Raw genomic sequence first — 72,089 nt, forward strand, 5'->3', positions numbered from 1 at the left:
ATTAGCATCTGAGATCTCTAACGTTTTGAGCATATGAATAATTGGTACAAGCACTGATTCTTAAGGAGTGTGGTACAGATGCAGATGATTTTTCCCCGACTTTAAACTTTTAAATGTCATTTACATGATAATAATTTAGCTGAGTCTTATGCAGCAATATACTAAATAGGTGTAACACTTTAAGAAGTTAAATCTACCAGAACTACATACAGTAGCGAGAAAAGGTGTGTGCTTATTTTAATTCCTGAATTCAAATAGCTTTTTGGAGGTCAATATTTCAAAGGGTTTACATACTTTTTCTCAAAAGCACTATGAGGTTTTTATGGTTGTTCTCAATAAACACATGAAAGGTCAGATGTTTTTGAGTTATTACTTTATGCACATTATATTTGTTAATACCATTGGCTTAGATGAAGCTCGGATCACATTTAATGACAAATTAATGCAGAAAAACATGAAATCCCAAACGGTTCACATACTTTTTCTTGCCACTGTTTACTACATATAACAGCAGGGTTAAGGTCAGAGCACCCTGACAACTTCTCTGACAATAAAGTTACTGTCTAGAGGATACTTGGAAAACACTGTTAATGTTTTGACAACAACAAGAATGATTATTTGATTATTAATAATTATTTTGGGTCAAGAATTCATGATGATTTTTAGATCTGAAAAAGGTGAAATGTTGTTGTTTGTGGTCCAGTTCATTATTTCGGAGCAACTGGTGAAAGACTAGCTAGCTTCCATAGTTTACTTACTATCCTGTCTGTGCTTTTTCCTGTTACACTTTACTTACTTAAGACAGCTTAACCAAATGAAATCCTGTAACTACACTAGGGCTGCATAATCTGGTGATGGTTACTTCTCTTTCCTCTGATCATTTCTCTGTGAGACTATGGTACACAATCTGCAAGAAATTAACCACAAAAGGCTTCTGTGCTGATGAAAATGTAAGTGTTATGGTATTTAGGCAGCTATTTCTTAACTGATTGTTAATGGACTCAAACAAACATGTAAGTGGTTCTTGTAGTATCAGTTACTTTAACTACTTTAACTCCACAGTAACACACATCTAATTGTAACAGGTATGTTAAAAGATGTAATCAGCAACTCTTAAATAGGACTGTGGTGAGTGTGGAGAGGGTGCTTTCTTGCAGAGTTTGCCTGATCTACAACCGTGATATCCCACATTCCTAACTTCTCTTATATCCCAAGCAGAGCAGAGCTAAAGCATTAGTCTCTGACTACACACTCTGCAAATACTCTATAATACAAGTAACCAGATTTGAGTCAAACAATATAACTTCTTTAGAATATTGTGATGATCATCAGAGAGACCAACAGACTGTCCAGCAGCTACACTTAAACTTGACTAAATATTAAGGACTAGCGAGTGTGTTTTTTGAGATAGGCCTCTGCTCCGTACACCACACAACCCTGAATGAACTCTTTTATTGCAGAACAACCACACCAATCAACAAAGGCACACATGCTGTCCTTTACAGTACCACCCAACTATGTAAAAGAATGACAAAAAAAAGTTCTATTTTGCTTTTGCTTTGTTTGATATTTAAAAGTTTGTATTGTTAAAAGCCATTCCAGTAGTTTTTTTCTACTTCGGCAGAACGTACCTCTATACCCTGCATACTACCGGTGAATTTAAGTGCTACCATCTCAGAAATGTAAAGATCTGGAGCTTCACTGATTTATCTGCCAATAGCAAATTTCACCAGCATTTGGCACTTGCCAGGTGGTAATATTGGACCTGGATGGCAGGAAAGGAAATCTGAATAAGACCATAATGAGTTTATGGCCAATAGCCAGGTTGCTTTGAGTATGTAAAAGTAGCCACCAAAATCCTAACGAAAACCAGCTTGGTTTTCCAACATTTTGGTCTACATGTAGGAAACCAGGGGCGATTTAGCATAGAACTGGGAACTATTCATCTTTAGCACTGGGGTTTGGTGTCGCCACCACAGCAGGGATTAGGGACGCCTTCCTGTCCATCTGAACTGTACTGAGAGTTATCACGGCCATCTTGTCAACCCCAGTGCCCAGATGGCATTGAGCCCTCACGTCAACACACTTACTGCTCGTTCCATGGTTCTGGCTCAGCATCAACAACAGGCAGGAGCACCAGCTGACCATGCCAGCGACCAGCCAGGACACAGGACCCAAAATAATAAATAGAATACAATTCCAACTTCCCTCCCGAGTCCTCTCTACCATCATCCATCAACAAAATGAATCCACGCAATGGGGTGCCTGGGCTGGATTTATGACCAGTTAGAATGTCTTATTGTTGTTAAACTTAGTGGAACAAAATAAGAGAAATCAAACTCTCTCTCTTGACATGCAGTCAAGTAAATACAGTTGCAGTTCGACTATTGCATACAGCACCATAATGAACATGAATGTCCAATGTCATGGAAATATTGGGCTAGAAATTGTTTCTTTGAACTCTGTTTTTAGCTGAGTTAGAATAACCAACCAAAAATTTGGTGTTTATACATTTTATTATACATAGAGGCATTACCATCATTTATTTGGGAGTTCTGAAAGTTCAGAAATGTATTAATTGTGTGCTCAAGGTGTCTTAACTTCTGTAGCTTCTGTGTCACCATAAGAAGGGTTTGTTAAATGGCAGTCACTAAATTCACCAACACACAAAAACCTTAATGGAGATCTAACAAAGATGATGGTAGAGTTATACAATAGGATATGTCACTTGGAGCATCTTCTATACAACTGCAGACTCCAAGAACATCAGTTCAAACAACTGTATCCTCCAGTAAGTACAACTTATTAGGAGGTAAAGCACTTTTGCCATTCTCTGGAAGAAGACCGAAACGCTTATCCTGAGCTGAAACACCATTGGATTGAATGGAACCACATGAAGTGGTTGGTGCCAGAACACCAGTGTCACTGCCTACAGTGAAATGAATTTTACATTGCCATAACTGAAAGGCCAACATCCAAGAAGTCCCTGCTCCAAAATAAACACCTTCAAGCTCAACTAAAGTTTACAGCTAGCCACTTGAAGAAATGGCAAATGTCTGTTATTTGTAATAGTGGTAACATCATGCTTTGAGGCTGTTTTGCTGTCACTGGACCTGATTCAAATGAATGACAGAAAAGTAGAAATGTGTAATGATATCAGGTGCTGAGATCTTTTCCAGTGGGTAGATGATCCTTGATGATGAAAAGCAATGAAAGCTCAGCCAGGGCAGGCTTTTAACCCCTGACTTCTCCCCAACAAGGTAATTTGCTTAATTAGACCTTTGCTTTCTCCTTAATTACTCTCATCAAATGTAAGATCCCTACAAGTTTCAAATGCACAATTAGATAAAGAGCCGGAGGGGTTGATAAAATCGTGTTTGTGCCTCATAATTTAAACGCTGCTTTGGGACATAACAGCACTGCAATTCTTATAAACCACAAAAATTGGAGGAAACTAATGATTTCTGCATCCTGCATCTTCCATAGCCTATGCATTAAAGACATGCTTCATCCAAATCACATTACTAGTGTCTGGCATACAGTTTATATATAAATACAGTTGTAAAAATAGACAATTTAAACAAATATCCATTAGCTGTTGTATAAAATAGTAAAGTGAAATAGTGCTTTATGTCAAAAATAATAATAATGATATTAAAATCTTCTTTTGCAATGTGATAGGGTCTTGTTTCAAGCCCATACATTATTTAAACTGTTTCCCCTGTTAAGCAGGATCAATACATTACATCTATGCATTGTTTTAGCTTAATGCTAATTGTGGTGTAATTTGTAAAGGTGTAAAAAATATTTTTGTGAGGTTAAACACTAAAACATGTTATTTGGCAACACATTTCTGTGTGTTTATGATCAACATTTAACATATGTTAATAACATATGTTAAATGTTAAAATGCAAATTACTCTTACTGGCTTTTCATTCACTGAGCTTTTATCACGCACATATTAACAAACAGAGAAGTTGTAAACTTGAGAATCACATTTGTCTTTACTCTCTCTGCTTCCTCTTTGCATAACTGCTGTCCACTGTGTGGGGAGAATTTGAGTCACACAGAGCAGAAACTGCAGCAGAGACGTGTTTAGATCTGCTAATCTCACTGGTTTCTTCGGGTATCGATAGCCTATGCAAATCTTCACTGCACAGTACTCATCTGCTCTCTTCTACTGTTTCACATGATTTATGATGATAATGAAACAAAACAGAGGCGGAGGACATATCTACAATTTCCATTGGTGCACCTATTTAAATTTAGTCACAGTGTCTGCAAAAACGGTCGGAAAATGTGACTAAATCATTTCAGTCTGGAGCCCTGTGGACACCATTGTCGGCATGCCTCAGAAAGTGGACAATGGTGTCAGTCTGTGTCACAGGGGCAAGTGATGACAAACGATGGCAAATTGGAGTGAAGGCTTCCCGCTGCTCGCTCACCAGGCCAACAGCGAATCGGAGGAAAGAAACCAACTGAGAAAATGGCTGTCAAACACACACGCAAACACAGACATACAAACTTTCAAACGCAGAGGCCAAGTTTTTACAAAGGCGAGTGAATTGCAAAAGGGGAGATTCACAATGCAGCAGTTCTAAAAAGCCACTTCTCAAGTTTCCTTTTGTTTGCAACTTATGATCACTGTTAGCTTAGGCCTGACAAATACAGCAGCAATGGAAATATATAGTATCTGGTAAAAATTTTGAATATCTTTCTTCAAAAGCTCACAAAGCAGAAAAAGAAGCAGACAGGTTATCCAAAGGGTTGAATCACTCAGCGTGACCTAAATCCATTCCTTTGCATTCGAAAAGACGCCAACATCAAAGATGAATCACATCACTATGGATGCACAATGCTTTGGCTGCTCTTTCTCCTTTTGTCCTGAGTATTCTCTCTCCAACCAGATAATACTCTGACTACCTCCTCCCCCACTGTGAAATATACTGTAAGTCACATCAGTGGGTTTTCAGCCTCGCCACAGGAACCCAAAACGACATGAGCGGGAGCACTACATCATAAAGCGTAATGAACCTACAATTCAACTATTGTTTTCTTATTGATTGATTGACACACAATAGGGTAGAATGTCACTTTCACTAGCTAATGTGTGTTGTTTTCATGACAAAGAAAGGCATTTGTCTTAAATATGACGTTTTCTTTTGTTCATTGAGGATCTTGGGCATGAGAAAATTTACATTTGTTTGAATTAAGCCTATATAATGCGATGATGACAACAAATACTAATGAAACAGAACTTTTACTGCAGTTTTTTTTCTGACAAGTTGTGAAAAATAGGCAACATGATCCGAGGTATAGCCACCTCTCAATTATTTTAAACAAATTCAATGAAAGTCTTGACTTCTGTAAACAGATTATAAAATTATGAAAACAGTAATCACAATTCAGTTAAAGTACTCATGAAGCCTATTGACAAGAGTCATTAAATATTCCAAACTGGCCCCATTCCCTAACCCAGAGAAATCTATTTATTCATGGAAGTAATTGAATCAATAGCAAATGCTTTATCTGGTGTTGCAGCAATCCTTTCCTTTTGAACTAAAGCTCAATATTCTCCTTTGGCTGCTGAGTTGCCCCTGCTCTCACAGCTTAATGAGAGATGGCATTTCAAAAGCATTAATTGAGATGGTCGGCAAACATCCTTGAATGTGGCAGCCCTTTCTTGGCTAAGAAAAACTCCATCAGCTAGAGCTTAACACTTCACCTCTTTGGGGGGAGGCAGCAACACATCGAGCCTTTCTTTGTGGTTCGAAAGCAAAAAATGGTGTGGCACAGAGCTAAGCATTGACCACAAAGCCAGACAAGCTTCTGGCTGCAGCTAACAACAAATTTGTGACCAATTTATCTATTGATTTATTCTGTTTTTTTTTGACTATTTCGTTTATGTAATTATTAATTTTCCAATTTAATCTATTATTCTCTTATCTCTTTCTTTTTTTAACTAGTTGATTATGTCATTTTATTGATTGTTTATTGCCAAGTTCATTGGTAAGTCAACTTAACACGACTAGTGCAAATTGAAATCCTCAGAAATCCTCTCGTATTATTTATCTGCAAAAGGTTCCTTACTGACGTACAGTGTAGCGTCTGTGCGAATCAAAGTGGTTTACTTTTAATGGCCTATGTGCACATCTGCTGTAGGGAGTCTTCTACTGAGTTCTACTGAGTGTGAAATATGACAGATAAGAATGCAGACTACGACTACTACTGCATGAGATAAAACCTGCTGCAATCAATACTGACTGCTCGCCTGTTACGCTGGGGTCAGAGAGCCTGAGTAGGTTTTGTTTTAGATATGATTGCACAGTTGTTCTGCTGTGGTAATGTTAGGGAGTGGGGAGTGGGAGCTGGTATCATTTAGGGTGAATATAAAGATTTTAATGAATTGATGCACTGCCCACAAATCACATATTATATTAGATGTATTAGACAATTACATCAATGTGTTGTTTCAGCCTAATTATAGTGCAATTTATTGACTTTGTGATAATGGTAAGAGCATTAATGTAAAGGTTAAACACCAAAACGTGATATTCTGCAACACTGACATTTGCATTGTAGTATTACGTTTGTACTTTGACCCACAGGATACTGCTTTAGTTTTTTGCCATTAGGTTAATCTGTACTGAAAGTTCCCACTTTCAGAAATCATGGCATTTCTATTAAAAACAAGGTCCACAACTTTCTGTTAAGGTGTTGCACTTCATCTAAAATAAATGCTTTGAGATTTCAAGGTAGGTTCAAGGCTATTTCACCAGAGTTGACCTCCTTTGGACGTTCTTTCTCACTTAAATGGTCACAAGGGAACTGTGAATCTATCTTCGCTTAATGGATATAGGAATCTCACTTCCCGCCTCAGTGATGAATGACTATGAATGGTTGGCTAAAGTATCGCTCTCAGAAGGATCCACAGCTTTATTCATTCTGATAAGAATCATAAAGCCAGGCAGGCATGCTTTGCTTGGGTCAATATCCTGTACTAGTAGCCATTAAGCCATGTGCGACAATGGACACTAATATCGTCAAGGTGTACCGCTAGCCTTCTGTCATTGCGTTCATCTCAAGGTGAATTATAAATGGCCCCAAAGCTCCTAAGTTTTATACATTCCAGCTCACTAGGAAGATTGTGATGATGAACTGAATCACGCTATCCATCAGTGTTCAGAGTGAACATGCATGATGATCCTGCAGTGAAAGCGTAACATTAACTATTCTTCCTGACAGACACAAGAACCAGCCCTTTTAGAATCCATATTCAGACTGTAATAACACTATCTCCACATCCAAGTAAAGGAGCTGTCACTATGATGAAACACCGCCTGCCATGGGACGTCAAGGAAATTGGGATATGGATTTTGCCGATACGGTTGGTTGTTGTCCTTTGCTGCTAAACTGTGCTGAACAAGCTGTTTGATGCAACTAAAGAGCTGTGCGGCCTCCGCTGACAAGCGGATGAGTGTCTCACGGAGGAAGACTGCATATGTGTGTGTTGTGACATTTCAGCGCTGCTTGACATGAGCCCTTGAACTGAGGAGCATGATTGCAAACGGGGAAGTCACTTCATAAAACGAATTGAGTTGAGCTTTGGGTCAAAGCTGTTACTTTTAGGGCCAAGGTCAAGAAGTGGCGATTCCACACCAAAAATGAATAAGTTCTTTACAATTTTCTGTTGTCTTTGCTCCATTCTTCAAGTTTAGAGCAGAAAACTCAAAACTTTCCATTTATTCGTGTCAGGTTTTCTCTTACTTTGCTTATAAGACTAAGTTTGGAGTTTATAAATTCAAATTTAATTTAGTAATTTGGCAGATGCTTCTATCTAAATTATCTTACAAGTAAGGAACACACACAAGTCGCGAAACAATCAAATACTGTCTGTACAGGCATTAAATTGTACAGCTAACATGCAAAAATGAGTAGACTGAGCAACTACACACTCGTACAAATGTAACCCCCTTTTTCACCCCTTGAGTACTCAGCCATCTTAATCTAATTGCCAAATTTCTAAATGTATGATTCATAACCCAGTTTTAAACATCATCAGTGTTGTATGGCAGTTTCTGTCCCTCATGTCACCTCGATCTATTTGTCTTGTGTCGATTTCTGTGTTATGTTAAATTTAAGCACATTTCTTCAGGACATTTACAGTAAAATGTGTTTCTTTTTTTTACATAAAGGTTTTGGATTAGCCGCGGTTTCGGTGGTCTCACCTGCACTTTGTCAAACCAAAAGCTCAGCGAACATTTAAACGTGTTGAGACGAGAGATCAGAAACCTGTGAGACCTGAACGGCTGTTTTTTTTTACACACTTCTTTCTTTTGTGAATGGCTCCACTCACAGTGACCTCTGTGACAGTTTTGAAGTATATCCTGAATATTCACACAGTGACAGATGTTTTGACATGTCATGGATTAACTATAATCTGACTTTGTTTAGTGCAATGTCTTGTGCAGATGAGATCAGTGCACCTGGAGTGTGGGTGAGTGCACCTGTGTGGGAGTGGAGCAGTGAACACAGTCGCTGTTTGTCCATGTTTAGTCATTAACTTCAATGTAAAATTTTGCTTTTATGATTAGTGCGACACAGGATGGCTTTGGATTTAGCTGAAGGAAGCAATAGATTTCAAATAAAATGTGGCCTAAAGAGGAATTTGGACAAAAAGCATGTTGTAGTACTCACATGCAGGCTGACATGTGATCTCTCAGCGGTCCAGTGTTAAGAGTCCAGAGTCACTGTTAAGCTGTTCTAGTTGTCAAGCTTTTATTCAGAAGCTCTCACTTAAATTAAAGATTTCCTTTGCAGGGGAGATAGTGTTCCAGTCAATTCAGTCTCACATCACACAGAATGTCAGCATTCCTACAATCACTTATAGTCAAGAAAATAATGCAGTAAGCTGATAGTTTGGGACATGGTGTAACCCCCAAAGCCTTTGTTTAAGTCTGGATGGGGTGCTTTGTTGCATGCATCATCTCTATTTCATCCAACATTTCTTGTCACTGTCTGCTTTCTCTGACTAATAAAGTCCAACAAGAAGCCAATAAAATACTTAGAGAACAACTCAATCCAGAAAGATTAAGAACAAAGACATGGCTTTCTTCATTTAAAAATGCCCAATTAAAAGCAATGAACTCTGCATTGTATCCTTGAATACTGCAATAAAATGCACTTGTGAATGTATATCAGGTGTGGTTTACAACCTGGGACAGAGCCTCCACTCTAAAAACGGAAATGAAACGTTCATGACCTTATCTGCCCATTCCATGCTCTATGTCCAATTCAAGAAAACGCAGTGCAAGCACAGGCAGGAACTCACTGATGTGCTGCCCCACATCCATCCTTGGGCTGATAAAACCCCCATCCACGGGCTGTTGGAAGAGACAGTAGCGGCAGCATTGGGATTTTTCTCACGTGATGTCAAGGATTAAACTCAGTGGGATCAGCTTCGAGGAGACAGCCGCCCCAAAGGGCTCGCTCCATTTATGCTACTTTACCCCCACTCTCCACACCCAATCCCCCACCCAGATTCACTGGCACTTTAAATTCCACAGTATGAATTCCTTTGTCAAATTTATTCACCCTCTGAGCCTTTTCAAGTAAAAATGTCTTTCTCAAGCAGTGCTATAGTAGCAGCTACCTGGGCAGAGGTGGGCCTCGGGAAGGGAAAGCTGTCAAGATTGGGACTGTTTAGAAGAAATACTCAGAGAGGACTTCCCTCGCCTCCCTCCTCCTGGCACCTCCTCCCACATCCTGCCTTCAGTACACCTTTCAGCCCTACCATAACGGCATTACACGGCACATTCCTCAGAAGCTCAGGAGATGTGAAGCCTCAGGCCGGAACTGAAGTAAGGTATAAGTGTGCAATGGGGATGCTTGGTATTTCACTTCCAACTAGTCCTATTTCTGTGTTTAATTGTTGTTGTGTGTGCATGTGTAACTTATGAATGCACCGGCGTTGTTGGCTGGGTGTGCACCATAAGCGGAAGAAGAAACAGTTGGTTCTCCAGCTGTAAAGTAATATGTTTATTAATCCTTCATTTTAATCCTGCAAACCTGAAGAAGCCATGGAATCTTCCCTCAAGGGCAGCTGGGACATGCAAATAATAAAAAAGTGTGTGTGCATGTGTGTGTGTTTATACATTTAATTGTGTCTACCATCCCTCATATGTGTGTGCACATTAGAAACCACAGGGTCTACAGCAAATTCACAGGCGAGGCTCCAATATGTGATATATGCCTGCACTGAGACTTAGTATGTTCTTTTGGGGTTAACATTACAACAATAAAAAAGCTTTCAAGATGAAGTGAGCAGTAAATCTACACACACATCCCCGTGTATTGGACTAATAAATGCAGCAGAAGCATGAGAGGAAGTCGGTTCCCTGGCTGCCAAGGTCTCGCCGGGCCACAGGTTAGAGTACTTGTGATCAAATCCCCGACCAAATAAAGCATATATGGAGCAGTGATAGTGATCACTGTTAACAGGTATATGGGTTTTGAAGCTACCCCATTAATACCACATGTTACAAAGTGTAACTCCTCATACACTGGAATTAATTGAGTTTATATTAAAGCAGCAAATCTTGTTGAAACATGATAGCTGGGATGTCATTCTCAATAAAGTGGCCTTTCTCTCCTTTTTGTCCTCATTTCCTGCTACATTCTTTCACTTTTTTGTTTTGGTTTTCCCCTTTTTTTTTACTAATCCTTACTTTTCAGCAGTTGATTTAGGGCTTTATGGAGTTTTACTTGCCATTTAAAGATAGTGGATGTCGTGGAAAAGCAGCAGTGTTTGATAGTCCCGTCACAAATTCTTGAGTTAAAATTGTGTCACTCATCCACAAATGGGTGATTTATTGTACACATGTACACACACAAAGACTCATCTGTCCTGTTTCCTGGATAATGAATGTGGTGATCTGCAGCAGCTAGCTGGCCACGCATGGGGACTCACTGGTTCCTTTGATGTCATTGCCTTTCTATGCTCTAAATGACCCACTACAGTGGAATGAGGGGTTGATATGAATAAGCTACTGTAACAGTTGAATTTAGATCAATAGGATTTTTTTAACCTAATATTTTTAAACAACTTGAAAACTGATGGAGGAACTAATTCAAATGAGTGAAATGGCAAAGTTTGGATATGGTCTAGTTACTGGCAATGCAACCTGACAATGCACCCATGTGTTATTTAAACTGTCAGCCATTACATTGGGCTGCTCCTTCCACCAATAGTGACAAAGGCACTCGCAAAACTTTAGATGAATCAGTCAGGAAGGGTAAGGAGAGAGCATTTATCTGTGGAAACCACATGCAAAACCATTCCTTTTTGGGGTTTCTCTTGCTTTTGCCTCGCCACTGCACAGCTGTCACTTTCATTTACCATCAAAGCAGGTTCAACTGATTCACAGTCATGCTTCGTAAATGGACAGATTGATATCCCTGACGTTTAACTAACGTGCTGTTTAACAGTGCTGTTCCGTTACTTTTGAGCAGTGTATTTAATATATAGATAGATAGTTGAAGGTACCATATTGTTGTTTGAGCTCATGTGAATCTACTTTAAGGTGTCTGTTAGTAGTCACAGTTTGCAGTTGACAATGTTGCAAGAATTCTGTTCAGCGATGCCCAATTGTTGTGATGAAGAAACGTGACCTATGGTAGTGTCCACCTGCGTGAATATCAAGCTGATTCTAGTAACTGCAGTAAGTCATCAGTGTCTGTAAATATCCACAAGCAGTAATAAACATCTTACTTCTTAGCTACAAATGTCAATTTTACAGTCTTAAATACAGTGACTATAGCCACTATTGAGGCAAACTGTTTTCCCACAGTGTTTTTTGTATTCTGTTCAGACAGTGCTGCTATATACTAGTGTATATACAATAGTGTATAGTGTATATAAAATAGTATAGTATATATATATATATATATATATATATACTATTATTCTGGCATTCAGGTTACTAAATACTGTTTTCATCCTTTACTTCAAATATCCTAACCCTCATTATCTTTCTTTAGTCTAACCCAAGTAGACATTACCTTAAGCACCAATAAGTGGCTCATACAAAAGACTGACAACAGCCTAGCCTAATCATGGGTTCAAAAACAGCTCTGAACTTAACATATTTCACCTACTTAAATCATTATTTTTACCCAACAATTGTAAAATTACCATGCCACCAAGATCCTGTGAAAAAAAAATGCAATTAGACTATTATAGACACTATGCAAACAAACTGCATTATATGCAGAAGGCTATTTTGCACTGTTGCTTTCAGTGGATGTTGTTTTGCCACTAAAATGGCACACTTAATTCCCTCTATTTTGAAAATGTGACTTTGTTTGTCTACAGCTATCACATCATACGGGGATAAAACTAGACAAACATTTGAGTTCATCAGTGCTGATGCAAGTCCTGTTTTTCACTGATAGTGGGTGGTAAACAACATAGATGACCATGTCCCCCCATCAGATTGTACTACTCTACTACATAGGCTGAGCTTTGGACTAGTCAGAGACTACAGAAATAGTTCCCTAGCAGTCGAGAACTGGGGAAGTTTCCAGCACATGGGAGCGCCGCTCGGTTTGACACTGGAATGAGGGAATTATGAGATTTATGATGGTACGAGGTCACAGAGGGAAGCATCTGAGAACAGACCCATGCCTCCCCAGTGCTTTACAGACAGTCTCTGTCATCTCCACCCCCACATACTGAAATCTACTGAGACATACACACACACACACACACACACACACACACACACACACACACACACACACACACACAAAATCACCAGACATACAGTACTCCACCAACAAAAATGCAATGAAAAAGCAATAATAATGGCACACAGGTGCATGCAAACTGTATCTAGGCAGTCATACTGTAGCTGTATGCACTCACATGCATACTCTGTGCTTGTACACTAAGGACACTTAATTATGTTTTCTTAAACATACCCAATTAACCATCACCTTCCCTTGATGTCCTTTAAAGACCTTTTACAAAGACACTAGTTTGCAAAACTTTATCTTTAATCTCAAGGTCTACAGTCTTGACAGAGCACACAATCACATTAACAGACTCCCGTGTATGGTCATATTTTCATCATTAAAAAGATGCATGCATAAATCTGTTCATGTCCACTGATGCTGGAGTGTCGCATCAACAAAACATATGCAGACAAAGCCTATGCTGCTCTTCTGGCCAGCAGACAGAGCAAGTGAACTAGTCTTTTGTCTTAGGAGCACAAGTTCATAGGAAATGGTGGGAGGGCAAACAGACAGACAGTGTTCATCCTGTGCCATTAGACACACACTTACGCACACTGTGGCTTACTCGGGGTGGTATTATATGTCATAACACTTTCCTTTTAAATGCCCATATTTCATTCACTGACAGTTTTAACCAAGTACGCCCCCTCCCCTCAAACACCACTCACCCACTCACAACTGTTTCAGTTTTCCACAGGGTCAGTCGAGGAAGGCTGGGAAAAGAAGATTAAACAGCTGCATTTTTGTGCAACAAAGGGCATCACACATCCTTTTGAATGTGTGCTACAGTGCAGTCAAATGATTTGAGTTACAAATTCATTATATTTTATATAAGAAAAAGTATGTGAATCAGATCTTCAACTACAGGAAACATTTGGTTGAGGTTATTGCTGCCAAAGAAGGCTCAACCTGTTATTAAGTCCAAAGTTCCACCCTGCACTGTGAATGTTTACATGTTATGTTCAATAAAAACATGAAAATATATAATGTTTGTGTACTATTATTTTCAGCAGACTGTGTTTTTGTATTGTTTTGAGTTAGATGAAGGTCAGAGCACATTTGATGACCAATTCAAGCTAAACTCCATGTAACATACTTTTTCTTGCAACTGTATATATCTTGTGTCTGCACATATGGATGTGCCATATTGGAGTAGCTGTGCAACCTGATTGGGCTGCTCATTCCACCAATAGTGACAAAGGCACAACAGAGTGTCAACGCTAACTTAAGATGAATCAGTCAGGAAGGGTAAGCAGAAAGCATTTATCTGTGGTAACCACATGCAAAACCATTCCTTTTTGGGGTTTGTCTTGCTTTTGCCTCGCCACTGCACTGCTGTCACTTTCCTTTACCGTCAAAACAGGTGAAATCGATCCACAGTCATGCTTTTGTAAATGGACAGATTGATATCCCTGACGTTTAACTAACGTGCTGTTAAACTGTGATGATTCCCTTATTCTTTTAATAAAGAAATAAATCTGTCATGAGAAATGCCTGATTTTCTCTGATTACACATATTTTACAGTAGAAAGTGTCAAGTTTCACGGTGAGAAAATCCTCTCCATCACATCTTGTTAGTAAATGCACTCCCGTGGGACAAACCTCTCTTAAACTGTAACTCTTCATACTGTAGCATCTTAGGAATGTTAATCTCCTCTCTTTCCTGGGAATGCACTGTCCAGGCATCTCGCCTCTCCACACAACCAGCAGATACAGCAGTAGTGTCTAGGGACAGGGTCACTGATAGGCTTCCTCCTTAACCCACTTTCCCAGCCTGTCTGCCTTATTTTCTCCCCTTTCTTTTACCCCACACTGTGTCCTGTTGTGATTTCAGCCCCTCCTCAACCTCCTACTTGCCTTATACCTTCCTAAAGATTGTGCTACTCTGAACCTCACTGTCTTCCATACAGAATTATCACATTTATTTACACAAGCATTGTTAGCAGTCCTTGACAGCATTTATTGATCATGTGCTTTATTTAGAGTGAGAGATGCAGAGATGTTGCCATGTTGCTGTCTAATATTGGATAGTACAGGTGTAGGCTACACTTAAATATCAGGATTACAGAAAGAACGGGAGCAAGAAGTGAAAGGTGGGATGAACATATTTAACATCTAAAATCTACTGCTAAAAGTAGTCATGGTAAAAAACTCTGGAAGACCTTGTCTGGAAGGCAACAAAATAGATTTTTCCAATTTCTACATTTTCTAATTCTAGGTCACCCGGAGGAACCAGGAGTCAAACCACCAACCCTGGAGTTTGTGGATAACTGCTGTACCAAGTGAGCTGCACCCTGACATTTCCCATTGGGCTCCTGTGGAAACCCGACCAACCAACCCTGAACCTGAAATGTTTTTACCTTTGCACCTGCACAGTATCTGTGTGCAGACGAAAGACACAAATACTGTACAGGTTTCCAACAAAGCAAAATACTATAAAGATATACCACTATAGAAACCTTTGCCAGAAAAAAAGTTTTCAGTCATGTCAGTATTGTATACCATTGGATAAAATAGTCACAAAATGTAATCTATTATTTCATGTACACTCACGTAATGGTATGAGACTGGGTTGATATATATATAACCTACAGTTTATGCTACATCACAGATCAGGAACCAGCGAAAGGCCATGTTGAAGTCTGACCTAAAAGTAACAGCAGCAATGCACTCGTAAACACGCTGATTCCGCACGACATTTCTACAATCACATGCTTTTCCTGCAGTCAACCTTCTTAGATGGAGTCATGCACAGGACTCCTGCAGTACATCTACACTACAATTATGAAATTACGCATGCACACAGGAAGGCAAACATGAGATTTCACAGAGACACGGTGATGTAGTCTGTCGTAGACAGTATGACACCTCTGTGTCAGCCCACACCAGCTGTGGACTACTAAGCTGCTCGCTCTGTAATACAGTTCTCAAGACAATAACGTCAATAATACAATTCCCATTTCCAGACAAGTAGGGACTTTTCTAACTATAATCTGTAATTTGTCAGTTGCACACTTCCAACGCACTTGAGAAAGTTGTGACAGAAACTAAATTAGATGAAATCTATTTAAAAATATTCTGCTAACACTATTCTGGATGATTCCAAAACTAGCAGGTTAATTGGTTACAGGTGAGGGTATCATGACTGGGTATAGATGGAGCATCAAACAAAGGCTTTGCAAAGAGTCTTTGCAAGCACAGATGGGTCGTGGCTCACCATGTTGAGCCAAATTTCATGAGAGAATCGTCAGTCAGTTCAAAAAGGATATTTGCCAATGTAAGATTTCAAAGGAAGGAAGATTTGTTTCCTGTAGAAAAAGCATGACACAATATGAAGAGGAGAAACAGACAATGGCCAAACCAGACTGCTGAGCAGCTGAAGTTGCAGCAAGAATGAGCAAGTATTCCACTTGTGCAACAATTTTTAATTAAAAAGTGTAATTGAGAGAAAAAGTGGCTCTGTCCTAACTTTTTTGAAGTGTGTTTTAGGCATCAAACACTTGCTTCTATTTACTAAACAGATTTAAAGTTAATGAAAACACTGAAAAAGGTTCAAACAAAGAGAAAAATCAGTTTTCAGTATTTAAGCCAAAAAATAAACTACAATTAAACATTGCTGCAAAGTCACTTTGGGATGAAATCGCCTTCTTCATAAAGAAACTAATATTGTTTTCTTATACTGGACGTGCCATCTCATGTGGACCTAGATGTGTGATAATGATGATACATTTCTATGTAACTGCTCAGAGGAGCACAGCATAGAGGAAAAAGGTTCAGTTAAAACTGATATAATTGGTATATATGGTATATCGCTGCGCTAAGAAACAAATGCTGACCATTAACTGCACACATTTCAACATTCCACCGTAATTACCACATTTCTCAGAGGTTACCGTAGAGTCAGCTTGTCTGAAAAACCACAGAATATTTGATTTAATTGAATGTATTAACCATTCTCCATCACACATCTTTGGAAATTCATCTTGCACCCAAGAACACGAAAAGTCAGTTTTCACTTAAATGGAGCTGCAATCTTTGTTGGTCATTCAACAGAGGTTGTTCAGACCTGCACAGAAAACCGTCTGGATTCGACCTGCTATCCTGGCTGCCCTCAGCCTTAGGGAGGAGGGTACCTTTTGAATACATAACCTCAGGTTCCAGAAACCCGCTGCCTGAGCGATTGCCATTTAATCCATCTTAAGAGCTGTACCTGGGGCATGTTTAGCCTTGAGGGTTAACAAGGAACACTTTAAGGAGATGTTCTTGGACAGAAAAACTCTTATGGTTCAATTTAAGGGAGAGTATTCAAAGTCCCTCTGCTGAGGAAAGTATAACCACAGGATCAGTCAATCCCATATGTGTTTTGTGCTCAAATGATGAGTTGATCTCTCCAAGAAATGACAATGAAATATCCATCTTGGGAAATTTGAACAACGTGCTTGTTTTGTCCTCTTTCTTTTTGCACTGACAGAAATAAACAATGCAGGAATGCCAAACATTTGACTAATTAAGTCGTTTTGGGATAAGAACCTATCTAATGAGTTTCTTTCCTAATGAGTTAAATATTCATATAAATCAACCAATTATAGAATTAAGAGTGGGAAGACTCCAGATGGCCTATCCTGAAGATATGCTGCAGGAACCCTCTTGTCCACCTTATCTCAACAAGAGCCTGAAATAGTAAAGAGCTGCCATTCCCAGAGGATTCACTCAGCTTCCTCCCAACAGCTCACTTCATTTCCTGCTGCTCTACCCTCTTTACCTTCAAGTTGTATTAGTTTTGGAAAGTTGAGGAACAACAGTGCAATTATCAAACAGTTTATTACTTTAAATGTGCAATCTGAAGCGTGATTATAGCGAAATACTGAAATAAGAAAAGGAATTGCTCTTTTTCACTTTCAACAAATACATGTTTTTGTATGCTTGTTTGCACATGTTCTTTTTAAACAAGACAAAATATGACTGAAAACTGGATTGGAAACCAGAAAGTTGAGCAGTACTAACATCAAGGACTAATTCAAATACACCTATATTTGTGAGTTAATGGGCAAATCATTACAAACATTGAGAAGTCAGTGTGATTTACTAATAATGTTGTTTCTCACTTGACTGCCAGATAAATGCCATTAGTCGAGGCATCTGAGTCATCAGTTTAAACAGAGGATGCAAATTCAAATTACTCATTCCTGCCTCCTACAGAAAATGTAATGGCCCACTCGAGCTTTTCAATTAAGACGTGGCCTTCAACTTCACTGTGCGAGGAGGCGGGGTGAGGTTTGTTTATTTCCATACAGCGGCAGAACAAAGGCTGAATGTACAGTACAATTAATTAACGCTGAAACATACACACTGCATCTGAAGCTTCTTGCTTCTGTCTTATGAAACTCCTGTATTTTTATGTGTAAGCACATGCATTTGTGAGCAAGAGCAATGGAGGCGGTGGAAAAAGAAGAAATAGAATTGAAGTAGCTCTCAATGGGTCATGGTGTTTTTATTTATTTATTTTTTTGATTATCTAATTAACAGAGCCAGCAAGCTCTCGGGACTGTGTTATTAGGCCGTAACTGACTGCTACAGTGGTGGTTTAAAACAGGCTGTAACTGGGATTATGGCTGGATTGGTGCTGTTGACAGTAGTTTAGCCTGTAGTAGTCTGATTATACACATTAGCTCTCGATGGTTAAACTTCATGTGAATCACTAGGCAGGACGGCAGAGCGCCTGCAGCTACAGTCAATATAGCATGTGTAGACCAGTGAATGGAATCAAAACAGTATTTCCAGGTTTCAGGTTGTTAACACACTGCCACTGCAGATACACCAACAATCATGTATTAGGGGACAACACACAGATGGTGACATGTTAGTTTACTGCTGATCACTTCTTTTAATAGACAGAGCTCTGACAATACATTGTCTGTAGCTGCAGGGGCTCTGCCATCCCACCTAGCTCCAGTAAGGTATTCAAATACAGGACTGTTTAACCATTCTGAACTAATGCGGACATCCCGAATCATAACAACTGAAGCACGGAAATGGCCACAGCCACAATCAACCATGGCACCCCTCTCGTAATCCCAGCTACAGCTTGTCTCAATCAGCCTCTGCAGCACCCAGGTACAGTCTTATAACACTGTGTTGCGTGTATAACCTAATTGTATCCCTCTAGCTACAATGCTACTTTCCGCTGAGCAGCAAAAACTGGGAGAGCCACCGGTGTATTACGAGAAGCCACTCGCTCAGTGGCCACAGCCAACAGCGGTTTACAGCATGACACGCGCTACTATCAAACTACAGATCAGCCTTTTATAATGGATCAGAGAGAATGAAGAATTAGGTTGATGGAGCGCAAAACTACTGAGAGGGAATGCAAACGTAGAAAGAGCTCTCCAGCACGACCTTCAGGGGGCTCTGAGAACATGGCTCAGCTGTTTATTCATTTTAAACACCACATGTTTTACCTAGATGTAAGCAAGGAAACCATGGGTAGCTCAGTAATACATGTCCTTAAGCTAATATTAATAGACCTGTCGCTGACAGTTTGCTTGTTTAAATTAGACTGCCCAGTAACAACCGCGAAGAGGTTTAGTGAGGTCACCTACAACTGGATCGCGCCAGTTGTCGTACTGCTGAGGTAACTGCAAAGTCATTATAGAGGACAGAATTCATCAGGAAAACAATCAGCACTCTCCAGCCTGTTTATTGAACTCCATTAGTATAAAAAAACATTACACCCACTGGCAAGTATACATGTTTATGCTTTTAACACTTGCTCTTTGAGATGCTTTAACACTTTCGCCCCACCCTTCCCAACCACCTACAGTGGCATCCTGCTTAGACATGCCCTCGGGGAAATGATGTGAATATAAATGTGAAATTAATATAAGGCTTGTGGCATTTCCTTAGATATGTGCAGATGCACTCAATTTGGCTCATTCAGTATGTACAGCTGCAGGTAGGCTTCACGCTGCGTGTGTTTGCTCATTTTATCCTTCCTCCGGCTTTGTGAAGGAGGATTCCTAGATGTTTTGTATAGATGATGATACGTATGTCTGAGTCTGGTTAAATCCATAAATTAGATATCAGTGCAGTGTTTGTTGTGAGTGATGTTAGTCTGAATCCTGTTTGCAGTAGAGGGAGAACTGTGTGTCAGGGGGATTTGTGACATGGTTTCTAAACTTGCCAAGTGTGACAATAAAAGTAAAAAGAGCAGCTGAAAAAGCAAACACACTAATATAACACTTATAAAACACTTATCACTGCTCCCACTGCAAGATGAGGGGCTGAAAATAGAAAGAAATCCAATGAGCAGGTATTATTAGCTTGGTTTCCTTACTGATTATGACAGTGTTGATGCAGTGGTGTTCCTCACTAGCTGCAACAAACTCGAACAACTGGTACTTTACATCCAGGTACTGTTTCACAAAGTGATGAGTCACTCTGTACGTACGAGAACACTGTTCCTCGCTTCACTCTCACCTTCGCACTCACTCAGTACCCACTTACTGGTACGGGAACTTCAAAAAAAGAAAAAGTTCATGAATTGTTATGTAAAAGAGCACAAAACGGCACCATTGACCACCTGCCAGTTATAATGTCAGTGTCAGACTTCCCAATTAATGTTGCATAATGTTATAATTGTGACACAGGGGTCGGCAAGTAATTTTAGAACAAAGCATTGTTTTAAATATGAAAACTCAAAATTTGAACTTAAATCACAGGGAAAATAATGTCCCTCATTATGTTGATATCATCTGTGATATATTAAGTTAAATAATGCTGTGGACTTTCATTACTGACATTTGAAATAGATAAGCTGTAAAAATGTGTTTTGTCTTTCCTCTTCACAGAGGACACTAAACACTTAGCTCAGCTTTTAAAGCTCTGCTGATATCGCATCCTCCTGTTCTTTCAAACGTGCTGTCTCGTATGACAAGCTTCAAACAGTAGATTGCGTGCCTAATTTGAACAATATTTGCATTGTTTTGGCAATGTAATGTGATCTTGAAAAAGATATCTATTAAACCCTTTACCATGCACATAAGGCATTGAGCCTTGGGGCTGTAAATATACCATCTCTAGGTAAAATATGATTCTCTAACCTCCAAAGCAATGAAAGTCTGTCAGAGTGGATATCCTAGAGTGTCTCACTGACTTCTACTGGTGAACAGTTGACATTAATGGCAAGTTGGGCACCCATGTGTGGAATACGGGCCTCAGTAACAAAATGATGATGAATGAGTCAGGCTTCCTTTAAATGGTGGATTGGTAGACTGCTTTGAGCTCTACTTCCTTTGCTTCTGTGCAAAAAAAAGAAGTGAAAATAAAATAAAGAAAGAAAGAAAACATGCAGGATATATAGGAAATATCCCATCGTCTGTAGATTGAACGCATTTAACAGGCCTCCTTTATTCCTAGTTGGTGTGAATGATAAAAAATGGTGATGAAACCTAGATCTTACAATAGGCAATAATACAGTAACTTCTTTATAGACCAGAATACAGGGAGTAATGTTCCAATTTCATTCAATTGAGCCATTTTAGTTTCCTCAGCTGGAAGGAACTGTGTGGTTATAACTTCCTTTTCTGGTTTAACCTCCTGGAAGCAACAAGTTCAAGTCCACTCATCCATTGAAAAGGGACTTTCTAAAAGTCACAAACCGAAAACCGATGAAAATGTTGAGGGAGGTCAGCTGCTTCTACTAAGTGAATTACAACACATATTACAGAACAACAAGCCCTGTGGCGACATGTCCAGGGTGGACCCTGCCTCTCTCCCGGTGGCAGCTGAGGTTGGCTCCAGCTCTCACCCTAAATAGGAAAAGTGGCTGGAAAAATAGATGGATGGATAGAGAGAACACTCCTGGTAACAGTGCACAAGTATGAGAGCATGAATTTTCAATTTACGACTATACAACAGTGACTCCGATCAAATACTCTATGTAAACACGGGCTGACCGATACCCAAGTAAACCAACCCTACAGTCATGACCTCCTGGAAACTTTGACATATCTGATGGTGAAATGCTTTGAGAGGTTCAATGTTCCTCAGTTTCAACAGGTGGTAGAAACAAAATTCAACCCACTACAGTTTGCTTGCAAATGATATAGGGGAATAATAATGTCGTCAATTTCTGTTCAGAAAAGCCTTAACCCAATGTTTGCTTGTTTTTTATCTTCTTTTTAAGATTGGGGTGATTTTAATATAGTCAGGTTCATGTCACATTTGATTAGAGGATAGATATGAATTATTACACTCCACATCCACTTGGTCTTGTTCTTTCTAGTTGGTAAAATCAGGTGGTCTAAATCAATGGCCAGCTGAGTGCTGCCAAATCTATCTCTACAGAAGCCCCATAGGGATCCGTTATCTATCCTGTATTTTCACCTTGTACAATGATGAGTGCATAAGCCAGGACCTGCACATCAGATACATCAGATACTCAGACAACAGGGCAATTGTGAAAAAAGACACACTCTTCACATTGACGTGGACAGCTTTTCCAAGTGGTGCACTGGGGGACTAGCTTGACCTCGACACTCGACACAAGGAGATGATTATTGATTTCTGTTAGAATGAATCTGAATAGGTGAACTGGTTGTCAGTGGACAGAAAACTGAAAGTTTCAATCAATCAGTTCTGCAAACTTTTTGTTAGAGTTTCATTGAACTTATCCTCACTTGGTTTAGAGAAATGTGCAACATTCGTATAATCCCCGCACACATGAATGGGATAACATGTAATAAAATAATCCCCTGGCTTTTCTAGACTTTCCAAATGATGCTGGACTGGACTGGATAATGAAAAGAATTGATTCACGGGATTTATGAGGCTTAGAAACACTTTATTCACTGTTTTGCAGCTTCTTCTTTTTCAATGATTCTCAGGCAAAACGTATTTTGGGAGAAAGTGAATCATGTGAGCAACACGGACGCTACACGGTGCAGCACTGATCCTGATCATGTCTCCTGCACCAACCTGTCACAGGTAGAGAAACTAGAGAAATATCTAGTCTCAGAAGAGAGCAACCCTCTCATGTCACATGGATATGCTGACTTTTCCTCCATTTCAGTGCAAAATTGTGACAGATTTATTCTAATGTAGTTGTAACAGAATACACTGTATACCACAGAATGCACAAAATACATGTCTATAAATTCACCCTGGTATTGTGTGATATATTGCTTCTCCTTGGTTTACATTTTGACAGGGAAAATAGATATTGAAATTTGTATTTATGTTTAATGTGGGGATTTAAAGACTTATTTTTGAATGAAGTATAGATATTTATTGTCTTTACTGTTAGTTAGCACATGCTTAAAACTACCTCAACCTAAATTTAAAAGCTGATAGGTAAATGTGAACCGCTGAGTAATTAAACAATTGAGTGGTTGTGTGCACTTACACTCTCTTTGCAGGAGTTCCTTTTCTATAGCAAATATCAAATCTATTTGTCTGAACAGAGTTAAAACACTGCCTCTGTGAAACTGGGACTGGTGTTGAAAACAGTCAGATTGATGAGGTACTTACCTGAACAGGTCTTTCTTCTGTAAGGAGCTGGTCCAGCACCGGTGGGAGGACAAAGGTGGATTAGCTGGCATGCCATCCCATTGGTCTGGCCTCTACATTGGGACCAGACGCTGAGGACCACAGATCCCGCCAATTAACTTGTCACTCACTCTGTTCTTTTTTTTTTTTTTGCCTCTCTGAGACTTAATAGCTTCACTGGTGAAATGGCTTGAGTTCCCACCACCCTCCCACCTTATCCAGTACTCCAGCATGTCATTACCTTTACACAGAATTCCCACCATAGAGAGAAACTATGGCTCATTGAGGAAAGTTAAAATTCTGATGAACATATAGCATCTTATATTACCGTATATATTGTAATTTTACAATAAGAAAACATTGATTTAAACAGTTTAAAAGGTTTCGATGAGGTGCAAGGTTTTCTGCTGTAGAGGCTTAATAGATGTACTTATCTCGAATTAATTCATACAGTAATGATTCATCTATCATCCAGGTCTTTCATGGCAGCTCACTGTTAGTAAATATTGTATTTCTGATAAGCAGGTGTAAAGCATCTGCCGCAGGGCATGCTTTTTTTTCTGACACTTATTTTGGTTCTTCACAAACTAACTAAACCATGCCTCCCACGGTTCCCGCATCGGCTTTGATAAATCTCATTATCCCTTACTCTGTCTGTTCATATGCATAAATGTGCCTGGTGCTCACCAGTGTGCAGTTGCAGAACCTCCATAAATGCAACTGTGGGGCGATGACCCGATGAGTAATCTATCTGTTTCTCAACTACACGGGACTGTTTACGTCTATGTTAATGTTCTCTTTAGTAAATACCACTACTACTTCTGCAGTTTTCAGCGAACAGAACATATGTTAAATGATTTTCACAGATATTGTTTTTTGGCATTCATGAACACTTCCAAAAGAAAGAAAGAATAATGAATAAAAGAAATAAAGAAAACACACACTGCACTTTATATACAAGCAGCAGGCTGCACTGTTTCCCTCTGGAGTACACTGTGCTTTGGCACCTGCCCCAGCTCTCTCCACAATGCAATACTCAGGGTCTTTATTGTGTTGTTGTTTCCCCACCAATCTTTGATCAAGCCAAACACTGTGACAGCGTGCGGTGCAACAAAATCTGTGCATTGTAACATAGCGTATGAAATCTAGGGCATCAATAAATTATACAGTAGTTTTTAATAAACAGCGCAGAAGCAGCGGTAGATCAAACCCCACAATAGATGAACATGAAGTCTGACGATATGAAAACAGAAAGACCTAGAGCAAGACATTGTAAAGAGGTCACACATCCTATTTCAAACGTCGCTGTTATCAGCAATATGAGTATGAAAACCCATATGGGAGTGATGATTATATTAATGATCAGGGTTTCCCCTTGCCCTACATGAGGGTACGATAACAAGAATGGGGGAGGTAAGGCTGAATTTTCAGTCTTTGTCTTCAACATTGTGCTGTGTTCATTGGGTAAATGTACAGTATGTTATGGTGTTTTGATTTTGTTTTATTCTGCTATGTTTGCATTTACCAGTATCAGCATCAATCAGTTACCTTGTTCAGGAGTGTTAACCATATTTTATTTTACAACATTCCTCATTTTGCCTGTTCTCATATTTTATCCAAGGAGAAAAAGGAGACTTTCACAGCTTCTTTGGTGCAGTATTCACAGACAAGACCACAGTTAGTCCTCACTTCCTCTCTAACTTCTCATTCCCGCAAGAAATTCCTGCAGAAAAAATCCTTCCCTCGTTTTCCATTCGGGTGTTGGCAGTGGTGTATGGTAGCTGGCCTCACCCCAGCTAGTCGAAGCTGTAATATAATTTCATATTGATTTCTTGTTGACCTCCCATGAAGCAGTCATCATTCTGTAATGTGCTCCACACGTCTTCTTAATGAAATCAATAGCCCCCCTGCCAAACAGAAGTCCAATAGGATTCTCTGGGAACTGAATGCTATTACAGAGTGAGTATGGGGAATGTTTGCAGGTTAAAGAAAGGATTTTCACTGTCTTGGCTCATAATGAACCTCGCATGGGTACGTAGGATCCTATATCTTAGTTTTTAAAAAATACATATTGTAAATGCTATATATATATATATATATATATATATATATATATATATATATATATATATAGAGAGAGAGAGAGAGAGAGAGAGAGAGAGAGAGAGAGAGAGAGAGAGAGAGCTTATGTCCATTTAAAAAAATTCAGCATCAACATCTACATTTGTTAAAGAATTTTGTTGTCAAGTCAATTGTGTTTGTATTTTGGGTCAAATGTTTTGCCATTTGTGGTTGAGCTTGTTTTAGCATGGTCAAATCTGAGTTGTTGTGGGATGAAAAAAACCCAATAAAATAAACAATCTCGCAAAAAAAAAAAAAAACTGTACAGTACCAGATAATCCAGATGTGCTGTCAGCATATGCGGCAAATCCGGTCTTTTGGCGCGATGCACTCAACGAATGCGGTGTCTCCCATTTTTGGACCGTTTGCATTTGACAGCTCATATACACAGATTATGATTTATGCAACTAAATTGCTTCTGAGGAATTGTAAACAGTGAAATTTCAGATTGTGACTCCAGGAGCATTCATCACAGATGCTGTCACAGTTTGTTATGTCTGTTCAATCCTACTTAAAATGACAGGGAACTTTTACAGGGAAGAATAAAGTGCAGATTATGATGAAAAATTGCGCTGGCAAGAATCACTAAGTCTGTCAGCTCAACATGTGCATTGCATTGTAGTAAAGTAGGTAAATCACTAATCCGCTATTGTATGGGGAAATGGTGCATATCAGTTCAGGTGGTGGGGGTGACTTAAAGGGTTTGAACGAAAACCAATATTGTTCAATTTATTCTATTGGAGGACACCTACATCTGAATACATAAAGGCTGTGATCAACAGAGCAAAAAGACAAAGCACACACATACCATACAGACTCACACAGTACACAAATATGATCATACAGCCCGTGGCTATTGTAGTAATAAGTAAAACATTATGTTGCCTCTGTTTTGCTTGTTCTGTTTCAACATTTGCAGTATCTCCTCTGCACTGTGTATGATGTCCTTTAATGCACTTAGCACCCACCATCTATTTGGATGACACTGCTGTCTACCAATGACAGCACTGTTGTGGAAACTGTCAAGGTGACTTTTGCACATCCGACCCAATTTGCCAGTGGCACTAGCTAAGCCAATGTTGACTGTGAGGCTTTCCACAGTTTAATTTTGAAGAGCTGCTTTGGACCTCCACCAACACAGCAAAAACACACCATGTTGCCCTCAAACCTGAAGTGGGAACACTACAAAAGTGTAAGAGGGGTGTTAGGAAGAGTTGTCTAAGTATGTGCAACTTTAAACTGTTTAATTAATGTAATATTTAGGAGATGAACAGGGTAGAATAGGTAGATACTGAGGTAATGTCCTGTGCAATATTTTTGTTCTGGGAGTTTTAGCAATATTTTATGAGCTCATTCATTATTTACACACTTAAAATATTTCAATTTTAGTACTGTTGGAACTCTATGACTCGGTCTCTCTCCATTAGAATTGTATTCCTGACCTTCATGCAAAAAAGGAAAAGAAAAACACAGTTGACTGAATAAATGAAAAATAAAAATAACATGAGAATCATTCACTTCTTTAATTGGTCTTCTGTGTAGGCCAAAAAGCCAGGGACTTTTCAAACCACGTAACCACATTGTAGCCGTTCTAAGTGTCTTCGTCCTGTCATACACCAGTAAAGCGTCATGTCAGAGTTTACTCATTTTCCACTGCACAATTTCCATGCACTTAAGTTTTTTAGTTATCTCTGACAGCCATTTAAATCTGCTAAAGAATGGTGAAAGGTTGACAAATTAACATTGTGCAGGTGAAATGTGAGCCCTTTTTAAAAAGATACTGTGTCTCTGAGGTTAGAAGTTGGATGGTATTAAGTGGGTAGAGGGCCAGAAGCCAGTACGTAGTCGGCATGTAAGAGAGTTCTTCAACCGCAGCACAAGCCCAGTCAAGAACCTGTCTGAAGGAGCTCCTTATCAGATTAAACTACTGCCCTACTTGGGATTAGAAAAGTCAATTTCTAGTCTTTTGCTTAGAATCTAAAAAACATTATTTCATGATTTGTGTCTTACTGTGTTTACATTCTGTATATACTGTTTATACTCATACTTTATTATAGCTTTTCATTGCTGGGACATTTTATTCACATAGGATCCAGTTGAAATTCTGCATCCCAAATGTCATTCAATCAGTCCCTCAAACTGCAATGAGAGTTTGCTTTGAGAGTTCACGGCAGCAAGACACTGACAAGGCCCCATGCTGCTTATGCTCTGTAAGTCACTCCGGATGACAGCATAAGCTAAACACCTTGAATTTAAATGTAAAATGTTTTTCATGCTGTAGTATGTCGACACCTGCAAAATGAGAGTCATGGTATAGCAAAGAGTCACTGTAGGTCTCCACTACACACAGGCCTGACACATTAAAGTGCTTTAAAATGAACAACAGCAGAGAGCTGGCATGTCTGACAGAGTCTGATAACATTATATACATGTCCGTCACAGTCATGGGTGCTTGAAACATAAACGCGTGTGTTAGTTGGCTTCAGAAATATCGGTCCTTGCAGCAGAATGCTTTAAATTTGCACTGGGCCAAGACGATGGGAGAGAGAATGAGAGGGAAAGGGGACGGAGGGGGAAACAGCGAGAGGCAGGCTGGGGTTGACGGTGGGGTAGGGGCGATGCAGAGAGAGAGAGAGAGAGAGAGAGGAGTGAAAGAGCAGGCGTGAAAAATGAAAAGCACAAATGGTGTTGACGGAGTAAGCACTAAAAAGGATGGGGCAAACGTCTGCACACCTAATGAGTTCCTTTCAAAGACAAAGAGATCGTCCTTCACAGCAGATTCACGCAGCCAATTCTGAGGCATTCGAATGCAGAGAGAGATGCAAACACTTCAGACATTAAGAAATACACTTTGTGGACAGTTTTTATCACCATGTTCGAAAGCTATACACGACAGCATACAGTATGGAAACACTGTTGTCAGGGAACAGCCAGCGCATGAATACATGCATGTCTGATTTCCATAACCTGTACACACATTTAGGAATGTGGTGATAAACAAATGCATTTTAATACATTTATTTTTCAGTGACAGGCTGTCTTTTCTACCTCCGACAAAAAGCAATTACAACACATCGCCTGCAAACTGGGTGCCAGCCAAGTATCCCCTGCACACCACATGAGAGACAGAGAGAGAAAGAGAGAGTGAAGGAGCAAAAGCCAGAGAGCCGAGCCTGGAAACGGTAGACAAAGAGAAACTGAAGGGGGGGGAGAAAAAAAAAAAAAAGGAAAGAGGAGGAGGACAAGAGAGAAGGCAGGAGGCAGAGAGTGAGGAAGATGGACAATGTGAAAATCCTTAAATCATTTCAAGTAACAAGCTCTTCAGATTTGCTCCGGAGGGAAGCGGCTTCCTGAAATCTCACTGTACAGTAGATCATTTTGTAGATGTGAGAGTCAATCTCACAGACTCAATCTCCCACACTGAGGCAAATACAATTACCCATTTAACTGCACAGCCCCTCAGCATAAAGTAGAGTGCATTCAAAAGTCTTTCGGTGCACTGAATATTCTAGGTGTTAAATATGAAGTCAGGTAATGGGGGACCATTAAAAATACAGCCTGTCCACTGCTGTTAACATCGTAACACTACCGACAACAACACAAACCAAGCCGAGTCTCGTGTACATTTACACTGTATGCACAAATACACAACAACAGCATTCCACTGGCATTTTTTGTCCAGCACGCGAAGTCATTATCTCTTTGGAGAAGGGACACAACACACATGGTTTCTCTTTCATTAATTTTCTGAGGTAACAATCAGAAAGAGAAAGTCAAATAATGAGTGTGAGAGAGAGACTTGGGTGCAGTGTAGAGAGTGTAGCGAAGCCTGGTGAGAGATTATGCTCTTTGCTGCTTACAAGACGGTGTGTTGGAACCCATTTAAAAATAGGCTAGCATTTAAAATGGGCCAGATAGTAGATAAAGCAGTCTCTCTCTGCCAGAGTAATGAGCTAGGACCCACTCGCACTATTAGCAGAAAGAGAAAAACACACATACACACACATACACGCATCCAGCTGTGGCAATTAGACATTGGCAATCATCACATTATTATTATTTTTTTGCACAATAAGTCAGCACAAACCATCAATATTTAACCGGGCAAATGGATACATGCTAATGTGATATGCTAATAAGTGTTAGGCATGCATATGTGTTTGCACCTGCTTGTGACTGTGGTTACACGCGTGATACAGTGTGAGATGAGGGAGGGTTTGAGTTGATTAGCAATAATTTCTTGCAGAAAACATGTCAGCAGATGGGTCACAGGTCATCGCTTCCTTTGTTGCCTATAGCGGTACAATTCTGTATGAACAGGTGGGCATACTTTATGTCCCCCAACCATCGCTTCAACTGCAAACAGTACTATTTAAACGTGTTTGGGGGAACAGCAATGTGTATCATATGACCACATAAAAAACTTTTAAATTACTTTATTATGTTTGTGCTGCTGTGTTTTAATTTGATTAGACAAATAAGCTCAGTATTTCGTTTGGTTATTTATTAAGGGTGATGAATGGGCATGGAAAATGATTTAAAACATTTTTCACTATGTGGCAGTGAAAAGACAGACAAGAAACAAGCAGAGTCAAAAACAGCATTAAAGATGCAAAAGTCCCCCAGATTATTTTCCATGACGGTGAGTTTTCCTCCATGTCTATATACTGTACTATACTGTGGGCGCATGATGTACAGTGTTCCTCGTTATAATGTACAGTAGACTTCACCACTGTCTGTGGTGAAGAGATAATTGTCAATGGTAATACGCATTAAGATGTTATAAGAGACAGCTTTACACAGCATGACCCCAAACCTAACACATGAATCGACTGAAGCACAGCATCAAAGACATGCAGATGTATGCCTTGCCTCAGGCTGAACAGTTTCTCTCGCATGAAGGTCTGCAAACAACAACCAACATCCTGCCAATAGCCTATGTCACCCAGGCCATGAAGCACATCACTCCATGGGCATGTATAATCTCTGGGTCAAACCAAACATCAAAATCCTTTTTTTTCCCCTCCACATTTGATGATTCTGTGTTCAAGCCACACTTATCTCTTGAAAACAGAGATCCACTGAATAACCCCCTTCCTTATGTTGTTTATGCAGAGCACATGGTTGATGTATTTGCCCTACAGCTCAAACAGGGTCAGAGGAATAGTGTATTCCCAATATCAGTCAGTGTTATGCCCTCACATGCACACTTAGACATTGTCTGCTTTCATTGCTCAAGTACTGAGCAGTTTTCCAGTTTGCTTTACAAATAAATTATTGACTGTTCATCAAGTCCTCTCCAAGGGTCTGGGAAGCTGGGATTTACTGTAAATATGTGTTCCTCTGGGAATATGTATTTACTTTCTAATACAGTATCAGGAAGTGAAAAAGATTTAGAGAAGGGAATTTGCATTTCATTAGGATCTGACATTTTATAAGGAGCCAATAAAAGGTCTGAACTATATTCAAAAACACAATTTCCATATTTGATTATTAAAATTCAGAAATCAACTCAACAATAATATTAAAATATGATTTCAGTTACTTATTATTTTATTTTGAGAGCTGACATTTTAACTCAAATTGCTGCATTGTAAAATAAGTGTGAGTGTGCACAATCCCGTCTGCTGCCGTAGAACAGTCAGACTGACTGACAGTGATATCTATTACTCAACCACTAAGGCTCATTGTGTAGGCAAAAGTAGATAAATCACATATCATTACCTGGTGTATTTGCTGCCTGTCTGTCCCACTACATCACTGTGCAAGATGCAATGCACTTGATCAAAGCTTATTCTATTTTTAATGTACTCACAGGGCTGGGGCCAAAGCTGAGCCTGAAGTTGTTTTTGAGTACAACACTGTAAGCAATGTGAAACAGGCTGCAGAAGACGTGGGACAGAGAAAGAGTAGGAACATGAGGTCATGGCTCCCCCTATAGGGCAACAGGTGTAAAGCAAACTGTGGAGACACGAATAACTGAGAGGCTCTGGGCTTTAACTCCACTCTACTACGCTCTCATAGGAATGTCTTATCTGCTCTGGTGAGTTCACACAATCATTGACACTTAATATACCGAAGACTTAACAAGTAGGAAACATACACAAGTAGTTAAGGAGAGCTTGTATTTCCCAAAGATTTTGGAGCAGAGAGAGCAGGGATGCTGATGTTGAGAATAAATGAGGAGACACTTGTTCTAGGGAGACACAGGTTTGTTTGATCCACCGTCAGTAGGAATCTGGCTGCTGAGGGAAAGTTCCAAGGCTGTAGAGCATGTGGGAAGCAGATCAGAGTGTTTTTATCCTGCTCCGGGCCTCAGATGTCAGCCTTAACAGGAGTAATGATCTCACCCCCCCCCCCCCCCCCCCCCCCCACACCTGCCGTGACTGCCTTAGATTAGCAACTGTGTACACCAAATTCATAAATGCTTGCTACAGCTGCCAGATATTTAGGAAAAGAACCAACTTAAGCAGAAAAAGACAGAATGGATGGGAGCTCTGCTTTGATGTGATGCATTATTTCTGGACATTGAGTGTTCACCAAAATACACAACACGAGGGAAGCTGTACTGTAAAACCGGTGCCAGTAGTAATGGCAAAATATGTTAGTTAGGAGAAAACAAATGTTGCAATACAAGTAGAAGACATTGTGTTTCATTGTATGCCTGTGACAAGAGCCTTCACCAAGACCTTGTAAAGATGGAAGGAATATGAACCATATGTCGGATATCCAAGCTTTGTGCTTTTATTATTCCTGAATGGAGCCTAAGTCAGGTACCCCTAGTTCCTCCCTTCAAACAAAGTAGGGTCAGGAGGTTAGGCAGGTTGCCATTAAGCCCCCCTTTATCCCTTTACCCAACCCCCCCATCCACAATGAAGGAATAGGGGATCCAAGCTTTGTGCTTGCTTCATCACCTCCACGGCTTTAAGACTCTGGAGACTTTATCAAGTCTCAGGTAACAGCCCAAGGTAGAGGCTTTTCCAGTCCCCTGATCAGTCCTGCTGCCACAGGATCCATAGAAGCAGATGAGAATAGCTGGAGAGGTCTATGATTGCTACCAGCATCTGACTGAGATAAGCAGGCATTAGAGTTTGCCAAAGTCTAGTTATGATGATTCAGCAGGGAGACTATCTCAATAAGTGTTATCCTGACTACAAAATTAGTTGAAAAGCCACTGTGCCAGGATTCTACTGTATTCTTTTTAATGTTGGCAGTAAGATCTAAGACTAGATTAATGAAGAAACTGGAAAGTCGAAGAGCAGAGCATTAAAAATGACTAAGAGAATTTGAGAAGCGACTGATTGGGATATGAATATAAATACAAGAAAGGAAAAAAAAATCCGCTATTTAAACCGTGATGAGCATCAAATATTTGCAGCAGTAAAAATTCAGTTAACACTGGGGAGCTTCTCTGAGGGTTAGGTGGAGTCTTGCTGGGCGCCTGACAGATTGGCATTGACATTAAGGGATGTTAATGTGAAATTGTGCAATTTATGGGAAGTATTAGATGTACAGCAGATGGGTGAAAAAAATGTAATATGAACAAAAACATAGACAGGAATAAGTCTTAGCTGATTAGGATCAGCCCCTCACAAGTTTTTCCACTGAAACTAGAAAGATTTCAAGAGTGTTACACAAATACAGAGAGATAGAGAGGGCGGTTCTCTATGAGGGAAGCACAATTTTCTGCTCTTATGCTTCATCGGTGTACTGTAGTGGTGGCTGTAAATCAGTAGATTGATCAAACAGCAAAGCCAAAGGAATCCCACGCCTTATCTCAGAGTGCATACACACAAAATCAGTCTAAACACATATGGAAATATAGAAAAACATACATCATACTCAAGTAAAAACAATAAGAAAAAGATGGTCTGTGCTGTCGGACGACTCTCATACAGAGACGCCTTCCTCATCCACACAGAGTTCTTCCTTGCAGCACAACACTACTTCATTACAACCTCTGCAGGTAAACAATAACCTCATCCTGGTCAAATCCATACCTTCCTGTCAGCCCACCATCCACGTCTGCCAAAAGACGCTAAACCGTGCACTCAACCATGTGTGCTGTAGAAGGAGGATTACTTTTATTGGACGTCTGGAGCCTGAAGGCTGAGGAGACAGACAGACCTGGTGGGCCTGCTACGCTCTGAGAGGGCATCTCCCTTGCTAATACTGTAACAGCCTTTGCCTTCAGTAACATGCTGATCCCACATGATGGATGCTAGGGTAGAGACGAGGGGCAAAAGAAAGCTGCAGCCTGCTAACCCCACGGCTACGCTTTCACTTCTCCTTTCTCGTCATCGCGAGTCTGAAGGTGTTGCATTTGAAGTGTTAGTCTGCTTAGCTGGCAGACTAACCCCTAAATAGCTCAAAAGGATAGCCGTGGAAGTTAGACACTGCTGATTTCTATTTTTAGAGGACAGGGCGCAATACAAGAATGTGTGTCTGTGTATGTGGATGGATGATAAGATGTTAACATGATAAGAAAAGGAGTGTGACCAGCAAGTAATTTACATTCTGCCACTTCAAGCTTGCTTTGTTTTTTATAAAATCTGACAACTTTGTGTAAAGTCTTAGAATACAGACCACAGTCGATGGCACCTCCTGCCACCACTGTCACGCCAGTAGATGTTTTTTTGAAATATAACTTTCCTCCTGATAATGTTTCCTTGAACACAAGAGGCTCAGATGCTCCTCATTTTTGTGATGCATGGCCTTCATCAGCTTTTTCAATTAATGCCGGGCTAATCCAGTGAGCGTTTTGCAGGATCATAATTAATTTTGGACTGCAATTTGTTTCTCTTATCATGCAGCGGAGATCTCTCTCGCCCCTGTGGAAAAGTGAAATTCCTGCAGCTTACCTTCTGTTTTACTGCATCCTACCAACTGTACACTGCTGCTTTAAAACCACGTTAGCATGTTATGCTTTACAGGGATTATAAGGCTGATGCTGATATCTTAAATCATAAACAAAAAAAAAATGATGGTTGAGGAGCACACTTTTCAACTTCAGCTTATTCTTGGAAAATTTGACATCAGTTTGCATAGCAGTATTTAACAGTTTCTCTCCATGAATGGCATCTTATGGACACCCACTGTGTTCCTCATTCACAACACCTTCTCCAAATCGACATGGTCCTAAGAAGCAGACACTTGCCTTTCTTGTGGTCGAGCGGCCACCGTAACTCTTTCCAGATGTTTCGCTGCAAGAAATGGGGAAGAATTTCTACTGTATAGGGCGAGAAAGGAAGCAAAGAAGGCGAAAGCAAGAGGGAGAGGATGAGCTCAGTTTTCATTTGTGTTGACTATAAATAAAGAACACATGCAGACCATCCGACTGATTCTTTCTTATCCGCATAACCATGAATCAAAACAAGCCAAGCTTTGCACAGATACATGTACATCTTTAGCAGATGGAAAAAATGGAAGGAGACAGGGAGCCTGGAAATCAAGAGGAGAAAACCCAGGCCTAGATTTGCTGACAGATAAAAAATTGCACCATCTACGCTGTTCTTCCATTCCATCTCTCTAAAAGGTGGCCTGCTGTGAAGCTGTAGACTCCCACACTTCATATTTCTTCCCAAATGTTTTCTGCTTACTCTTGAGCACATTTCATAGACAGAGAAGGAGAAGATATGCCACAGTTGGACTTCTGCTCGGTTTAAATGTCAGGCATGCGATGGTCATTTAGATAAACGTGTACATCATCTGCGAAAAAGGCGACTTTATTACAAATTGTAACCTTCTTAAAACCCTTAACCACATACACGGAGGTCTACTCAACTGAAGGCAAATTTAGTTTGAGGTCTCCAACAGACGTCTTGGCCATCTGCTGGGGAAAAAAAAAGCAAGTCGTGTCAAAGTGAAGCGTGACAGAGTCCAGGAAATGTCAAGAAAGGGGAGAAAAAGCATTTAAGGCTGTACTAGATATTCACTTTTAGTAGGGTTTTGCATGCTTTCTGTGATGTCTGGTGAGCAAGAACCTGAACGCCTGACTGAACATACATCACTGTAACTTTCTTTTTTGTATCTTCTCCTCTCTGCTCATCTCATGATACTCTTCAAAGCAATATTTCAGTGAACCGCTTGTTAAATTAGACACTGTGTTACCTTTAAGTGTTTTCTGGCAGGACATGTGAGGCTGAAGAGGAGGGAAAAACACAGAAAAAACAAACAGAGGACAAGTTGAGGGTAAATATTATGAGTAATGGCTTTCTGGGGTGTGTGCCTGCGTCAATTGGCACCCCATACTGTTAGTCTCAAGCATCTTAGGACCTGTTATTTTGTCCCGCCACACAGCTACACTCTCTTATTTTAGTTTCTGACAGCATTTTTGTTTGTGTTTGGTTAGCACAGTTTAAAGGTGACAGGGAGACAGAAATGTGTAAGCATGAAATAAAAGACAGACTGACACAGCAAAAGGGAGAAAAATCATCTTTTGGGATGTAGTTTAATAACGACAACAGCCTCGCTGGTTCGTTCTGTTCAAGATTTATAGAATGAAAATTGCATTTTGTGAGGACAATGACGGTGTACAGGCTGTCCTTCATTCAGAGATTGCAATTAGGGGGGGGAAACTTGTGCAAAGACATGCAGGCACGCTGTGTTACTGTCATTGTTCTGCTGTGGGAAAGACTCCATTTTCTTTACCTCTCACGATTTGTATTGCACCAAGAGCAATAGCGAGGAACACTGTAATTGTCACAAGGTAAAACTGCACACATATATGTGTTGAGTCTTTATGCAGTGCCCAGTATTAGTGGAGTGGCTCAAATCGAGTAATTAGAAACATCATTTTCAATGCAGGTTTGCTAGTTTTAGTGGGAAATTGTATGTATTTATGTTCAAACAGGTCTTAGTTGTATCTTTTTCCTCAAATATTTGACTTATCATGAATTCATATGAAAACACACACAGGTTTTATCTTAGGATAATACAGTACTATAAAAAGGGAGAGGTAAACAGCTCAATTAATGTTTTATGTGTGTTTAAAAGTGCAATTTAAGTAAATGTTGGATTAGTCAAGTGTGAAAAAGAAAAAACAAACTACCACACAAAAGCCTAATTAGCCCAGACATGGTGTTAAAATGACATAGATGTCAGTGTCATACTGTAGGTGAGAAACATGTGCTGTTTAGGGAACTTGAACTGTCAAAGAGTAGCCTAAGGTAATGTTACTGTCACTTGATGGGCCAAGGCACTGATGCTTTGTTGCCCCCAGCTGATGCTCTTTCACCTAGTTACAGCAAACCATAATAACGACCCAGATACTTATTTTCCTCTTTAGCCTTAAATCAAAGATTTGGAGGAAAAGTACCAGACAGTAGGAGTTCACCCAAAAAGTGCTAAAATGGATTTCAAGTGTCCACAGGTAAAAGTATTAGAGCTGTATGCAGATGGGTTTCTATAGCAGTTCAGACTACCACTGACCTCCTTTAGTGGAGAGAGACGACAAAAATAGATTTGTTTAATATTGGACTAATACATAACGGGTTTCACTTTTCATCTGTCTGTGACAAAGGTATTTATGTGATTTCCTGAAAGAAAAATTAAATGAAATCGTTCTCCTTTAGCCAGATGGCTCTGTGGCAACCTCTCTGCTCTCTCATTCCCAGCACCTCTCTTCATCTGCTTACTCTCCTCCTCTGCTCTCTTTCAGATGTCACTTTGTTTCATACACAGGGGTTAAGGCCAGGGAGGAGTGCAGACAGAGATTTGGCCCCAGTGAGATGGTTGCTTTATCATAGATTTGTTTAATCCAAAACCTCTCCTCAAATGAAAATATGCCAGACTCCCCCAGACTGGTTCTCTCTGAGGGCATTTTGCCAGTTCATTCCAATAAGTAGTTCATGGGAGTCTTCAGCCGGAGGGACATAGTGTGCAGTAGGAGAACACTTTCTTAGCACACCTTTTATATTCAAATACTATGCGTGGTGGTCAAAACTTCATTTCAGTCTTGAGTGCTAGCAGAAATGAGGTGAAGAGCATTATGTCTGCATGTGTTGTTTGTAATTGAATCCATCCACTTCTCACTCGAAAGCCATTAATCATTCATCTAATTGAGTCACGGACCAGTAATTAGCGGTGATTGGGAACACGATGGTTGGAGTGATTCCTTTGATTCAACACCCTTTAACTACAGCACGTCAGCCATAGGGAGTACATCCACAGCGCCCCCTGTTGAGGTTGACAGCTCCCCTGGCACATTAATTCTCCATAGTGATCAAAGTCAAGAACCTTTGCCTTTGAAACATCCAGTCTAATTTGTTCCTCAGAGGCAAACTCCCACACATCTGCCACTGTGATCCACACATGACCAGAAGGAAAGCAGTAGACAAAAATACTGAAAAATACAGAATAAAAATGCAGGAATTCACACAATGTGTCATCAGTGTAAATATAGAAAGATGGTATTGTGGTCAAAGGAAACACTTGTCAAAAGTCTAATAAAACATTGGCAGTTAATACAATTTGGTTCTTCACCCAAAGAAAAGCTCAAATGTAGTTTTCTGCTGAAGCTATTCATCGAAGAGAGCAGGCAGTGAAAACCTTTGAATGGTCAAATAAAGGAAATGGAACTGAATGTGTTTGCACCATATTTTGCTACACTCAATAATTTTTGGCAGACTAGAGGATGTAACTATTGAACTATTAAGAGTAAAATTTATATTATTGCAAGACACATAGTGTTTTTTGTCCACTCTTTTTCTATCTCACTGTAATCCTTTTAAAAAGCCTCTTTTTTTCCAAGATGTAAAAGCTAGGCTGAGAAAAAGTCTCAGACTATGCAACTGTTATTTCATTCAGTATGTATTTATGTATGTTTATTCAATATAAATACAATTATTAGTATTTGGTTTGAATATAACTTTGTTGCATAAGCTGCTGTTAGCGTGTTAATGTTTATTTCTTTACTGTGGGATCAGTATGTGTCTATTTCTGTCTTCTAGTACATTTGACTAGTAATGGATGAAAATCATTAACCAAAAATCATTAACCAGGAGTCAGTGGAGGGGGTTTGACATCAGCTGCTGTACTTAACCAATGTTTCACATTTACACTCACTGATGGAGCAGTGATGCAGTTGAAAGGTCTAAATAAAAAGATAAATAAGCAGACCTTGATCAAAATCATTCTTTACATTCTGGACAACTCAAACATTCATGATGGCTAGTTTGAAGCGTTTGAAAAGAATGAGTGAAACTGTCCGGGTTCTGGTAAAGACAGAATAAATCCAGTTGCAGTAAAATAAGCCAAGACAGGGGGAAAAAAAAAAGTTGTGTTAAGTATATCTCAGCAAGCAGCTGAGGAAGCAGTGTTGGCAAACATTCACAAGAAGATAGAACATATGCATGCACACATTCAGAGAAGGGCAATCAGGGAGTTGACCTGGTGAGCACTGCTCGGCTAGATAAAGCTGATTATCCTCAACATGGTGAGCTGGGACCTTGTTTTAATGTGTGTGTGTGTGTTTGTACTCTTGTTTGTGTGGACGCACACATGCACTTACTGTGTGTTTACTGCTGATGTGCCTGCTTACTGCATCTGCTGGTGTTTGAGTTCACGTCTGTGTACTGAGTTGTATTACAGCAATCCAAGCAACAGAGATGAGGGATTATCTGGATTTTCCAAGTGGGATTTTCAGCCGGGATACTGAGAAATTCTACTAAGTCGCCTTCACCCCCTGACCTCAGGGGCCAAAGGCAGTCTCCCAGGCTCTTGACGCCTGGATTACTGATGCCACCTGAGGTTTTTATAGACAGACTATCTCTATCTGGGAATGCATGACACTGAGGTCATGGGCTGAGTCAATTAATTTCAGGTAGATTCTGCTGCAGCCTCATAATACAGCTAATTATTATTTTTTATCTTCTAATTTAATTAATTAATTGTTGTGTAAATCTCATGCTTATTTGGCTGCATCTACTTGTAGTACAACATTATAACGTGCAAGTATAGATGTTATTTTATAGTACAGTATGTTTGACATTTGCAAACACAGTGGTAGACATGTGTTGTCCAAGACTAGGCTGTGATCATTTCAATAAACAGATTGACCTAAGTAATATATTTAAAAGGAAATTGTAAGTCATGCTGGAACTCAACAATCGTGTACACACTATAGATGAGTTTGCCCATCTGTGAAGCTCTCTTTCATTTAAATCTCAGGTAATTTGAAAAGGGAAAGTTTCTTAAATTAGGCAGCAGCTGTGTCAGTAAACCCTCTCAAGGGCTTCCGAATACAGATTCACCACTGTGAGGAAGGGTGAGACAACCAGATTCTGACGCGTAATACATGGAGTGTAGAAATTAGTCTAGGGCTACGAAGACTCTCAGATTGATTTCCTGTCAGCGAGCACCAATGTTGATGAGATCGATGCACACAGGATAGGAGGTAGAGATGGAGGAAGCAGGAGAATAGAGTGAGAGATTTTTCCATCCTTGCAGTTGTCTTTCTCCGCCTACAGCCCCAGACAGGCTGATAGGCAAACTGAGCGGAGCTGTCTTCTTCTTAAGTAATTAAGACATTACTGGGAGGTCTATGTATCCATATTTGATGAAGACCCAAGCCACAGTTAAGATGGGCCCCTCTGTGGGGGCTGTGGAAGCCTGATTGATAGTTCCCACACAGCGAGGCAGATGCGTGATGGGTCAGTAAGCTGGCAGCCTCCTCCGCAGAATACCCTTTAACCCCTGCCTAGGTTAGTAGTACCCTATTGGGAGCTGAATATGGATGGTCTACATCTGCTTATTAATGAATTAACAGAGCAATTTAGGTCTGCTCTGCTCCCAGAGGAGTTGATTTCATCTCCTTAACGATTGGCCCCCGTGAACTCACCTCAGCATTGCTGCATTTCATCATAAGTTACACCATCAGGAAGCTTATTAACAGTGTCTTCAACTGAAAGGTGTTAGTAGGTACAGGGATGAAAATGCCTGAGGTAAGAATTAGCCTAATTGTTCATATAAAACTCCAGACTAATGGTGTAAATGCAGATTGGTACATTGTCATTGCCCTCTGCCCCCTTTTTCATTATTACTTCTGTTTGATAGTAGGCATATAGTGGTTTGATGTCTCTGAAATAACAATACAATATCTCACTGTGGAATTATTACAATGATCTTGTCATGATTCTTTCCTCTGTCCTGTTTTTATTGTACCTCAGTTTCAGCCTTCATCTGCATTCTCATTTCTCTGGGAGCCTACTTCCTTGTGGAACACTGCTAAACTATTAAAATGTATATTATTGTGAGGGAAACAGTGTATTTCGTCCACTCCTTTTCTATCTCATTGTAATCCTTTTAGCCTCCAAGATGTAAAAGCTAGGCTGAGAAAAAGTCTCTGTCTATGCAGTCCTTTTTTTCATTCAGTTTGCTTTCATGTTTCTGTGTATTTATACAGTATATTCAATATAAATGCAATTATTAGTATTTGGTTTTAGACTATAACATAGTCGCAGAAGCTGCAGCTTTCCCCTCATTATCCAAGCCTAGAATCTGTTTGTGAACTTTCTTTTTTTGTCCTCTCCATCCTGTTACCTGCACCCATATCCACAATAAATCTGTGCCTGTGTACATTTTAGATACATTATCAACACATACAACATAATTTTTACAGGGTTACTGAGCCTCACGCCACTGCTTTAAAATCTGAGCCTCATGTCTATTCAATGTTTCACTGATGTGTCTGATCAGTCTCCCATTTTTCTAAGTAGAAAGCAGGCGCCATAAGATATTGTAGGAACCTAAAATTTCATCTTTAATAGAGATGAAAACACAAAGCTTTGGAGCGGGTAATTGGATAAAACTTTACTGCATGTAGAGCTTCTCAGACCTCACTTCATTTTATGATAATGATAATTGAAAGATGGGGGAGGAAGGACTAAATTACAGAGCTGGATTAACAAAATGCCCACGCCGGGTGCTAAATTCACTCTTGTTACACTTGTGCAATGGCGTTTCGCAGCACCAGGCCTCTGGTTATAGCACACTGACTCGATTACCGCCCTCCTAATCAAATTCTTCTTCCTCAATTGCATTTGCAGCAGTTTAAATGTGTTTCTCTTCTTGCGCTATTAAAACTATCCCCTTAGGTCAGGATACACTTCAGCTCTACAACAAAGTACCTTTAGTTTTTCAGGCCAAAGGAAATTCCTAAATATTTTCATGTTTATGAGCTCGAAAATGTGTATTTTTCGATGTGATACCACCAAAGACTTTTTATTTGCATACATTAGAGCTATGCTGATCGCACTCTAACTCCTGTGAGAAGAGTTACCGTAAAGCTACACAGAAGATGGAGTTTTCTTTTGATTAAAGGTTTTATACAGACGTGTAGGCAATACATTCCATAGAAAATATAAATCCATAAACCTTTAACTGTAGTGGAGTTGGTGCGCTAAAAGACACTTTTGACATGTTCCACCTGTGGAGCTAAAAATCATGCTGTTGGTGAACAGTGTATTCTGTAAATCCACTAAAGAATTAGTATGTGTATATGGAACATGTCTACAGCCGCACAAGCTAAGTTAAGACTGCTGACACTAACCATGGTTTCAGTGTCAGGTATCATCTGCATAGAGGAGGTTGTGACAACATTAAGGTGGCCCGCAGAGAGTTGCTCTTGAGTTGTACTGGTTGTGTGCTCACTGAACTGAATCAAAGGGTCTCACTCAGAAGGAAGTTAATCCAGCATAATTTCCCATGTCAGACGCTTGCAGGATTTTTGCAGTAACATAAAACACAGGTGAAGTGACCCTAATGCATGGTTTTCATTATATTTCAGTATTTGCAACATCAAAATGTGGCCTACAGTAAAAATTGGCATAGGTAAAATATTGTTAAATAAACTCTGAAGGAAGCCTCCTGGTAAAATATCAGTGATCTTGTAGATGTACCACAACACACTATTAAAGGTATAAAAGATTTTTTTTTTATATATGGATTTATTATTACATTATTCTTTGATAACAGTTGCATCAATGTTCTGTTTGTACTGTAAGCAATTACTTTGGTAAGTACAATGTTATCTTAACCATTAGAAATGAACTACTGATTATGGTTATGTTCATTAATATCAACCTTGGCTTTAGGATCATTTATAAGAATGAGATCCTAAAATAATGTGGCATGTTAATAGATTAAGTCCAAATTACTTTCCCAGCAAAGTAGATGGCAGTAACTACACACATCTTTGACTCCATGTGGGATATCTTAGAATAGTATGGAGGTCAGTCTATCTACTCTTTTGACAGCATTACACTGGGACACATTTACACACACGCACACACACACGCACACACATACGCACACACACTGAAGCCTGCATGCCAGTGGACATGCACACAGGCTTGAAACTCTCTGCAGAGGTCCTCTGCAAAATTAATAACACATTCCCTGGTCTGGCCAGTATAGATGGTGTGTCCTCTTCTCTTTGTGTAATTTGGTGCACTGTGAGAAGAAGACTTGATTTACCAGCACCTATGGGCCAGGAGTCTGCAGAGAACAAGCTGACTGATCGAGCTCCTTGAGTCTGACAAGGTCTCAAAACAAGAACGAGTGTGGAGAGGGGGCAGACAGGAAGGATTGGGCAGCTGTAAGGTTTGAGAACCACATGATTTAAAGGTCTAATATCAGCCATTATTGCTACTCCTATTCTCCTATTCTTGAGTTTCCTAATTTCCCTATAATGGACTCCTCACCCATCACTGAGCAGACTGTTAAACAGAGCCTCTCTCGACCAATCATCACAATGCTTATAGCTGCCAACCACCTATCATATATGAGGAAAATGAGAGTTTCTAGCATGACAAATCAGATAGAGAGATAAGAGAGAAAGTTCATAAGTTGAAAAATATCCTCAGAGGCAAAAGATTGAGAATTTAGGGAGAAAGCAAAGAAGTTTACTTGGTTTAAGATGTTCTCACGTACTTATCTAGAAAGAGAATTATTCAGATTGCTGCAATATTTTGCCTCTTATACTAAAATGTATTACTGTTTTCAGCTCTTAAATAAATCTTGTGACAGATCAATGACACTGAGTTACCACTTTAATTCAATACCTCGTGTACCCGGCTATAGTAAGTCTATACTGTTGATTTCAAATTGCGTTGATTGAACTTTTCAAGGTTGTTAAACTGTATTGTAACAAATGAAATGGTTTCATTAAAGCAAAATTAGAAATTGAAGTCATTACCATGACAGAGTAAATGACCCTCATCTTTTGACACCATACAGGCAGAGCTGAACCGCAAGCATGTGTAAATACTGACGTGATTCATGACTAAGTATATCACTGGCATTATTTATTCATTAAACCAGAGCTATTTAATCAAGTCCCAGGATGAAGCCTTTGCAATGAAAGATGAGCTAATGCAAGGTGCTTGTTTACATAAAGGCTCCGCCTCCGTCCTCGTCGCAAAGGATCATCCCAGGAAGCTCTTAACACGATTATGAATCCATACTTAATGAGCACATAAAACATGGCAGGGATTATCAACATGTAGCCAGGGCTCTCACTGTTGGCTGCAGAGGAAAACAGAGCCACTTGTGCCTGTGTGGGTTGGGAGTTTTGGGCCGTGTCCACCTTACTTTGTGTCATTTTTCCTTTCCCCCCTCAGTGTAGAAGCAGCAGGCCGGGCTCCAGCGGTGTATCGTAATGTTAAATGAATCTGCCATGCTGTAAACGGTTTTAAAGTTTCCATATGGGACCAATGGCGTGAAGGAGAAACAGAAGCGTGGCATCAAAGGACCTACCAATGATAGTGAAAAAGACTTTCTTTTCTCTCCTTACTTTTTTCCCAGATCCAAACCATCCAGCTAAGGTTTAGAGTGAACTGTGGCCTAGGATTTGTAGAAAGAACATAGGCAGGAAGAAAAGCAGAGGGTGGAAAATTAAGGGTCCATAACAAAAGAGTGGAACAAAGAGGGAAAAATGGCCAGATGTTGGTGCAAAGCTGAGCAGGACATTGTGTTATAGTCGCTCTTAACCAAATGACCTCTTTCTGGCATGCTTATGCTTTTTTCACAGGCTTTATTCAGGTGTTCAGTTTCAGGTGACCATGAAGAGAAATCCCGGTAGTCATAGTTACTAAAATACACACACTCTCAAAGCATCTGTTGTTCCTCAAAACTTTGCTTTACGTCAAAGTGTGTTGGGTTTGTATATCTTCCTTGGCAATAAACCAACCAGAGAAAGCAGTTAGAGAAGCCCTTTAATTACCCCGTTACAAATTGACTGTAAGTGTGGCAACCTGCTTTGTTTATATTGTTGTCTGCAAGTATTTGGACCCCCACTGCAACTTTATCTTCACTTCTTAATTGAGCAGTTGTTTGCCAGAGACTAATCTCCAAGGCTTGTGTACACAACAGTCCTGAAAGATGCTGCAAATTAAAGACTTATCTTAATCCTCTCCTTCCCAAAACATTAACCTTTCAGATCAGGACAATTCGTGCTGAATGTTTTTGTGTCTGAGTGGAAGAAGAGAAAAAGGTATTAGCTTGTTTTAAAATATTCATGAAAAACAACACCAGCAAACCCATTGTAGGAATACAGGCTGATACATGTGCAAGGATGCTTAAGCCATATAGGATTGCTTCTAAGTGCATCTGTGAAGGCTTACTGAGAAACACTCAGTGAAATATTGCTTAATGTAGCAATTGTATGCTACACTGAAATGCCCATCAGTACCTGTGTCTTAGGTGTAGACAAACCATGAACACCTGTCTCTCTAATCCTACCAATTAACCTGGAGACTAGCTACTAGCTTGGGTTACATCGAACATGGCTTGCCCATTCTTTATTCCAGCGCATCAGCCTGTGCAATCTTCTAATCAGAGTAATTCAATCCCCAACTTTCATACCTTGCCCAAGCTGAAAAGGGGACAGGCGCGACTGGGAAGGAGACAGATCCTTCCTTTATGTCTGCCAGCACTAGCATTTGGCCTTTCATCCAAATCTACGGCCCATCCACCACCATCCTTTTTTTTTTGTTTTTTTAGATACAGTGTACATTCTGGTTTATCCCTCATCCAACCCTGTATTCCAGTCAGATGTAATGAAATAATTATATAGGAGAGGTAGTAAGCTGTGATGTATTGATCTAAGATTGAAAATAGACCAGTGCCTGGAGTCTCTCAGGTGATTTTACTTCCCATGGTTCACCCCACAGCAGTGAATCTGGTCTAAACGGGGTCATGTCCCTAATGACAGGAGTCATTCATATCCATCTCTAGAATATCCCCTTTAAAAGGCACACAGGTTCATATTGTCCCCCCTGAGGACAACAGCACAACAATAAGAGAACAAAATAGGACCAGAGGTTATGTGCCAAGTGTCAGCCTATCCTCTGTGCTTTGTGGCACTAATCATTAGCCACAAACCTGAGATGTCCTTTTCATGATTCCACATATGCCACATAGCAACACCAGGGAGATACACTGATAGACAATGGATAACAGATGAACAAGCGAGCAGGTGAACCAGGCTTGTGGGAATGGCTATTAAAGGATGTACCAGAGAAATTCTGCTATCGGGGTCATTGCTGGTGAGCGTTTATTGATTCATATTTTTATTGTGCTATTTCCTTCAATTTAGAAAGTAAATTGTGAGGGAAATGGATCAAAAGTAGGAAAACTCATTATATTGTTTTGGTGTTTGTTTGTTTTTTAATGTATTGCACAAACTAAGAATTTAATTAAAAAGGGGAGGGGCTATGAGGAAGAGCTATGGCAGGTTCACCCTGTGGCAAAATGGTAACCCCACACCCTTTTTTCAGTGGCCAGCTCCTGCATATAAAACCACCACTGGGAGAAGCTTCCGGAGCCATGACGATAGTCAATCAGTTTAAAAGCTCATAAAAGCCTCGCAGGATTAGGCTTTTCTACACATCAGGATGCTGGTAAAATAGTTCTGCTTCCTTGGTAACGTTGGCTGGCAAAGTGGAGCTCATAACATTCAAATGATTCAAGGCTTTTAACATACACGTAATGGTGAATGCAGTTTCCTTCCCACCACAGCAGCTACAGCAGTTGTCCTCTGGTGAAATGAGTCTGCTCATAAATACTCCGAATCAGAGAGGGGGAGTTTCCTGTTTTGTGTGTGTAATACGCCATTCTTAAAGCTGTAGCAGCCCCAACTTGTACAGTAGTGTCTGAAAATATACGAATGTAATGTCATTCCAATTCGATGATGACAAGATATGAGCAGTGTCCAGAAAAGTTACAGTTCCCATGTGTACCATGAAGGTCTGGAGACAGAAAAGGCTGATGAGGGGGTTTTGGAAGAGACGAAAGATGAGCTGGACAGTCAGAGGCCTATACTACAGAGATCATTTGATATATAAGGGGTTATGTGTCCCGTATAAATGTTTAATCACTGTCTGGGCTGCTGTCGTTAACCTCGTTGGCAGTGGACTAGAGCTGCAGGACCAGTGATACCTCTGTCCAAACACTGGACAATTACCTTATCACATCTTAAATCCTCAGGCCAGAGGCTAACCTTACTCCAAGAGGTTTCATGGGCATTGCGCACAGCCCACCTGCTAAAGAGAGCAGCTGTTAGGGTCAATGACACACTTCTTTCACTTGACAGTTTCCATCAGTTTTCAGTAAACATAGATTGATTTCCTTGGCCTCATACAGTGTTGCTACGTGCGTTATGTGTGTATGTATGTATCTATGTTACTAGGTCAACTGTGTAGCCTTGTTTTTCATCTAAACTTTGTAGAGATGTTGGAGATGAAAAGCTCCGTTGATCTTTGACCTCTAGCTTGCCAGCCAGCAAATACAACAAAAGTGCCCATTTTGCATCTGCTTGATGACATAGATAATGCTGACGCCAGGCGCCTTAAAAGACAAAGAGTCAGGGATCAAGTTTAATCAAATCAAAGCTACTGCACCCATGGGAAGAGCTTTGGAAGGGAAACTAGAATTGTCTAGTGTGGGACTTATAACAGCCATGAAATTTAACCATTGTAATCCTATGAGTACAAGCAGAGTCATCTAAAGACACATGCTACAGTATCCATGGCCTTTTGGCTGGCATACTGCAGCATTGATGCTTTTGTGGTGTTTTCTTTTTCATATTTTGCTTTGTTCCTTTCTCTTCAGCCTTTGAATGACTGGTTGCCTTGTCAGTGGCCTCAACAGAAGTCTAACTTGGAACAGTGACCTGTTGAGTGTCCTGGCTCAGTTTTGCAAGCTGGCCCCATCAATCATTTCTGGTACCAGCTGTATAAATATACTCAAATATGCCCATTCATTTTGCGCCTCTTAAGTCGTGATGCACAAAAGCGGCCCCATTCGGCTTCACACCCTGATACAGTTACTGCAGCTCTTGGCATCTGTTTGCTTGTTGTGAAAGACAACCTGATCGACTGCTGCATCGAACACAGGTTAGCCTCTGATGCAACTAGCTGTACTAGTATACTGCCACAAAAGTGCCCATTTTGCATCTGCTTGATGACGCAGATAATGCTATGCTATCTTCTTCTGAGTTGAACAACAGAAGAAGAGGTTGGGGCATAGCAACCTCTTCTTCTGCTGTTCAACACAAATAAATGGTTGAGGAGGGCAACCCAAGTAATTCATGCTTTTGAACATGAATTACATGGTACACTGTACAGTATACCCACATGACTAATGTAAATGGGCATAAACAAGTGAAATGCACGCCCAAACGTGGCTCTCCCATCCACCCCTCCACCACTACCAGTACCATCAAACTCATTTTCACATACACATACACACACACACATACACTACAACCATGACTCACACACTCTCCCACTATACAGCTATTCTATTACAGCAATATGATCCTAAACCCACAAAAAGGTCCCAATACGCTAGTAGAAAACATGGAAACAGTGCAGACAACACCCATCCACCCACCTACAGAACCAGTAGAGGAACACGGCCAAAACACTACCTAACAATAAGGAAACAGGCAATTTGCAAGACTAGCCTGTGCGCATATCTATTCAGAAGTACAGAGGGGCAGATAAGACACTTGTTTTTTCATGTTTGTGAAAATCCCTAATGATCAATTGAAGACAGAGAGCAGGACCTGATATTAGATTTCTGTGCAGAGTGCTTCAACAAATTCCATATCTGTTTTCATGACATGTGAATGATCACCAAAAAAAGCTGTGTGTATACTGTGTGGGTGAGGAGTCCCAGGATGATGCTATGACCTTTGGCCCTTTAACATGCTCACAACACGGATTTGGAATCTACACACTAGATAGCTTACATGAGTTTTCTTAAGTGCAGTGCATGTTAACACTCGCATACGCCCACATTAACTTGTGCATGTGTCAATGCCAGATTAACCTCTTTCAATTCACTGTGCACAGCAGGAAATGTAAAGCCCCGTGTTTCCCTTGCATAGCATGCATACAATTTGAATTTTATAAGATGACATCACTGCGCCTAGCCTTCAGCGGCTGCAGGAGCAAAAGTTTATTTCTTGGAGAGTGTGAGAGATATATATTTTTTGTACAATAAATCTCCCCCACCTATCCCGTGGGTGATGTTTTCTAAAGTGGACTCGCTAAGGCGTAGCAAACAAGAGAGAACGCCCAGGCTGGACTGTGAGGAAAGGCAGATCAATGAGACAGCTTACTAGCTCATGCGTAGCAGCTTTGTGAAGCCAGTCCTCTGTGGACAGTTCTGCTTTAGAGACCCGAAATCAGTTTTTGGTTGTGGTGTCGGGGGTTGCTTATCAGCAGTGGATCCCTTGGCGCATGAAGCATGTCACACTGGGAGCTTGTGTTGCTTCTGAGGTGTGCGTGTTTGAGTGACAGAGTGAGAAAGACATGGAAGCATGAAAGTTAACCTCTGCAGTCAAAGAGGGGTTGGTAGTGCCAGTATGGAAGAATTAATCAGACCTGGCTCATATAAAAGCCAAAATTGATCTGACAACAATCTAAAGCCATGACATTTAGAAAAACGTGTGTAGTATTTGTCTAGTATTGCCAAGTATTTGTATATTTTTCTGGTCTGTTCGATTGTCCTTTACGTCTGCAGTCATTTTTCTGCGTTAACAATTCATTTCACATGTGTTAATATCATATGTTTCATGGAACATTACTTTAAAAAAATATGGATATTAAAGGATCTAAAATTCTGCCAAGGTTTAACAAATTGAGTGCAGATGGGGACATAGGTATTGCCAAAGAAACAAAAGATTCTTGGGAAACATTTACACAGGGGCTCCTTTTAATATTGGGCAAGAGACAAACCAAACAGGAGAAAGGTTTTTACCATTGTAAATGGGTGTGCAACAATATCAAACACGCTAATAGTTTGCAAAAGTTCCTCATAGACAGAACAGAGTTGTTCTTACTCTGTTTAAATTGAAGGCACTCACAAACACAGAGGTTAATATATCAGAAATGCATTTCTTAAGAGTTTGTATGACCCTATTTCACTATGCATTTGGTGCATTAAATTTAAATTATGTTGAATGACAAAATCAGAATACCCTAAAAAGAGAAGTCAATGAGAAAAGTTCTACTCACAAAAGATAACAATTACCAAAGTCAATTTACATTTAGACTAGCATTTTGCAGCAATTTTCACACATGTCCACAGGTACCAGACAGCTCGATAGAGTCTCACAGTTAGCAATAATGGTAATACACCATGATGGGAGCTTGAAAATTTAAAATTGAACTGAAAAGAGAACCTCTCTTACTTCTGCCTTTGTCTTCAGTTAAGTTGTCAATACAATTACTATATCAAAAATAAAATAGTGTATAATGTGCACAAATATAATTAAAAGGAGGAAAACAGAGAGCAGAACACATTCACATGCACTACAAAGAGTTAAACTGAATCATAATTATAACCCCATTAATTACAATGGGAAGGGGACTTTATGTGAATCCTTTGGAAATACCTGTTTTTGTATTTAATTTTAATATTATTTTATCTAATTCACAATATTACAAGAAAAACACATGTAAAGCTAATAAGAGAATGCATCTAGTATCTGTAAAACATGTAGGACGACTTTTCAAAGATTTTTCTTTCCAGAACTGCTTAAAGCGTCAATGTGTGACTTTTGGGAATCAAGCTATCTGAAGCATGAGACTCTGAATCGATTCACTCATAGTTAAATATTGACACTGTGTTAAAACCAGTGTATCCTTGCACGTCAGTATATGGTGCATTGAGTTTGACCTTCTCTGATGGGTAAGAAGAGGGCGCCTCGCTCACAAATGACGGCTCTCCACACTTCTGCCAGTGCAGCTGTAAGTCTGTGTCACATAAAGCTTTAAAATTATTAAATGAGCATACTGTATCTCTACTAAAAAATACTCCAATAAAGTTGCATAGGCTACTGTATATATTATTTCAGTGTTTCAGGTCCTTGTGTTTGTTTGTATCATAATTGTAACTGATGAAGATACAACCACACTTTAAGAGAAATCTATTCATAAATGCAGTTAATTCTAAAAGATTCACTTCACTTATTTATTTTATACTTATCTAGTTATTTTTTCACAATATTGTGTATTATTTTTCAAACTAAATTGCTACTGAAACTTTCTCCACTGTTATCAAATTAAATCCTTAGCTGATCTTCCCATCTGCTGAAGATCTAACCCGTCTAGTAAAGTAAAAATTATTTAGTCTGTATTTCACAACACTGTTTCACAACAATTTGATTGTTTCCCTCTGAATCCCTGCTACATCTGAAAAACCTTACATATTTAAAAAACAAGAACGATGGTAAAAAAAAAAACAAAAATCAAAGCTGTTCCTGACATTCAGAAGTAAAGGGACACCATGTATCAAGAAGCAGTCGATTTTTCACTTTTTGAATATTTCTCTGATGGACATATTACATTCACAGAGACCTGAAACTGTTTGTTGAGGGACCTGTAAGGCAATACGGGAAGCTGGAGATTTACCTTGTAGTTGTGGAACACCTGCATCTCCTCTCATTTGTCTCCACTGACATATTTCTGGTCACGCAAGAGCAACCTCGACATAACTAACAGAACCCTGCCTGCTCTGTATGTTTCCTAGGACGGGAAAGTTTTACCTCCCTAATCAGGCAGCGTCTCCAGGTATTGTTTACACTGCGTTCCATATAGAGGAGAATAAAGTCAGGCCCACTTTTATTTGCTTGACGGCGGGTATCACAGCCTACTTTTATGTTATGGAAATATTTTATGTTCACAAGTAAAGTAGTCAGACATAGATTGAAAACACACACACACACTATATCGCTTCTTGTGCCTTTATCTCCCCAACTCTCTCCTAATGAAACAAACAGGCCTGCTCTCAGTGAGATGCATTACTTCTGTGGTTATCTCAACGCATTACAGTGAATCATGTTCAACTATTATCCCGAGCAATGTTGTGACATGGGAACGTTTTGCAAATGAACCCCAGCCAGCTGTTTGCAGAATGCAGTGAGTGATGATATACAGTGCAAGCTCTACTTGTGCATGTGGTATCTGCTCTCATATACATGATACTGAACAGGGGGCCAGGATGCTATAAAAATACTATGACTCCACTCAGTTGAAGGGAAATGCTAGAAATTCCTGATCTTGTTATACTGCAAGACAAATAAACATTTGAAAGTTGCTTGATTTGCAAACCACAGGGAAATCCAGCGTTTCAGCTCATCTTACATTTTTGCCTTTTGGCCCCCCTCGCATGTCATTACCTTTTTGTTCACAGAGGCTAGATGTGATCAAATATTAATGAGGAGCTGATTTTTCTTTGGGCAGAAAGTAACTTTTCTACCTGTTCAGCCCTAGTGGCTCTGCAGCTGTTGAGTGACTTACACATGGCTTTCTGGCCCCTCTACCACTATCTTGCTCATTCTCCCACACCACAGACCAGCGTCTGACACCGTTACCAGTATCTCACATTCTTTTCTAGAACAATGGACTCTTCTTCCCTCGCTTCATCCTCGTCCTTGTACTAACCAAGGGCGGATTAAATGATAATAACCCTTTATTCTCCTTTGGAACAGTTAAGGGTCCAATTCCAGTCTTGCATGTCTGATCCGCTTATATCAGCACACTCATAGACATGTTTACAGAAACCTTCCCGTTATTGTCTGTGCTGTCGCTAACAAATCCAACATGGTGGTAAAGAGCAGAAATTGAAGAATGAGATGGGGGAAAAAAAGGGTTTTCCCCATTTTATTAGACTACTCCTTGCTTTCTCTTTCCTATTCACGTATTGCAGGAATTATGCAGCATGCACACACAGAAATTGTTATCAGTGAATAACAAATGAGAGTCTTTGGTGAAAATATTCAACGCTGTATCAAATAGGAGATGCACGTCAGTGCACACATCTGTAAAAAGTGACATGGAAACTTGAGAAACCCCTTGTCCAAATTACAATGAGGATGCCACAGTTTTGCTTTTTTTTTGGTCAGAATTTATAATGTAAATTCATATTGCGAAAAAATAAATCCAATTTATTGTGACTATATTGTTATTTCTGAGAGGTTCTGAGACTGTTCTGTTGACTAAACTATCAATCGCACAATAAATGTTTTTTATAAGTAGCAGCAACAGTCAACTCCAAACAAAGCATGTTTTAGCTTTTTATTGAAGACTGAAATCCCTTTTTTCTTCGAGAGAAATGCATTTCTTTTGCTCCTTCTGATGTATTTCACACCTTTATTGCCTTTGATTTTATCTTCACTGCTTTGTTTCTTATACATTTGTCAAATATTTTCCACCTCGACTTAATCTCACATATCTGTTAAGACATCAGGAAGTTAAGACGAGCAATGCAGTCACTAAAGAAATGACCAACTGATATTAGATTTTTGTTGGTAAAGATGACACTGGGAGTACGACTGCTGCTTGGCGCAGGTGTATGATCAAATCACCTTGAGCTGAAAAGCATAATGGAGGGTTTCTTTTCTGGGTTTTATATCTTTTACAAGCGTCATTTTTGAGTACATACTCCCTATGGCCACAGGAGAACAAGAAGCTTAATGTAGTAGAAATTGATTCATGTCCCATCATAATTTGCCTTGTCTCTATGTGGCCTGGCCATTGGATGCTGCTGTTGGAGGAGGACAAGGAGCAATGCTACAAATCATGTGAGCACATAGGAGCAGCGATCAATAGGGAGAGCTGCAGTCAATCTTGTTTATTACTCCTTTTGCAATTTCAGAATTCAGATTTTGTGGCAGGGATGGAAGATTAATGAGTGGGTGCAGCAGAGCGAACGCCACAGATTACCCACAGAGAGACAGAGAGAAGCGAAGAGAGAAGAAGCACGAGCTGAGGAAGGCAGTCACCATGGAGATGAAGATAATCCTGGACATGCTCAGATGGTGTTTTACTCTCCCCAACATACAGACTACAGAGAGACATACACAAACACAAACAGAACAATGTGTGGTTAATCTTCACTGTATGCTCGGCTGACTCCAGACAAACATGTAGACACGGGGGCTTAGAGATCAAGAAGAGGCTGTGGGTGCTCATCTCAAAAGCCAAAGTGAGGTACAAATCATGCCAAGAAAAACAAAGTCAACACTGACACCAACAGAAAAGAAAGAAAAGAAAAGAATAGCTAATGAAGGTTATTTGGTGACAAGTACAGTACGACTATTTGCCATTAGCCCTTGCCAACACTGGAACATGTTGCTGTACTGTAGCAGTAGACAAAGGTTCACAGATATTTACTTCATTTAATCCCACTTTTCCACATGTCTGTAACTTCAGTGTTCAGAGAACCTTTCAGTGAAATGTACAATCAAAAGACAGGGCAAGTTGTAAGAGCAGGACGAGTAAACAGTCGGAGAAAAGAGGAGAACAATGTGGTGCCACTGAGTGTCAAGGTACTGTTGAAGGTACAAGGGAAATAAGCAGAATAAGTATTATAATGATACAGTACATGCATTTGATATAATAAATATGCAGCTCTATTCACAACTTAAAAAAAAGATTTTGCTTGATACAGCTGCCCCTGGTTTTATAGAGGGGTCAGTGAGTCACTGGGATTAAACCATGGACCTTGAAACCTAAAGAATGACTTCAAAGCCTGTGAAACTGGTAAAAACAACAAAAATAAAAAACTCATCTTTGATTGTCAGTGGGATTGACAGTAGTGCAAACATTTCCAAATTTCCAAGCAACAAGGACTCATTTAATTTCATGTTAATAAAACATTTTCTCTCAGTGGATTTTCGAAGCTGGAAGCTGGAGAAGCTACAACTGTTATTCACATGTCAACAAAAACAGAAATTAGGAGCCTACCTCACAAAACTAGTTTGCCTTAGCATTGGGATATATTCACATAGGCACATGAAGTGATTCATTCCTTCCTTGATACATTTAGTTTGATAATGAATTATATGATGCCCTCTACAGTTGCCTTTTGTCCAACAATAATAATAGAGGACAAAACATTTAACAATATAAAGTATATTCAATAAATCTTCATTTTCACTCACTGTGTGTGTTTTCACCTTCACATAGAATAACTGGACTCACATTATCGTGGTCAAATTTTGTCTGCAGTGCAGTCCTGTGTGTTGTGAGATGGTTTAGGATGTGATGTCATACTGTTGTCATGTTTTTAAGTTCTTGTGCATCAAACTGTGGCTGTTGTCTTCAAGATTCTCTCTTCACTCTTCCTCCATCTGGACACAGTTTGTCCGAGGGTGGTGCCAGCATGAGGGACAGCGAATTGGTAAAGCTATTATTAAACATGTATTAAATTAAATATTGAATTGAATATTTTACTGGAATTCTGTGACTGGGCCTACTTCACTGAATGCTAATTTGCTTGTCTGTGTACGCATCGTGCATTGCACAGAAAGCCCATATGTGTTCTGTGAGTGACTGTATATGTGTCCCTGCATGTGCTCTGCCTTCATAAACATTTTCCTCCAAAATGTCTGTTTCAGGCTGAGCAGAACGACAGACATGGGGAGAAAGCAAAAGAGAGAGAACGGGAGATACCCCGCTGCATCCCAATCAGCCTGGCTCACTGATGCAGAACTGGGCCTAAAATACTCAGGCTGTGGTGGTCTCAGCTTTGCGCTCCCATTTCCAATTCACAGACACCACAGTCCAATGCAATTCAAATAATAATAACAAATGGGGGAAAACTGGATGGATATGTGTGGCATGCTGAGCTTTTTCAATATAAGACATGACTCCTGCACAAAATAATGGTAATGTCAGGGAACGTAAAGGAGGTTAAGTGCATGTTAAGCTGAGTCTGGCAAGATTTTTATGTAGCTGTCTTTTAGTCTCATCATGAAGTGTAACAGAGAAAATAGTCATGTCTCCATAAAGCATATTACTTTCAATAGGCTTTCAGGTTAGAGAGCTTCACTTTTAGTAACTGGTAATGTTGTAGATAGATAACTCTATCAATTATTCTGTCACCTAAAAATGATCATTCCTATACAACTAAACTGCAAACATAATGTAATGATCATGCTGATGAGTTGAAACATATATTTTAAATGAAGCCCTGCATTTATTAAGTGAAAGTGAGTCACAAATAGTGGTTGGGGTACAGTATGGCTGACAATCTGCAGGCCTGGCTATGTTAGGATATTGCAAATCGCATATTTTGGCAGATAAAAATAATTTGCCTGTGCTCATTTCATTGATATGTTATATAGTATCAACATATTTAGCAATTTGTCATTTTCATTAATTGTGAACATATAATCATTATGTTAACGGAAAATGTAATGTGCTTGAAATGTTCCCCACAAAAACATGTTTATGATGGAAAGTTAGTTGTATAGGAACACACCCAACCAATAACGCAATTTGTTAATAATCAGCACTGATTCGGATATTTTGTACAAAGCTATACTATGTAGAATTTTAGGCAATTAGGCAGTAAAATGTTAGTTAAGGTTGGGAAAATATGGTGGCTCGGCATAGAAAAAGTTGTTGTGATGTAAAGATCTACAGTTCTGTCATCGATGCACATGCAGATGTAGAGTGCACGATGAAGACAAGTGTCCCTAGTGTTGAAAACACGTGTATGCAATCGGACTGAAATTTGTGCACACTTGCATTGGCAGGCATAGAAGGAATTGACAGTAAAAAAAGAATTGGTGCAGTGACTTGTTCTCAGTCTATGTACAATCGATTCAATTCAGGCTACAGTTTGTACCTGAAAATGTTTAGTGCTACAGCTGGGCCTTATGGAAGTCATTTAGAATCCCTCGCTTGGATCAGCTTGCGTGCCAAAGTTGTTGCAGTTCCACAAGTCTCACTATTTCATGTCGGGCTTTCAAATGAATACAGTTGATTTAGTGTCACAGGCAACGCAATTATCACAGGGAAACTGGTTAATCCTGTGCAATTGCCGAGTGCACAGTACGGTTCATTACTCCTCTTCACACTTTCCTCTGTGTCACACACAGACAAATACAGAAACAGGCATGCCCAAATGCAATTTAAGAGGCTGGCAAATTGAAAACAAATTTCTTTCCAATTTCCACACAATAAAACGGTGGCTGTGGTAATCTGGCCAAACGACAACACACAAAGCCAGGATCAATCTACTCTCTAATCCTATTGTGTTTCATGTACCTGCTTACAGTGGCGCAGGCTTGTATCCCCATTTCCACTGCATTTCCCTTCTATTATTAAGCACCTGTTAGAACAGGCGCATTTACCTGAAAGGAAAGCACTGCGGGCTATTAAACGTTTGTCGACAGGAAATGTCGGGTTCATGAATGTCTTTATTGAAGTGTATAAAAGCATGGCTTTGGTTTCCAAATCCTCTGGAAGATTGACTCTCTGCTCTGGGCACTTGCAGGATGGTGCTTACTGTACTTGCTCCTTCTCTGTCTCTGTATTTATTACTATTAGGCCTTTTTTTTTTTTTTGACAGTCTCTAGAGTCTGATATGTTTCAACCAGTCTAAAAATAGCTGCTTTAAATGGGAATCTGAACTCACTGTGTATTCCACCAGCAGCTTTCTCTACTGGTGTTTTTCTGTGTGTATCTAACCTTCAGGGAATGAATAGTGTAGCCATGTGGAGCACAAGGATGAACACTTGGCTTAGAGAAATAACTGAAGCATATTAGCTGTTTTTACTCAAAGAAATGTACTTTTAAAATAACTTTTCAATGTTTTTGTCTTTACTTTCTAGTTGAAACACACTTTGATAAAGAGGGGGAATACAAGAGGACCATTAGTTTTAGAAATGATGCTTCCAAGCACCACCAGTGTTTTTATATCATCTTTTGTTTCAACGTTCTTTTAGAAACTCAGAGGAGTATTATACTTTGTATTACATACCCATTTGTACAGTTTCCTTCCACCTCTATATCATTTTTTACCCTTTAAATGTAAAAATGAATACATATACTGTCATTGCAATTCATTCTACTAATAACAGGAACATACAGTGATGTGAGAGCATGAATGTCAGATCAATTAAAGCCTTAATGTTATAGTTCTTCCCCCTCACTAATACACATTTGAATTTATCATTCCTATTGTTTCTGGTTACTCATTGTTGTCAGTATTTATCTGCTAATGCCCCATGCGGCCGTACATTGATGATAAAATGAAATTATCAATAATACATTGTAATCCAGACAGGAGTACACTTCATGAGCAACAACATCAGTCTCCCTCATCCTGGGGAAAATGGGCAAATTAAATCAGAGCATGTCTAGCACGGTGGCTGCTGCAGCACCGCCTCATCATCGATCCGTCTCATAGACATTTTGCCAATGACAGGCACAGTGCTTTCACAGAAGTCTTAAACAAATAAGTATTCACAACCCTACAGCTGAACAGTAACCAGCACACGCATAAACCTTTGCTTCCCCCCCCCCCAGCTATCTGTCTCTTTTCCTCGCGCGGTGGTATCAAGCCTATTTCGCAGTGTGCAGCTCTGTCCTCTGAAGTGGCACATAAGTGTGACCAGGTGCTACAGACGCCTGGCAGAAGTAAGTAAGACTGGTATGGGCACAGCTGGAAACAACAGGTATGGAGCCCAAATAATGCGTTGGTCCAGATCATGCTGCAAGCACAATGCAGAAAAACTACATTGTGCTTGTTGTAGTTGTACACATAAAATGGCAAAGCTAAATACTCTTCCAAAGTACTATTGTAATAGGCAATGCTTTTGTCTCTCAAAATTATATGGATGGCAAACCAACACAGATCTCATCAGTGTTAATTAATGTTAGCATTCCCTGTTGAATTGAGATAATTTACTAGACTTTGTGGCAAAAATTTATTGTAGCATGAACCGTCTGATACGCCAACTCTACAGTAAATTCTCTATAGACATTGCACGAATGACTACATTTTAAAAACCCTCCTCGTGTTTGAAAGACAACACTGAGCAAATAAGAATTCAAGAAGAAAAAAAAACATCTTTCCACGCCTGCTACTCGCTGCTTCGTTAAATCAAACAGTGAACCAAATTATAATTCAAAGAACACAGACAGACATGCTGTTTTTAAATGACTTCCATCTGCTTCAGGGCTTTAAGACCTGTGTCCCAACCCAGAGGTTTCCTCCTTCAACGTCTCAAGGCTGAACATGTCATAATATCCTTGGCAAGCCTGTCTTGCAACAAGTACCCCTCTATATCTGTCGGAGAAATGCTTTTTTCTCTGATATTTCACCTGAAACTGGAAGACACAAGTGGTGCTACCTTCATGAATAGCCATGGGCCACCTAAATGTGCAGATAATTCAGGACATTGCGAGGAGAGGTGTGGCAGGTAAATTCTTAAATTGCCATAATTGTATAAAGACATCCAGTTTCACCTGCCTAACATGCTGGCTGTGTCCTTCAAAGTAGGAAGTCCTGGAATTGAAACATAGCTTTAAAACAACAGCAGATAATCCACAGTGTTGTGAAATGGATTCAAACATAAAAATCTGTTCCTTTAAAAATACCTAAGCTTTGTGGGGCTCTTCTCATGGATTATTCCAATTCCATTGTTTAAGTCTGAAGGTACAAATCTGTACTTTGAAGAACTCTGCGTCTGTTTGAGCTATTTCCTCCAATTGTCCCCAAGCAAATCTATTCTCAAAATTTACATTTTAGGTACTTAGCAGAAGCTCTTATCCAGTGCAAGTTATGATGAGAGAGCAGAAGGGGTTCAAAGAATTGCCAGGGATTATCTCATTAAGATACCCGACGGGTAAAGAGGAAATAAGTGAGACCTTTACCGCCCCACAGCACAAATCAAACCTAGTCTATCTGTGATAGGTGGTGTTGGAGGTCAAAAGGTTGCTGATGAGTACCAATTAAAATTTCAGAATTTTTTACAGAAGAGAGCATTTTGCCATCTCCCTTCCATTCACGTGCAAAGGCCATATTTAGAATTTCTTATGAGGATAATTTCCATTAATAGGATCCCCCGCTGAGTAAAAAAAGAAAAGAAAAGAATGAAGTCCTGCAGCATGCATCACAAAATCTGAATTAAAGGAAGCTAAGAAGAGCGCACAAGTGCTAACACATGAGAAAATTGAAAAGGAAAACATTTGAGGATGTGGTTAAAGCATTATTTTGGACACCATGTTTTACACACACAGAGCTTGGAAATCTGGTGTCTGGTGATTGCTCGCTTTATTTTTTTTTTTACCCTGAAAGTACAGGGAACATTTTGAAGGCATGTCCTGCCAAGTTTTCCATACGTCCCTTGAGGAAGGCACAAGAAAGTAATTACTTATGCCTGGTAACTCATGTATGCATTCCCACATGTATGCGTTTTTTTAGAGTTGCTTAGGATAAAACATTTCGTGGAGTAAGCTGTTCTAATGACACAGTGCAGTCCTCTCTCTCGCTGTGAGATACCAGTAATGGCAGGCTGACATGGAGGTAATTGTGTGGCTATGGGAACTGTTTAGCTGTGGCTAATTGCCAGTTCAAGCACCATTCATCAAATAAAAGGCATGCCATAGATGTATTTGTTCAAACTGACTTACTATAGCATGGCGGTTATTTTATTCAAGTCATCCTTGAAATGATCATGTCATCTCCAATACTACAAGTTTCCAGTTTTCATCTGAAACAGAAATGTTACAGCTAACACATTCAAGAATGACTGATGGTCTGAATACTTCACTTTGAGATAAAGAGTGATATTTAGTGTAGCTTGGATTTGATCATTAGCCATTTCTCCAACATACTCATGTAATTTAGACAGTCTCTTTAGACAGTGTTAATATATTTTTTTCTCTTTTTGTGGACATTATCAGTGCATGTGTGACCTGCCATACACATTTAACCTTGTGCAGCGCTAGAGATTAATAGAACACTGAGCGGCGCAGCAGCATTTGAAAGACAAAGTGTGACTTGGTTGAAGGAAATACACCTGGGCTGCCTGTTTCCAGTTCCATCTTTTATTTTGTGATTTAATCGATAGAGGCTGCCTGATCTGAGCGGGCTGTGACACTGCCAAGTGCTGCCTACCATCATTTACTTCCAACATATTGGCTAATGGAGTCACAGCAATGTCAGACAGAAGGTCTGGACAGAAAGTCCACTGTGGAGACCTGCATGGTTAAACTGTCAGATATTAGCTGGCCAAAATGATCATTACAGGACCTGTAACCAAGCCCTGACTTCTATTTAATACACTGGGGATGGAGTAAAGATGTGTTGCTGGAGCAGAGAATGGATTTGAGATAGGGTGTGGGATATAAGATAAAAAGCTTGTTACATAAGAAGCTGCTGAACGTAATTTCCATTGGGTTTCATTGAATTTCACTTTGTCTTGGAAAATCTGTAGTGGCATTTTTAATGTGACCTCATTTGGAGGTGCTGAAATGGACCAAGCATTGAGGAAATTTGAGAACGGTAGATACAGCAAGGTGCATTATTATGGGATGGGATGAAGCTTTCTACAATCTTCGACCTTGAAGAAAGAAGGAGGAACAGTCTGGATTTATCTATTTTTGATTATTGCCACTATTCACTGATTTGATATTAATCACATTTCAATTCAGCTCAGGGATATTCTCATTAGGCCATTCTCCTTTTGGGTCAATTTAATTGGTGAAGACTGCAAATGGGCAATTTTTCATTTCACAATCCCAGTACAACTCCACTTTTGGATTAGGTCTGGGTTGTTAAAGGGCACTGAACGAGCTGTAATTGTTTAAACCTCCTACCATAAGAAAACCCTTGAGACGTGGCCCAGAGGACAAGGAGAAAGCTACAGTAAGTACCACACATCAGGTCAGTCACACATGTCATTTTCTGTTTTAAACATTTCTGCCTATACTAAGAGGAACGATTCCTCGAGTGCCAAGCCTTATTTTTCTGGCTATAAAATAATAAATTGGGTAATTTGAGTGACATATAGGATTTCACTGACACGTCCCCTGTCTACCTTTGTATCCAAGATAAAAGCAGGACATGGAAATTACACACCTACAGTACTTAGGAATCAAGATTGGGAACAGGAGCATGCAAGCAATGTCAACCAAAACGGAGCATAACCCCCATTCCCTGATTGGATGAGACAAGGTGACATCATAATGCTCCAGGTCTAACGGACCTGTGAATTAGAAAGCTGGGAAATGGTGGTTTACGGCCTGTGTTAGCAGGGTGACATTGGCCTGCTTTACTGCGTGATCCTAAAAGGTGAGATTGAACAGTGCAGTAAAAGTGAGCTTGAGTGACATGTTTAGCATCGGAATAATGACATCACTTGGAGTCAGTTGTGGTTGACATGATGCTCTAAAGTTGATTAGCTGTGAATAGGTGATTAGAAGCCTGATGCTTTTTCATCACATACAGTAACAGCGTCAAACCTGAATATTTCAGTCAACCAGATTCAGATTTTCATTTTAAAAAAATTCCTAAATGTGAATATTATTCAGATTTACTTATGTAGAAGTGCAACACCTGGGGTAACAATCTAATCTTTAAGCATAAACATGGATGTTAACATCAGAATACTTCACACAAGTGTTTGCAGATTGAAGTGAATGCCTCTCTTTCCTTAAATCTTTCAGCATGAACCAGTCAACTCGACACTCAGCAGGGTTATGATTTACATTGCACAGCACCATTTAAACACTTGTCAACCCACCGCAGAGCTTGATATAAATCAGAGGTCGTAGATTGAGACATACCCCTTTGATTATTAGCACAGGTTCTGTGACCAGTGATGAATGCTGCCATAATCTGCTGATGCTTGAAGAAGAAAGTACACCATCACCTCCATATCCTGTCATGACAATTCCTCTCAGTTTTACTCATTGCCTCACTAGCACACAGTGATAGGCTTGGTCTCACTAAAGCTGAGGGTGTGCTGTAGGCCTCGCTGGTCTATTTCATTTTTATGTTAGTGGAACACAATGATGTGAGGCTCTACTAAAGATCCTGGGGGTCTGGGAACATGCAAACAGCCTTGGTCACGTGTTTTAACAAGAAACCCCTTACTGTATATTGACTGCACTATGCTTTTTGTTTAAGCTGTGCTGTACTGAGTGGACAATTTGGTCCATTTGCCTCTACAACAGAGTCTTTTTCTACATTGTAGATACATTTGCTATTTAATTGGATCTGACACCAAAACATAACTTTCCAGGTAACTGCGAGATAAATAAGACTCAAAACTCAAAGTGACTTTGCAGCACAGCGCCCCTCATCAAACTTCAGAAAGTTTAGGAACTATGTGCAAGTATCTGCCAAAACAGAGCAAGTGACAGCCATGCAAGAGCCAATGAGAATCATAGTGATTCCAGGAAAAAGAATTATAACTACACTCCACTACTGCACATGAATAAAAAGCTGATTGCTATGTTCGCCATATCACTGACACTGTTCATGATCTGGTGGCAGCGAATAATAAAACAACTTTCCAGACACGGCTGAGTATGTACATTAACTGTATGGTCAACACATGACAACCCCGCTAACTGACTCATGTGATGCCGGATACTGTCAGTTACTTCTGTCGTTATGTGTGATTCCATCGTAAGTCTCTAACGATGTGTTGAAAGTGTTTAAAAAGTAACAACACATAACTCATTCAGCTGAAATGAGATGAGAAACCCTTAGTGCACCAAAATAAAAGCCTGAAAATCCTAAACAGGTTATATGCCAAGAATCGCCTCCCTTTACTGATGTGTTCTCCCATCTATGGAACACAAGTGAAAAGAGAGATTGAGTGCTTGGCTCAACAGGAGGAGAGCGAAAAAAAAGGGGGAGGGAGTAAGTTCAATTACCTGAACACAATTACTGCGTCTAACAACTGCCATCCATCACTTGCATCCTCCTTCAGCACCCCGGCAACCATCCCATCCCCACATTTTGGTTGGCTTTCCCGCCAGATTGGCCAGACACTCTGTCATCCCAAGGAGGCCCCTCCCAGCGCCAATTGAAAACCTGAGCGGCATTCTTAAACACCCCCTGTTCTGCTCCTCCTTGTCCTTTCTCTTGCATGTTTTTTGCCTCAGCCACCTCTGGCTGGAGGTAAGCTGCCCTTGACAGTCAAGCCTCAGGAGAGGTGGAAAGGTCAGCCCTGCCAGGCAGACTGCTATCTAAATAGCATTCAATGTGAGCACTTAGACCAACTCACTGTCAGCATATCAGGTATGGAATCATGCCAAGGCATATATTGGCCAATGGGATGAGAGATCTATTGCCTCACAATGTTAAAATAACCACTTCAAGATTGCTGTTGGATGTTTGCCCACTTGAAGATGTAATACTTGAAGAGTTACATATCACCTGATTTTGTCAACTGTTGAGCTCTCTGCTCTGCACTTTTTCTTTTATTCACTACAGATGGCGCAGATTGACATTTCAAAAACCCATATTCATTTTGAAACCTTTTAATATACCATATTAATGATCAATTAGCATTCACTCTTCCTTTCTAATTTGGTTTGCAATAGAGCCTTTGTGGCGTGTTTGAGTGAATGAAAAAACCTGCCATAAAAATACCCAAGGACAGGGCTATTACATGAGCCAGAGAGGGACCCAGATTGCCTGATCAGTAATAAAACAATGAGAGTTCCCTCTGGGCCATATGGGCTTTAAAGCTATGCAAGATTATGTAGGCGGGTGGCCACCCTAGCAATATTAGATGGAGATTAGATTGGAGGCAAAACTCCTTTTTAAATGAGCCCCGAGGAAAGCTGTAAACATGCTTAGTCTTTTTCCTTGCCTATCTCTGCAGCACACATTTATTCATATACATTCTCACAAGCATTTTCTACAGAAGGTTGTGGGGTGACTGAGGAGAGAAAAGAGGCACGATCAGAATAGCGATGAACACCCCGAATGGCAGAGCAGGTTCTGCTGGAAGGTAGGAGAGGGTGGCTGAAATGCAGCGTTATGAGGCTGTATGCTTAATATGGGGCTCTGTAACTGCAGCCTTGGAGGTACTAAGGTTAGACCTTGGGTGTGCAGATTAATCACTACTGGCCTGTGTGTGTGCGCGCGAATGTGTGTGTAGGCTTTTAATATTTATTTATTGATTTATTTATTTTATATCTATTTGACAGATTTCATTCTAATTGCCCTGCAATGAATTATTGATGTACTATAGCAACTCGGTGCTTACCGGACACTCGTTCATTTTGATTTTATTTCATTTTTAGTACTGCAACTACTTTTTACAACTACTTTTGAACTCAAGCAGTCTCTAAGTCTTCCTGTCTCACACAAACACATGCACGTTATTGCACTATTTCTGTCACATATACGTATGTGGGCTTTGCTGCACACAACCACATCATGCTCTTCCTTACCTGCCTTTCCCTGGCATTCTCTCAGAAATGAAAATCATCCTATCTCAGAACAGCTTGTCTGTTTCCAGGGCTTCCTTCTTGTCTTTTGACCTTCCACGTCTTTTGACAACCTGCACCTTTTCTCTTTTCTTCACCACTGTCTGTAGCCCTGGAGCCCAATTACCCACAGAGAACACAGAGATTCTATCACAAAGCTGGGTCACGCTCCAGCGTTCACCATACTCACTATACAGGCCTGCTAAATTCCCAACATACCTACTGCTGCCTCAGGCGTGGAGTTGACAAAGCAGTATCCAACCCACCTTTGATTTGGCATCAAGTCCAAATTCACCCACAGTTTTGATTTCAAAGCGGTTCGCTTGAAGGATATTTCGCTAATTGTGTCTCATATGTCCTCTACTGAAGCCAGGCAGCTTTTTGCTTGTTAGCTACATTTTACTCACCATTGGAACAGATGGAAGTATGTTATCTGCAGACTGTGAAGAACAATAATTGCAAACATTAACACAGTTGCTTTCCTTCCAGTGGTTTCTGTGGTAGTGGTAGCGCCTAAGGGGCACCGGTTCTCCTATTCATTGACCTGAGGCAGCGACAGAATGAGAACGTTTGTGTGGGTAAGGTTAATGATCAATCGCCTGTCCTAAGTGCTTAACCATATATGAGTCAACTGACAACCATGTGTTTTGCAACAGCTGTCCCTCCAACCCAACTCATCCTTTCCTGGGACCTAAGCATACAAAATTAGGATTCTTTTTTAGTCCAGATATCTTCATTGGGATGATTTGGCAGTAAAGGTCATGGCTGAAGACCTCTAATGACTCCAGGGCCTGGGGTGTCTGCCAGAGGATGTCACAATCAACACACTCAGGAGTGTGTTGTACGCTGATGCAGGACCACTAAAACGTAACCAGACTTGACAGTTTAGTGTCTGCCAGAAAGGTCAAGCCCCAAAGCTATTCAGCATCAGCCCAGAAGACAACCAGAAAGGCAATTCTGGGAGTTGAACTGCAGTTCAGTGTCCAAAGTGTGAAGCACAGTGAAAGCAACGGGAACAGGCAGGGAGAGGCAGCAGAGCTCAAAGCATCCAAAAGTACCAAATTGCTCCTGCAGATGGAAGCTGATCACTCACAGTTTACAGTATTTAGGTCTACTGCATCTGTTCCGGGTCAGTGCAGTACAGTACGGTGTAACAGAGCACAAAGTCATATTACAGCCAACGGCAGTGGGTGGTGCAGCGTACTTGACTGGTTGATTAGAAGAGAAACAGGACTAAGCTGAGAGACAGGGGTAAAACGTGATTCCAGTGATAGAGGCAATAATGACAAGATGAACAAACAGGGTTTTAAAAAGTAATAAGTTATTTGACAACAAGAAACGTGGGAGAGTGGGAATGGAGAGTGAGGGGGAAGGAACGAGAAATAGGAAATATGTAAGATAAGATAAGAAAGGGGTTTTATAAACACATGTTAGAGAGACTGTGTCATATTACCCACAAATGTTATATCCTACATTTTTGCCAGATTTTTAAAGGTAATCATGATTTTATATTTAAATATATGTTTTTTGTTTTTTTTTTAACTTAGGATCAAATGCTAATAGTTTTGTTTAACCATATAAAAGCAATAATACATTTACATATAAAAGTACTGTAAAGAAGTAATTTTGTGTACTCTGTGTACTTATTTGAATATTTCTTTTCAAAGCTATACTGAATTTTTTTTGACATGTTTAAACAATGTCTCATTTACATGTCCTATGTACTGTAAATAAAAGTAATACATAAAGAAACAACACTGCAACACTGAAAAGATGGGAGGCTTTTTTAAGTAGACGCTTTGTTTAAATTACATTTTGGGACATACGTCATTTATTTGTATGAATTCTATTCATCCATCAAACGCTGTGAGGTGCAGAAAGAGCCAACAACTTTGCTTTCACCTTTACTGCCTGCCTTCTCTCTCCAACTGTTTTACTGATGAAATCACACACACAGTACAACTCTAAAAGATCAATCGTTTGTTTTTCAAGACATAAACCACCGACTCCAGTGACACTTCACTGCAGCAGGGGAGGCATGAATTTAAGCCAAGTGGAAAACTCGCTTTCGACTGCTGGTTGAGGATGGGACACAGCTGAGCAATTCATATAGCTCTGAGATCAGATTATAAGAGCTTTTTTTTTTTTTTTTTTTACTCCAACACATCTCCAAGGATGAAAAATTCCTCAACTCTAATAAAAAGTCTAAATGAATTGTGATGTTGTCAAGAAGGAATAATTGCACTATCAAATACATTACCCAGAAGCTATTAAAGAGGGAGAGGTGTAATTGAATGTTGTGCTGTTGGGACAGCAAAGGGAGGAGGTCTGATTGGTACCACCCAAACTATGCAGCTATGATGATTTCTAACAGCATCTGCTAGAGCTGAAGCCTCCAGAAGGCGACCTATTTGCCATTTCCTGTTTAAATTGATAATTTGAAACTAAGTCGTGTCAAACTTAGCTGTGAGTTCCTAATAATCAGCCGGCCTCTCATGTTAAACTCTGACACTCTCTTTACAATGACATGTTTCCCTTTGATTTATAACTCTATGCTGCGGTTATAATCTAAGCGTTTCCTCACATCCAATTCATACCCAGTTCCACCACAGCCCAGCAACTTGCATTCATATTTTGCGGCTAACGGCCATCCTCTGCTGGGCAGACGGAGGAGATTCATCATTATTACTGCAGCGACAGGTCTATTACCTCCAGAGACTAAGAAAACAAGAGAAGAAACTTTGCAAAGGAGCCATTGTGGAAAACTAATTTGAGGACTGGGCCAAACTTTTTACTTTTTTGTGTTTGCTGTGATGTAATTAAAGTAAAACCTTGCTCAACACAGTGAGCTTTTTAAAACTTCACCTCTGCTCGTGCAGTCCACTTTGTGAGCTGTAATGGGTTTGTGAGAACATTTACATTATGTCGTGATATTTTCCTTTCATATGTGGGATGTACAAAAACAAAGATGGCAACCCAGAGGATGGAGAAGTAGGGATTTTCAAACTAAAACCACAGAACCACAGGGTTGAATACTGGGAAGAGTGAGTGAGTCATGCATTATTTTGTCTCTACAAATAATCATAGTGCCCTTGAGCAAGTAATTTACCCCTCAATTGTTCCAGTGGAAATGTTCAGTTTAAAGGATTGTGTGTTTTCTGGAAAGATTACACACACGTGTTTACTGAAGGTGATACATTAAAAAAACAAGCAAATTGAATGTAATAGTAACAGTGATATAAAAAAGGGTAAAACTATTAAAACATTCGTGGACCAGAAACAAAATGTTTGATGCCATTTGATTACAAGAACTGAGAAAGCCATTCAGCAATATCCCAAGGAAGAGCATCCAAGATATTTTGATCTTCTATGGCATCCTCCCCCTCCCTTTTCCAATTTCCTTTTGTCTATCCTTTGCTACCCTCTGAGTGTCATCACTTCCTTATCTTCCCGAATGGATGTGGAGGGGGGGGAAGCAAGCATGACACCATGAACACCACGTACTGTACCAACCTGATTTATTCCTTTTCCATTCCTTGCAGAGTATCTATCTGATAAAGCATTGCTACTGCTACAAAAGGTTGCTTCCCATTGCCTCATCAAACATCACGTTTGAGTGTATTGTTGTCATGTTATTTGGCTTTCCAGTGAGGTCTGCCTCTGTGGAGTCTGCATGCGTATTTGTTACAGAGAAGCAATATTTCTCATATCACTTTATTACAAGAGTGTGTGGAGCTGATGAGTACATACAGTATCTGTTATATTAGTATACACTATATTCTTAGCTGAGTATGGGCAAGAAATTTAGTTAGCAAAATAGCGTCCTAATAAAAGCAGGAGTCGTCTTTTTTTTTTCTGAAAAGTTTTCAAAGTTTAAAGGTGCACTGGAGCGATCTTCTCTGTTTTTTCGTCAAGCAGTATCAACACTAAAATCTTTAACTTCGCTGTTATTGTCGATACACTCGCTGCACTGCTTTGAATGCTGCCAAGACACCATGTTGCCATATCAGCCCGAACCCAAAGAGCGGTGATAGGTGGCGCACGGCTACTCAAACAAACCTAGGTAAACACAGTGCAGGGATAGCGGCGAACGACTTGTGCAGGACTCCTTGCAAGTAACATGGCCACCCAGTGGAATCATCTGCGTGTGAGATCTTGAGTAAACAGGAGAATCTTGCAGTGTTATGTCCTATCTTTAACAGGGCTAGGGATGCATGACACACACTGGCGCAGGAGATAAGTGCTCAAAATGGGACAGAGGTAAGACTGTAGATAAGACTGGGAAGAGGGGCTATAAGGGAACGGGAGAAGAAAGAAAGAAAGAAGGGGGTGAAGCTATAGACCTCTACCAGATAGCAAAGTTACTGTGTCCAAATTTTCAGCACAGTAATCTGTCTGCGTAATCATTGGCCTGAACCGTCGGACTCATCTGAGTTTTAAGTTAAATGTGTTATCTGTGTTTAACAGTAATTTATCTCAAAGCCTCCTGACTAACATCAGTCTGTGTAGCCTTTCTGCACATGTTCTCTCGAAAAATCTTCTGGGACATTACAATTATCTGACAATTAAATGTCTTCAACTGCAGCGCACCACATAGATTAAGCAAAACTCCCGCAGCATGATAGTGAAGCTATGAAGTCACTTTCCTCATTGAATGCTTTATCGGTTTCAGCCAGATTGGAACAGGCTGGCGTTCCCGGATCCAGAACTGCAGTACCTTAAGGCCTTGATCTGAGAGCCATCTGTGCTTTCGCCACTTATGAGGAGGTTGTGTGTTTCATAAGCTTTCCACAACCCAATAGCTTTATTTATACGTCCCAGTGCATGCTGAAAAAGGTGGCATGAAAACAGAGCACACCAGCTGAACATAGTAATAGCACTTCGGAGGCCAAACTACAGACAAAAGAGAATGTGGTGAAATATATCACAGTGAATACTTTCTGTGGATCATTTAAGTTTCTTACCATGAGTTTCACATCAGGAGTCTTGATGAGGTTTAAGGCCTAATAAGAATATCTACTATTAATATCTTCAGTCCAGTTGATGAAATATAGATTAAGACAGTCATTTTCCAAATGAATGCCTGCCATCTGATATGAGCAAATTTACAGTAGCTATTAGTCTATGATAGGAAAGCTGATAAGTGTGCACAAGAGAGGTCCTCTCAGACAAATGGAATTTGACATGCAGCAATTTGATGAATTTACTCTTTGTGGTTCTTGTCAAGGCCTTGCCAACTTTGCATACAGAACAGCAGACAGGCAACAACTTAATATCAGTAAAGGTTCCTATCACCAGCTCACCAACTGGTTCAGTATAACTCACTGCAGCTTTGCATCACCTGTTTAGTTTAGATTTGTTTTACTCTCATATGCCTAGTTCTCTTCTTCATGTAGCACTTAGCAACTTTTGTTTAGAAATGTTTTAACATAATGTTTAATGAATATGTTTTCTATAAATGTTGCTGCACTGTAGCACGTTCACGTTACAACATAGGATATGAGCACACTTCAACATAAATGAATATCGATGGTAGAACCATTGCTTTTTATCTGTAAATTGATATTTAGCTACATGTTTGAATAAACTAGCCGACGTGGAAATAAATGGCATCAAGAGAATTTCTTACAAACTCCTTTTGTGATGGATTTCTTCTTGTGCACTCTTACCCACATCCTGTGTGTGTGTGTGTGTGTGTGTATGTGTGTGTGTGTGTGTGTGTGTGTGTGTGTGTGTGTGTGTGTGTGTGTGTGTGTGTGTGTGTGTGTGTGTGTGTGTGTGTGTGAGAGAGAGAGTGAGTGTACACATATATACAGTTCAAGGACAACTAAATCTGATAGGTCCAAATTGTTACAATATGAAGGGTCAATAGTGAAGGTTAAGTGTCTGAGTATTTTTATCTCCTCATCCTGCTCCTGCATGTGGGAGGTCACAGCAATAGCGGTGGCCTGTCATAGGCTTTCACCTAGCTAAAGCATTAATCGATGCTGAGTGCAGCTCTCCGTTGTGGCAGTGAGGAAGAACGTCTTGTGAGACAGCTTTAGCCATCGTTTGAGACCGAAGTTAATGCCCTGAACAGAAAACATCCGTGCATGTGGGTGGAATCAAAGCTCAGCAGAGCAGGACCGCACAGGTGACTTTCACATATTGGGAGAAAAGTGCATGGTGATCAAAGCCGATACATACATGTATCTCAAACTATAATAAACTCAATTTGATGACGCTGGGGATTTTTCATTTCCATTCAAAAATGATTGTTTGACTGGGCATCACTATCGGAATATACAGTGAATTAAATATCATGACTAATACAAATTACATGATTTAACACTATTACTCTAATATGACTATTTTCAAATAAATGTTGAAGCAAAAAAGTACATGTACATGTAGCATTAGTTTAGTTTAGCTCATTTTAGCCTTACTTTGCATTTAGAATAGACGCAGGGTCACTGTGAGAGATTCCAGTGACACACGGAGGAAACAAGTGCTGAAGTGATAAATTGGGGTTCCCGAGTGTATCTGTTCCCTGTTTCTCCAACAACTGCCGCCAGTCACGAGTGATACAAATTGCTTTCTCCTACAAATGAGTTCTGTTACACGTCACACCCTGTTGTTTTGTCCATGTCTCATATATATAGTATATATATCTTTTTTTTTTCTTGTTTCTCTCTATTTTTCTCTGTCACCTGTTGCAGCCAATTATCGATATTGGCTGTGTTGTTGTTTGTATCTCTGCCAGGGTGACATGTTCTTGTGGCTGTAAAACATTGTCGTTGTCATTAATTAATGACAGCTGTACACAGGAAAGAAGTGTGAGCAGTGATGAATTTAAGCTGCCCCATGAAGACTGGCTACTTGCTGTT

This window comes from Anabas testudineus, chromosome 4, assembly GCF_900324465.2.
Source record: "Anabas testudineus chromosome 4, fAnaTes1.2, whole genome shotgun sequence".
NCBI lineage: Eukaryota > Metazoa > Chordata > Actinopteri > Anabantiformes > Anabantidae > Anabas > Anabas testudineus.